Source organism: Filicampus tigris, chromosome 1 (genome assembly GCF_054856515.1).
Source record: "Filicampus tigris isolate MCC_2025a chromosome 1, RoL_Ftig_1.0, whole genome shotgun sequence".
In the NCBI taxonomy this organism is placed as follows: domain Eukaryota; kingdom Metazoa; phylum Chordata; class Actinopteri; order Syngnathiformes; family Syngnathidae; genus Filicampus; species Filicampus tigris.
Genome location: NC_141217.1, coordinates 25316912 through 25389000, shown reverse-complemented (window position 1 = coordinate 25389000; position 72089 = coordinate 25316912). Strand labels below are relative to the sequence as shown.

General features: G+C 40.4%; 3 protein-coding genes across 4 annotated transcripts; 2 read left to right on the top strand and 1 right to left on the bottom strand.

The window, feature by feature from the left end:
• Positions 1–22578: 22578 nt before the first annotated feature.
• On the top strand, positions 22579–23779 carry LOC147153376 (forkhead box protein E4-like). The gene has a single exon (XM_086044198.1). It carries the CDS (start codon positions 22782–22784, stop codon positions 23466–23468), a length of 687 nt encoding a protein of 228 aa, XP_085900324.1. The 5' UTR covers positions 22579–22781; the 3' UTR covers positions 23469–23779.
• Positions 23780–25575: 1796 nt separating this feature from the next.
• On the top strand, positions 25576–39133 carry tmem201 (transmembrane protein 201). Its single transcript, XM_086028946.1, has 11 exons — positions 25576–25819; positions 26174–26294; positions 26387–26581; positions 26653–26832; positions 28386–28723; positions 28795–28992; positions 33832–34049; positions 34604–34666; positions 35563–35853; positions 36017–36139; positions 37254–39133. The coding sequence occupies exons 1-11, from the start codon at positions 25719–25721 to the stop codon at positions 37346–37348; spliced, it is 1923 nt and encodes a 640-aa protein (XP_085885072.1). The 5' UTR covers positions 25576–25718; the 3' UTR covers positions 37349–39133.
• Positions 39134–39966: 833 nt separating this feature from the next.
• On the bottom strand, positions 39967–62307 carry LOC147153374 (carbohydrate sulfotransferase 11-like). 2 transcript variants are annotated; one of them, XM_086028924.1, is made up of 4 exons: positions 61570–62307; positions 45326–45402; positions 44326–44490; positions 39967–42724 (listed from the first exon to the last, which is right to left on the bottom strand). In XM_086028924.1, the coding sequence occupies exons 1-4, from the start codon at positions 61661–61663 to the stop codon at positions 42044–42046; spliced, it is 1017 nt and encodes a 338-aa protein (XP_085885050.1). In that variant the 5' UTR covers positions 61664–62307; the 3' UTR covers positions 39967–42043. The 2 variants fall into 2 exon arrangements, with proteins under 2 accessions (XP_085885050.1, XP_085885059.1); XM_086028933.1 differs by having other exon boundaries at positions 44326–44487.
• Positions 62308–72089: the final 9782 nt, after the last annotated feature.

Here is a 72089-nt window from a genome sequence, read left to right as displayed (position 1 = left end):
GTTTGGTGAAACTTAAGTGTCCCACAAATCATTACATGAATGACTCAGACGTATTCTGTATGAGTGGATTTAGTGAGTGGGTATGCCATTCCCGCTGCCGGCCTTCAAGCCTAGAGTGCCACCTACTGGTGCAACACGGGCCTCGTCAGCATTGAACATTTTATTCAGCAGAAGAAAACTCCAGCTTTGTATTCTGTTTGGCTGCGTACAAAAGAGTGGAATAACATGCACCAATTAGTGACACAAGCAGAATGCAGTATCCCAATTAGACCCACCTTCTTCCACTTTGAGGTTCACTTTCACCCACACGAAGGAGAAAACGGGAGTTCTTTGACAAGTGGGCCCCATTCTGTTGTTCATGGGGGAAGTTGAGCCACATCTGTTTCTCCAACCTAACCCCTGGACGAGAGTGGGGTCAGAACCATAGCTCAAAGTTCACCACCTGTCCCATTCTGAGCTAGAACCAACATGAACCCCAATCTAAGGCAGCGGTCAGCAGGAAACAGTTTGCTTTTAGGGCCACCGACTCGTGAATTGAGCCTGAGAGGACAAGAACAAATAGTTGTTCTGTGTTTTGTGAATCATCAATAGCGCAGACATGTCCAAGTGTGCACTGTCGGTTTAAGACTTTGCAGGTGTGCTTGCATGAAGAGGAATACAAAAAGTTCCTGATAGAGCATCGCAGCAGATGATGAGTGATTATAATGAAAATACTAGTCCAGGACTTTTACTGACTAAAATGAAAAGAGTCACTGATTCTCTATTAATTCTTGGTATAAAGTTGTCAACTAATACCCCTTTCTGGACAATCATCAATTAATAATCAGACAAGGTTTTACACAATTGCTACAAAGTCGTGACACGGTTCATAATCTGATGTTGATGTGCTAAAACAATATAAAAGTATTTCATTATTTTTCAAAGCAAAATATAACGTAATAAGATAATCATAAAGCCGATGAACACAATTCTCCTCTGAAATGCTTCCTTTAATTTCCCTTGAAAGAATTTCAGCAAGAAATGTTCCAGTCAAAAGAATGCCCTGTGAGTTCGGTCATGCGCTGGTACCAATACAGGTCATAAAAACAGTTTCAAGATTTCTCCATGACCTTTCATGACCAACTTGTGCCAGCTTCTGCAGGAACCTTTGTAAATGTGGTGATTACATATCCTTAGTGTACACAAATCTGTAGCACCTCTTCATAAGAGGACATTGCCGATAAATTCATTTCTGTGTATTCATGGTCATGTTAGGAAAAGTAATCAAATTTCACGTTGTAAGAATGACAGGGGAAATCAACCCAAAAATATTTTTTTTCAAGAATATGTTCCCAACAGCGACACGGTGGTCGACTGGTTAGCACGTCCGCTTCACGGTTCAGAGGTCGTGGGTTCGATCCCGACTCCGGCCTCCCTGTGTGGAGTTTGCGTGTTCTCCCCGTGCCTGCGTGGGTTTTCTACGGGTACGCCGGTTTCCTCCCACATTCCAAAAACATGCATGGTAAGTTGATTGGACTCTCTAAATTGCCCCTAGGTGTGATTGTGAGTGCGGATGTTTGTCTTTGTGTGCCCTGCGATTGGCTGGTAACCAATTCAGGTTGTCCCCCGCCTACTGCCCGAAGACAGCTGGGATAGGCTCCAGCTCGACCCTTGGGAGGATAAGCGGTATCTATAATGGATGGATGGATGTTCCCAACAGGTCCACTAGTTGAAACACGGCATTCTGGTTAATATTGCGTTTGTAAAACATGAGTTAAGCAGCAAAATCCAGCCCTTTTTAGCCATCTCAGAGGGCGGTCATTTTGTCATTTCTTTCGACTGAAAATTTCATCACAACTACTCAGGGCTCAGGTAACGACCAATCACGGCTCAGCTTTAGAAAACAGGTCAGCCGTGATTGGTCGTTACCTGAGCCCTGAGCAATTGTGATGTCATTTTCAGTCGACAGAAGTGACAAAATGGTCGCCCCCAGAGATGGCTAAAAACGAGTGGATTAACTCTTATTCCACAAACGCAATATTTAACGGAATGCCTTGTTTCAACTAGTGGTCTTGCATAGAACACATTCTTGAAAAAAAATGTTTGCATTGACTTCCACTTTAAGGTGGTTTTATTGCTGTCGCATCAACAGTGTGAACAGCAGAGCGACAGGTGGATGAGTGTCAAATAACCTACTGTAAGTATGACCCTAGTCTGTAGGCAGTGCATGCGGAGGAGGAGTTTGGACAGGTAGGGAGTAGCTAGGTTGTGAGGGGCTTTCAAGGTAATGGTGGGAACTTAAGTGTAGCTACATGCCGGGGTTGTGGGAGCCAATGAAGTTTGTTTGGAACAAGTAGGATGACCTTAGATGTGTGCATGGCTAGCAGAGTTCTGAAATAAGAACACCTTTGCTCCTTTTTCCCTTATCAGCACGATGTCTTCCTTAATTGACCCGATTCCCAGATTTCCGTCCCTCTGGGCACAAAAATGGGCAGCACAGGAGGTAGAAGATTGTCCAGCAGAGAAGAAAGGAGCGTTAAAGAAAGTATTCTTTCAATGTCTTGTGGAGGGAGAGAGAAAAAAGGAAATCAACATAATGACTTAGCACACATTCAATTTCTCATATGTGCACCCTCCTCCCAACCTCGTCCACATCCAAATCTTGATTAACCTCCGCTTTCCCACCCACTTACATTCACACGTCCACGAAGGACACAAAAAGTTCCTCGGAGGCCTCCTGACAGATGGGGATAGAAGGGGGTTTCGATGCGGGGCGGGTTGGGGGTTTTGGTCCCTAACAAATGGCACCCTGGTTCAGTGTGGTGTTGTCAGGCTCTCAATTGATCCCGTGACTACAGAGGCTTCACTCTGCCAGCGTGTCACAATGACAACAAGTGTGTGGAGCTGGGAGCAAGCTTGTCCAGGCATGGGAGCCATAGCGCAATGAATGATAGCTTAGCAAATGGCTGTCCTTTCACTAGCTTCTATTGAAGGGCCATCTCCCCTTTTTCTTTCATAAACGCGCCCAGCTTTGTTGGTTTTATTGGCTTTGATTGGTTTGAGATTCCGCAACGTGTCACGTTTTGTATGTGTGAGCATAGAGCGCATTACAAGGCGGTTATTTTTACACATTTGTGCTCGTTACCTTGTTTGGTGCTCGGCTCTCACGGCAGGCTCTTTGGAATGATGCAAAGCTAGCCGATTTTGGCTAAAAGCAGGGAATGTGATTCACTTTTATGCGAATGAGGCATTCCGGGAGCTCAGTGTGCTTTCAGTAAGGTGACAGTAAGGTGCAACTTTCCCAAACCTCTGTTTTTCATAAGGCTTGTTCAGACTAGGTCATCACACTGCTTCAAATTATTTGTATGCCTGTAGCCATAACGTTTTCTATAGTAAGATGTGCTTGTATATCAGCATAATAAGCTTCTGTCTCATCAAAACTGGCTGAAAAGCCAAAGTGACCCCTCAGAGGACCCTCGGTAACAGTTTACAGGCCCAAGAACAATCGCCCTATTGGTAGATAACAGCATCGTCCCTGCGGGCCCTTTTCAACGCCGTCACCCACCCCACTTCTGGTTAATGTTTCACCAGCAATCCTTGCTTCCATGCCTGCAGGAGGAAGGCGAGCAGGAAAAAGGTGCACAAGGAGGCTTGGTTAATGACAAAGGCAAACAGAGGGTGATCAATTGATTGTAAAACAAACAGGCAGCGTCAGAGCCGAGCAAGAGCCAGGGAGCCGTGGCGCCTTATCTCCAACATGTGATGTCATGACTATGGCTGCCTGACGCGCTGATGACCTGATAAAGAAAACAGAACTTGTTTTTTTACCACTTGAGACACAGAAGACCTTTTTCTGTATATGAGATTGTTTAACATGAGTTTATTTGGAAAATAATAACGAACAGCTGCACTACAAATGTGTAAATTAAGAAAAATGTATGTTCTGCATAAAACGATGTGGGCATGGCCACTTATCTCCCTCGGGATCATGATATGCAGTCATTAACCCGTTGCCCAAAAAGCTAATGTCCTGCCACTAACCTGAGGCCTAGTTACTATCTGTGGCTCTAGCAAACTTATCCTGTCAAGCTAATGGGGCTAATGTACCTGGGTGCAACATTTATAAGCCTACTGCGTTTTGCTTTTGAATGATTGTAGGCCTTAATCTTGGATAGAGAACTAGCCAACTGCTCAAGAATAGTGTTGGTCCTTAACATTCTTGTCCTGCGGTTGACTACATCTTTGCAGTCTTCATGCGTTTGGGTCAATCTCTTTGGTTTGCATCATTTATTTGTGTCACTTTGATGGTGGATGAAAGCTTCAAACCTTTTTCAAAAAAGCATAACACTTTATACCTCCAGGAAGCGCAAACAGTGGAACAGAAACTATGGAGGCACCTTCTTAGTAAAATGTCAAGGAATTCTTTTTACATTTGTTAAAATTGATAGATGTCAACATTTTTTCTGTTGTCTCATTAAGTAATGCATAAATGTTAAATTCAAAATTCATGCATAAACAGGAGGTGTGTATCTCTGAACCGTTTCTTCATACACTTAAGTGCTTGTCCAAATTAGGATTGTACAGAATTGTTGGCACTTTACGGAGCAGATTTTATGTTTTGCATTGTCTTTGCTTGATTGAGTCCCTATCCAGTATTTTTAACATATTCTAATATCACTGCAACTTATAAAACAAAAGAATGGGACAAAAAAAGTTAAAGTTGTCACGTTGTCTGTTACCTTTCTTACCAAACAGCTTGGAAGTAGAACAGAATCACCCATATAGAATAATGGACATTGTACCATATTGTCCCCAGTCACCAAAACAAACTTTGTAAACTGTTGTACAAGTACAAAAAGAAGTTAAAATAAAACCTAAAGTCATTCATTGCTTTTTTTCCACTTTATTATAACAAGTGACAAGCGATGTAACAAATGAGGAGGGAGGCTGACTGGTTGGGAGGCAACCCATCTTCCACAAAGACATCATCACTGTCACTTTTATCAACATTAACTGTCATACAAGTGTAAAAAGACGCACTTGGACTTTATGATGGTCACTGAGCTGAAGCCTTATGAGAAGTCTTATAAAATGGAATACTGTAAGTGGAGTCAATGTTATTAATGTGTAAGTTCTAGCAGGGGAAAAACATTTATAGGTGGTCTTAAATGCTTTCCACCTGGTGCATAAGTGGAAACAGGTGACTAAAAATGCACCGATTTGTCCAAATAAAGAACTTTGAATAGTGATTGTCTTGAATGTCCAACAAGCAGGCCATGGCGAGCAAAGACACATATCTCATAAATAGCTCGGTGGCAGGATGCCATTCTCCCGTGCTCGCCTTTGTGCCATCCACTCTGCATAGCAATGGCCTGCACAATGCAATATGTTCGAAGAGTTAAGGTTCAGGGAGAGCATGTATTGTTGAGGGGACAAGGTCTGCTTATTAAGAAAACACGGAGGGAGAACAGGCAAGTGAAAAGACCTTTGAATGAGAATCAATTAATTTTCATTTACCTCTATTAGCACAGGGCTGGCATTTGCATCTGTGAACCTACTGGCAAACTAGTAGTGGCCTTTTTAGTGGAGGGAGAGGGCCGCATTAGGCTAATGATGGGGGGCAGCGACAGAGACAAAGGGCTGTGTGTGTGAGAGGAGGAGGCTCGTCCGTTCTCTTCTCTCATTAACACGACAGAGCTCGCCTCTGCTGTCACACATCCAGGCCGCACAGGCAGATCATTAACCACAAGCTGGGATGGGGAAAACTGGGTGTTCTTGGCTGTGTCGCACACCACACTCACTGTGTTGGCGTGAGTGTGCGTGTGTGGGTGTGTGCGCGTGGGTGTGCGTGTGTGTATTTTCCAGTAGCAGGTAGTGCATTTGGTACCTGGGCCATCTTAATCCACCTGCTATTACTACTACTATTCAGGGCTGGACTGGCCGTCAGGCATAGAGGGCAGGTGCCAGGTAGGCCGGCGTCTGCAGGGGCGGTGCAATTCATTCATTTTTAATATTTTTTTTGCAATTCATGAATTTCTTTTTTTTTTTTAATCCGTTTTCGTCCCAAGCGCCCAGCCCATGAACCAGAGAGAGTAGCCATTACAGCCATTACATTAGCCATTTACAGAATAAACAGTAAATAGAACCCAGTAATACCAGGTAACAGGCGGGTGCTATTAAAACTATATCAATAATAATAATAATAATAATAATAATAATAATAATATTAATAGTAGTAATAATAATAAGATTATGTGCAATTTCTGGAGAAATGTGTGTGGATGCTGAAAGCAAAAAATAATGATGAGTGAATGTTGTATGTTATGATATACAAAAAAATCATTTAATTGAATAATAATAAATGAAAATAACTTCACCTGAAACTGCCCGAGATTGGAATCAAACCAGTGATTACCACACAAGGATATTATGCACTTCCCATTGTGTTACAAAGGACATGCTGGGTGATTGTTATTATAGCTGAGAGAGTGTGTTTCTAGCACATTGAATGCCAGCGGTATAATGGATCAATCAGACATTGTTTGATATGAAATTTTATCAAATGGATACTGTATTATATTTAAACTCAATGGTAAAACCCTGTAGCAGTCACGTCTACGTATGTTCATTGACATATTAAGGCACAGCAGGAGGTGGGATTCAAACCACCAACCCCTCTGGTCAGTAAAGAAGCGACACTACCAAATGAGCTAAACCCAAGTTAACATAGAATGTGTAGTAATGTTCAATTGTAATTAAGGGTGTGGAATGCTGAAATGGAAAGTATAAGCTTTGTCTCATTTGAAATGAATGGGGAATTCTTCATGTAAAATATCAAACTGGAAGTACGGTATGTGGAATGAAAAAAAATCTCAGAAGGCATGAATTTTTGGAATATGTTGAAATTGGAACCGTGTAAATCGGATATATTATGTGTGAGATGAATCCGGACAAAAAAGTGAGCGGAATAGGACAAATAATAGTAAAGAACCCGAATAACATATGTATATAATAATCATAATTCACTGAATAGATTTCTACAATGATTCAGAGGGTTTCTTGCACGATAATCAAATACGATGACATCCATCACAATTATCAGCGGAGCGCAGAATCTGTCTGCCTGCGCCTGGATTAAATCCACCAAAATCACGTTACAGCAGCTGCACCACAACTTTGCCCTTTTTTCACCTGGTCGAAAGTTTAGTCTACTTTCTGTTACCAAACACAGAGGGTGTATAATAGAAAATGTCCTTTGTCCGCCAAATTCCCAACCACGGTAAATTAGACTTTCCCAGCATGAAATTGAAAATACATAGCGTGCATGCCGCCTGAGTTGTGTGCGGGCAGCGTGGGATCGATTCCCGCTCAGTGACAGTGTCTATGTGTGCCCTGCGACTGGCTGGCGACCAGTTTGGGGTGTAGTCTGCCTTCGCCCATTGACGGCTGGGATAGGCTCCAGCAACTCCCCGCGACCCTATATAGGATAAGCGGTTTGGAAGATGACATGACATGACATAGCGTGCATGCGCCTATCTATGAAAATAAGTCTGAAACTGATGGCAAAAAAATTCTAACATTCACATGCATACATATATAAGAAAAATTATAAGAAGCAGTTCAGCAAGAGAAACACAGCCAAATGGAGAGAACAGATTGTTGAGAATAAAGTGACACAAATTTGTGGAACAAATATTGGAATTTAATTTGTAAAATGCACTACAAGTCAGTGCGTCTGATAGTGTTTAGCCCAACAGAGAAGACTTTTATGTTCGTTTCCACCTGTCATTGGTATTTTCATATTTCATCATTTGGACTTCGACAGTTAGATAAGATGTGCGGTTTCAGGTCATACTTTTGTCATAGTTCTGTAAACACATGCTAAAATTTCAAGTATTTGTATACGTTTTGTGATAGACATGAATAGTTTTAGAAATTGTGCTATGAGAATCACTGAGAATTTAAGCATTCAGGAAAAAAATGTAGCTGTTTTTCACAGAGGATAAAGAATATATGCATGTTGTGTGCTGTGTCTGCATGTTCTGACACATTTTAAGTTATTTTAAAGTTTAGAAATACAATGTTTAACATTAAGTCATTTGATTTTTATAAGACTGAGTTATGGGGTATTGTTAAATACACATGTAATTGCCTTTGTTTTATATTTAGTTTCATAGTAAACTTCAACTGGGAGTGGCCCTAGACAGTTTGAAACAAGAATGACTCATTATTCGTCAAAGTGCTATTAGTAGTGAAGTTTGATGCCACCATTACTCCACTTTTTGCATGCAACATACGAAAAAAAAAACCTCAAGTCTGGTCACTCATATGTTGAATCATCACTGTATACTGAGTTACTTGAAAATGACAGCAGCTGGCATTTAATACAGTATATCACATATTTGAGACACCTTGGAAAACAATGGTACCAAAGTAGTCTATAAGGGTAAAACACTTTGTGACCCCCGCATAAAGTAGTTGTGTAAGAATTTGGATTTGGATGACATTCCGTGTTAATCATTGTGGCAAGCAGCCCTGTGTGTCCAGCGAGGAGTGTCAAATTAAAACAGGATTAGACACAAGCAGGATAGCGGCTTATTGCAACACTACGGTGCAAAGCTTGCACCCTCACGCGTGGTGAGGGAGCCAGACAGGATGTAATGTAGCGGAAGGTATGAGCAGAGAAGAGGCTGAACAACTTTAATGGCAGAGGGAGCAGACAGGATCACAGATGTGACATTATACTAACAATGGGGGCGGCGGGGGTAAAAATGTGCAGACATCCCATCTTGGGCAAAGCTGTCTTCCAGCTGTTTGGGTCACCTGTCTATTAAGAGGGGACATATTTCTTGATGCCTAAAAGGGCACAGACACATTTATTGGGCTGACAAGGGGTGGGGGGTGTGGTGGCTTTGAGCAGTTTCATTATCTAACCAGGCCTAATAAATCACTTTTCCTCCTGTTTTGGCTAACAAAGATGGACATGCCTGTTAGGCCTGAGTTGAGGTGAATTTCCTGAAACATCTCATGTTTGATTAAGGAAGACTGGAAATATTTGTACATTATGTTTTCAAATATAATGAGAATCAATGGCATTCCCATATATTTCCATTAACTCCAGTAAATCCATGCATACATACAGTAGATAGATAGATAGATAGATAGATAGATAGATAGATAGATAGATAGAAATTGTAAGTTATTACCAGAGGTGTGCATTCGGTCAGAATGATTGACCGCAGATGAAATATCACAATAATATCAATATCACAATATTCAACACCTACATCACATATTGCATGTTTTTTCAATGTCATGCAGCCCTATTCAATATTATGTTTAAAAGAGGAAATCAACCTAAAAAAATTCTTTGCAATAATATGTTCTATGCACCTTCAGTACTCCAAACATGGCATTCTGATTAATATTGCGTTTTTGGAATATGAGTTAAGCAGCAAAAAAAACACCAGTTTTTAGCTATGTCAGGGGCTGGCCATTTTGTCACTTTTCTACTATATATTTTAGTTTTCTGTTACAGATTAACCAGCATTGTTTAAAGTTGCAGTTTATTCCAATGAATTTTGGGAAATTAATTCCAATTTCGACTTTCACAGCCCTGGTTGTTACGTAAACATATTGGTAAGTGACACAGCAACGCAACTCAACTTTATATATAGAGTACTTTAAAAATAACCACATCTGCATATAAAGTACTGTACATAAAGTAAAAATCATACATACAGTACAAACAAGTTAAAACAATAAATTAACAACCTAAAAACATCAAACACAATAAAACATTTAGACAATGCCGAGTCTCTTGCTGAGTCGAAACATCAGACTTCAAGCCCCCCAGGCCTTTTCCTGTATTCCGGCGGGCCCATTTTAAAACAAAGCACACACGCCGACAAAGTAGTGGAGAAATCAGATGGCTTAATTGTTCTCAGACAATTAGGCCATCACTCAGTAGAACAGTGAGCAAGTAAGCAAAAGTAGCAAAAGGAGGAGGCGGCTGGAGAAAGGGATGAAAGAAGGGGACACTAAAACACCCATTGGGAATGAGAGGCAAGGAGGGAGTGAGCCCGCTATTGAGTGCCTGACGGCACCACAGAAGCAGAGCGCCATTGACAATACTGTACACTGCTGTTGTGCACCATTAAGTGGCATGGAGGACAGGCTCGGGACAAAAGCCTTGTGTGCCTGAGGAGAAGGGCCAGCGGCTCCAGGGGAGTTCTCCTTTCTCCGCCCATATGTTTGTGGCCACCTCACAGGATGCTGCACGTACCCCGGCCGCATGCTCGGCATCTGGCCGCACCACGTGGACTCGCAGTCACCATGTAACAGCGCAATGATACACAAAGATTCAGGGCAGTACTTGAGAGATTAAGGAAAGGAAGTCATTTTGGATATAGTGGACTCCCAATTAGGTGGGATTTAGGGTCGCAGAAATGCCACAACAACGGGATTGTGAAAATAGACGCTTAGCATACCAGACTGGAATTTGTGAATGATAAGATTAAGTCACTCGGGGAAGTCCTGCCAAAATAGTAATGTTAAAATAAAGTACTTTAAGGTGCACCGTGGTGGTATATATGGTTAGCTTGCCTACCTCACTGTCAGCGTTTGTGGGTTTGAATCTCGATTTGCGTTTGCATGCTCTTGTTTCCTCTCACATTCCCAGGCAGGTTGTGCCAACTTGTTTGTCTATATACAATACAATATGACCTGTGATTATTTCCCAAGCAGATATAGAATTTTCCTGCATTGTGGTTGAAATATTGAGTAAGCAACCGAGATTATGGCATAGTGAGTTTGCATCGTCTTCCAAAACATTCTGTCCTGAACTCACACTAAATGCTTCCAAACAAAGCATCTGCATGTCCAATACATTGATGACTTTAACCGGCCTGTTTGAGCAACTGTGCTCCCCATTGGAGCGGTGACAAAGAGACGTCAGAATGATGGATGATCAAACTGCCGCTGGAAGTACTCAAACGGACCTCCCAAACAAGAAACAAATCTAGAAGCAGTGTGCCTGTGAGAGACAACAAGTTGTGGGGGAGCCTAAAGTGAAGTAAAGAAGCGCAATCTTAACAAGTGTTTACGCTGGCTCCGTTGCCAAGCTGTGCAGCAATAACCCAGTGTGGCGAAAGGCATCGCCTGATCCAGGAAGAAAGGCCCGGGACCGTCAGGTCAGGGGTCACTAACTCTACCATTGTGTCCAACAGGGCAAGCACACTTCAGCTTTTCTCTGGCTTTCAAAGGCCTGTGATGGGGGTGGAAAAACAGGCCTGAAAACACTCGGTCAGGACCGTGGGCTTTATGGTAGCCTCGGAAGAAAGATCTGGAACCCCAAAGGTTAAATGAAGAGCGAAAGGGCCCTTCTGTCCAATTACCGAGGGACAAATGCTCTCTGTGACCCGTGCGGGTCAAAGTTCAGCAGAGCCATTGGAAGCGGCACACTCTGGCTTTTTGTGTGTCCGATGAGATGAACCTCTGCTGTGTTTATCTAAGTGACACCACCGCCTATGGTAAAAGTATAAATAATATGGAGGCTTGTGTGTCTGCCACTTAGCAGAATTACTTTATAGACTAAAGTGGGAAAGCTTTTCTTCATAAAAAGAGATTTTATGGTGCCTTTTTTTATTGATAATTAATAAAATGACTACAAACTTAAAGAGTTCGTTTTTGATTAATTACAGAAAAAAAATGTTTTGTTGGTGCCCGAATTGCTGGCCAAGGATTTTCAAAGGTTTACGCTGTTCTACAATGTACTTGAAAGTCAAACAAAAACAAATATGTTTGCAAGACATTGACAGCGCATGAGTTCACCCCCCCAAAAAAATTGTTTAAAAACTTGAATCTGATCACCTTAAATTCATGAGTTAGAGTAGGGTCCTCAAAGTTTCTCCTGTCAGGGCCACATAACTTTTTTCTTCTCTGATGGGGTGCCGGGGTGAGTTTGTAACAGGAAAAGTGTGACGATCACAGGTGTGCCTAAACGTAAACATTTATTGTTTTCCAGAAAGCCGCAGATAACCAAATATAAATAACCCTTTCTGGGATCTTCATAGAAAAGGTCCGGACATACATAATAACACAATTAACTCATTCACTGCCAGACATTTTCAGACCCTCTTTTACCCTAGTGTTTAAAAAAAGTTGAAAAAAATATAAATAAGTTCCTAGGATTGAATAGCTGGACTGTGAAAAGATAAGTAAATTTGCCAAAGGCAGTGAATGAGTTGATTAAATAAATAACACTATTTATTAAATAAATAATAACCAAATAACCCTCTCTCGGATTATCATTAAAAAAAAAGTCCAGAAATAACACTTGTTAAAGCCTTGACAGTTAGCAATGAATTGAAAGCATATTCTCACAATTGTACTATTTTAAAAAGTGGTGTAGTTAATAGCTTGAGGCAAATAAAAAATTTTGATGGTGTCTTTTCGTTAACCCAAATTCACACAAAATCTCAAATATTTTATTTATTTATTTATTTTGTTAAACATGTCTGATTGATTAAAATGCTGCAATTAATTGTTGTACATTTTTATTGGGATATATTATTAAAATATTATGCATCAAAACAATATTAAAAAAAAAAACTGCTTGATAGAAGTTATGCAGAATGTTTAGCAGTGCGTTGAGCTGTTGTATACTAAATTGTGAAGAGGTAATAGAAGACCTCCAGTCAATAGTTGTCCTAATCACGAGTCAGTGTGAGGCTCAGACGACACTTGTGGTGTTAATACCAAATAACACAAAAGCCCAGCGGAGAAACATGGTGAGAGTGCTCCATATCCGGGGATGTTTGGATTAGACTGTTTGTTCCTAGATTTCTTCCTCCTGAGCCTGTGGCTCGCCAGGGATTAAATCATAGAATATATTCCTCTGAACTTGATGGTTTACGAAGCAAAGTACAATCATATTACAGGATGCATTCCTTTCTTTTCTCAACCCACGACTTCTCACCATGACTTTCTACTTCAGTTTTAGGCCATGCTGATGTTTGCTTGTTCGCATAAGAACTGCATATTGAATTGCATTTTGGGGTGGTCAGATCAAGGATAGAGTTTATTTTGGCTTTTTGCCAGCATTGCATCTTTTAACATATAGCATTTGTCATGCATTCTTCATGTAAGGTTTACAATTGGATTCTGATCCATTTTGTAGACTACGCTTATCCTGTCCATGGTTGAGGGAGCCGCAGGCTATCCCAGATGACTTTTGGGCAAAAGGCAGACTACACTCTGGACTGATTGCCAGTCAATCACAGGGCACATACTGTAAGCGACAGCCGTTTACACTTTAACTGCCACGGCAGTGATGACATCTTTAACTGACCTTAATTCAAAAATGTGCAGCCATTTATTTACTGTAGTATTAACATGTACAGTAATATTCAAATGTATAACGGACAGAGAATGAGAGGGAGCCTGAGATCATCCATCAAAGGCCTGAGATGCACTCGAGTGAAACAAACTGAAGCCACTGAAAAGCTTTAAATCTCTTCCTCTGCAAAATCCATTTAGCATGGCTTTGCCACACTCTACCTAGGGGGTCCCATGCTGGATAGCGGGTGTGGTTGGGCCAGGATAAATCATGCATCCACGGTTTGTGTGTGCATATTCACTTGTGAGTGTTGGATGCGGAAGATTTTCCTCCCCGCAGGTTCTCTCCCGGGCTGCCACATAAGCCTGTTGGACACAGTTGGGAGCATTAAAGGCGAGTCACAGGGACTGAGTCAGGCTCCCAGGGTCTTACAGGCCCTTAGAAAGCATAGGATGACCTTTAATCTTGGGATCAGGAGCACAGGCTGCAGCTGGAGGCCTGCAGCATCAATTGAGCACCTACAGTCAAGTTATCCATCCATTTATTTTTTATTTATTTTATTGTCAGTGATTATTTTCAACTGTCCTTGAGTCCTTTGAAAGGTGTTAACTCACATTATGCTTGGGGTCACGATACATATTAGTTCTAACAGTTGTATATTATAATACATTAATTGCATATAATGCTCAAAGAATCGTGACAGGTGGCACTGGAATAGAAATTTAAAAAAAAAATGTCCCAATGTTCCTGACTTGTAGACATATTACAGGTTGTGTTCCAGAAGTTATAAATCAAACACAAATGTACAAAGAAGCCACCCTGAAGCCTGCGCATGCTTGTATAAAACACTCAAAGGAGAAATGCTCTTGGTTGATTTATCTTAGCTTTTGTGTCCCAGAGCAACTCTTGGTCATTACACAAATTCACACAGTCCCCCTCCTTAGAATCCCTCTGTCAAGCCCACACGCTCCTGCCATCTAGGGGAAATGCAGCCTCGCCCTAAGGATTAGCCCCCTGCCCCAAGCTCTGTACGCACTAGCATCCCCTATTGCCCCTATTATCATATTTCATCAACCCCCACCACCACTCCCGTCTCCTTCATCACTCTCCCACAAGCACCACCAGCAAGGCATGCCCCCTTTTTCTTTGGGCCACTCTCAGGGAGAAGAAGAGGAGGATGAAGAGGCGAGGGCATTCATGGGGGAACAATCTACCAGGGAGACCAAGAATGAGCGGGCACTCAATTAAGGGCTGCCCATTGAGCCTGCGGAGTGAGCCTGAATGCAGGCCCCTCCAAAGGAATGGAGTCCCATGAATAGATTGTGGGCCTTCATGAAATATTAAAGAGCGGGCGGATTTCCCACAATATTTGTACACCTCCCTTTGTGAGGATTTCTCCCTCCATTGAGCCTGAAACTGTTAACACATCCGCTCTGAAGCGCGGTCTGCAGACGCGGCTGAAAGAGCCCCGCCATCCCAAAAACGTAGCCCCTCTCTCCCGGAGGAGCACTATCTGCCCCTTTTTGTCTTTCCCTCCCATCTCTCCTTCATTCCACTTTTTCTTTGACCGTCCTGTTGGCCATGAGCTATTCATTGGGGTGGGGGATTACGGCCTCTTTAATGACCACCTGTCCTTGGACCAGCACTGTATTGTGCCATGCCAGGCCAAGCAGCAAGCGTGCCCCCAGCCCACCTTTCTGGTATTAAAAGGTCATAATGCTAACTGGTGACCCCTGTCTCCAACAGGACAAGTCTGACTGACAAAACCACCCAGACAGGTAACCTCCCACCCCCTGCCAAGCACCTTGAATGGACTAAAAAACAATGCAATATGATCCAAAAACATATACTGCTAATTGATTGCGATTGCTAACGGATTACCTTCACCAAGGAAATAGAATTTTCATCGTTGCTTTCAGTGTTTCTTTGTAAGTGAATATTGCATAAATCTCAAAAACAACATTCAGGTGTAAAGACCGCACTTTGGTGCTAATCCAAACATGGCTTGTTCTACCTTGATAGAGGTCTGGGTTCTAGTTGTTATTAGCAGACATCAGACTCTTGGGTATTATTTTGAACTGCGGCACAAAAAAAGGGGGAAAAAATGCTTCTCAACTTCCCTTTTTCCATTGTCTCACACTCTCTCTCTCATACACACACATACACACAGTTGGATGTGTGGTTGAGTGGATATGTATAGAGAGTAAAGCTTGTGTGGTTAAGTAGGTGGTTAAATCTCTCATTAGCATCAGAATGGCAAAATATTCCTGCCGTGAGTCAACATTGGTTCAGTAGTCAGTACTGAAGGGTGGATTAACCAAAAACTGAGCACACTTGTTACAGTTGTACTTTGTCAATAGTTCCATACATATTTGTGGAGCTTTCGTATACGTACCTTAAGATTTTAGCATTTCTGAAGGCGCTACTATAGCTACAGTTTTGTGCTTGGCTTTTGTGTGGAAGTGGAAATCAATCCAAACACAGAATATGTTGCCAGCAGGCCCACTAGTTGATTAATATTGCGTTTGTGGAATATGAGGTAAGCAGAAAAATCCACACCTTTTTAGCCATCCCGGGGGGCGGCCATTTTGTCACTTCTCTCGACTAAAAATGACATTTTCTATTGAAAAGCATCAGTAAAATTTTGACCAGTGGCAATGATTATTGATTAGATGTAGGATATAGACCATCTGTCTGGATCAAATCAGATTTTTAAAATCATTTCATGGTAAAAAAAAATAATAATCCATCCATCCTAAAATAAAATAAAATAAAAATCTATTCCTACATTATGAGCAACAGTGTAAATTGCATTTTCAAAGTAATTTACCCAACACGTTTTGGCTTTTTCAGGTGTGTTTATAAACTGTTTAAAATGTGTCATTATTTTGACATGGAGACAGTAAGATACTGGTTTCCCTGGTATGTAGCCCGGGTTGGCTTTTTGAAGTGTTCCTGTGTGCTCGAAGCGTGCTACTCGGAGGCAGCATGTGGTGGTGTGAAGGCTGTGTGCCCTTTCCAGCAGGGTCCAGCTGTGGAGCACATTGGAGAGCGGCCCTCCATATGCTAAGGTCTGGGCTGCGGCCTGTCAGCGTAGAGCTCCGGCATGTGGAGGGCAGTTGGGGGGCGCATGTGGGGAGGGTTGGGCAGCATTGTAGCAAGAGGACAAGAGCCGAGTAAGACCCAGCAGGGGAGTTGAGGGGCCTTTTCTAAAGAGCGACCAACTGGAGCTCCCTTTTCTCATAGCCCGCTCACATCGTGTATTTCGCCTCCTTGCCCGCCTTCTTTCCACAAAAACTCCCTTTCCTTTTCCTCAGCAGATTGATTTGCTGGCCCAAATGTTCTTGTGTCTTCCCAATGCATACTCCACACACACACACACACACACACACACATCCCTCCAATCCATGTTGTGCTGGAATCACCGCTGCTTTGTTTTTCACTCATCTTGTGTACATCCAAGTCGGTCACGAGAGGAGGTCAAAAAGACGGAAAGGGACCGTGGATAAAACAAAGCTCTTTGGCTTGCCCTTCACACATTACTTCTCATTTGAATATATTACAGATCACCGTTCTTGAATGGTGCCTCTGATGAAGTGTTGTTTTTATGGCTCCTCACATGAATTCTAAAGACCCCAGGATAGATTTTCCTCTTTTTGTTTTGGACTTCAACGTTCATAATGGGACGTGTCAGAATGAAGAAACAGTGGAGTCACAGGGGCCAGTGTTTAGAAGTTGTTTACCAACCTTAACTATGGAGTCACCACAGGGATTTTTTTTTTTTTTTCCATGACTCAAACTAAATGACGCTAAAAAAAATAAATAGAAAAACACGAAAACAATCACCCACTCAATGAATCAGTGAATGAAAGATTAAGCTAAACCTTCTTGTTTTTGTTTACAGACATAACACGTGCCATGAATTAATCAGAAAAATGCCTAGCATATATATATATATATATATATATATATATATATATATATATATATATATACATGTATAAAAAAACACACACACACACACACACACACCCCCACACACACACACACACACACGAGCACAGACCTCAGGCCCTGTATGTACATCAGCAAAAATGTTTGACCAGTGTAAGCCTGATCATTGTCAGTCTGCTGCTCTCTGCTGGTCAAAGATAAATACATCCAAAAAGTACTTGTGTGTTCAAGTCTGCTGGTCAATTGTACATCAGAAATCAGAAAATTGTGTCTATAAGTCATATATAGATAGATAGATAGATAGATCATGCTGTTGCAGGTGGTCAAGAATTCCACCATATTTGATTTTTATAATCATCAATCGTCATTCACAAAAGAGGTATAAAAGTAGAATTTCAAATATTATTTTAAGAATAAATAAGACATTTTTAATTGTATAATCAGAACTTAACTATTATCAATTAACTGATTTTAAAATCTCTCCGTGCCTGCGTGGGTTTTCTCCCAGTACTCCGAGTTCCTTCCACATTCCAAAAACATGCATGGTAGGTTAATTGGACACTCTAAATTGCCCGTAGGTGTGACTGTAAGTGCGATTGTTTGGTTGTCGCTGTGTGCCCAACCAATTCGGGGTGTCCCCTGCCTACTGCCCGAAGACAGCTGAGATAGGCTCCAGCACGCCTGCGACCCTTGTGAGGATAAGCGGTAGATAATGGATGGATGGAGGGATGGGTGATTTTAAAATAAAATTGATGTCACATGTATCTTTGCAATTGTTTATTTTACCAATATATTTCATTATATTATTTACAATGAATCATTGAATTACAAATTAACCTTTTAAAATAATTTAAATGAACAAAAATCAATTAAAATGATCAATACTAAATGAATGCAATAAACTTTACAGAACTCTCGGTAATGTCAATGGTTGGTGGGCCGGATAAAACGATAGAGCCCGTTCAGTATGTGGCCCTTGGGCCATACTTTGCCAATCATGTTTTCGATGGATGCTGTCCACTTCAATAAAAATGACTTTAAACTGTAATCTATAATGGCTATCAGTTATGCTTTAAGCAAGTTGGTATTTGCTTTTTTGTGTGCCCCTTATCAGATCAACTGAATGCCAACTAGGAGCGGCTTAGCTGAGATCATCATTTGCCATTGTGAGCTCACACAATTAGCATTTTATTTGTTTGCACCAACAGGAGAGCTTAAAGAGATCCATCACGATACTCTTCATTTTGACTGTCCACATTGAGTAATAGCCATTTATTTTTGGCAAAAGCCTGCTTGCCAGGATATACAGGACTACACAAAGCAATGCCTTGTTGGTGGAGGAGGTATGGGTTAGTTGCAGTCTCAAACAGCAACCGTCTGAGCAACACCAAATAAGAGAATTCAATCTGCTATTCAAATAGAAGTTTGAAAACTATTAGATTGCCATGTTTAGAAATGAAGTTTGCACCAAATACGCTTTCAAATTATTGAATGAACCAGACATAGGCTAGTGTTGTTGCATGTATTACGTTCTCAACACAAAAAACAACTTCGAACTGGCGCTTTTATAGGAAAATGGAATAAGAAGTATATTACTACTGCAGTGAATTTCATGATGGATAGAAAGTCCGGTTCGTTGTAAACTCTCAACTTTGAGGGGATGTGGTTCTGTATGGAAGCGTTTTTTACTCATGATCTGTGTTTTTGTTGTTTTGCAGACTAGTCCCCAATGGGCGGAGCGTTATTTTTACATTTAGGAGGTCCAAATGATCTCATTCTGAACTACAAATAATGATATATACTTTTGTCTCCTCACGTCTTGATGATTGCAAATCTTTCTCCAAGTTTCTCCACAAAACCTCATTTCGCTGTCTGCAACTAGTACTAGAACTAGATTTGTCAAGAGACCATAAGTTCAGGCACATCACTCCTGTTCTGTCATCTTTGCTTTAGTTTCCTGATCACGTTAACATCCTGTACAACATTTTAACAGTCAGAGCCCTCAATTGTCAGGTTCCTCATTATACTTGGTGGATCTAGTATCTTTTTATTGTCCTGTTAGGTCACTGACTGCCTTTAACTTACTATCCCTCACACAAGATTCCAAAAACAAAAGTGATAGAGTCCTACAGTCCGTCGCCCAGATATTGTGAAATGCACTTCCGTTTGAGCAAAAAGCTGCCTCTTCTGTCAACACTTTTGAAATGCAGTTAAAACATCTGTTTCGGCAGGCATTTCGGTAAGACTTGATTGCATGAACTGTATCTGTATTTTAACCATGAAAAGCACTTTGTGAGTCATTTTTGTGAAAAGTGCAATGTAACAAGATGTACTTACTTATTTTAAGATTTTTCACACAATCTCAACCTCAACCCCATAAAATACCTACTGGAGCTAATCCAGATGTTCACTTCCTGTGGCTGTTAGAACCTGGTGTCCCAATACTTATGCCCATATACCATAGCAGACTTAGAAGGAACCACTGGACAAGGACAATGACAGGATAGACATCATGTCACATGTCACTCATAATAGCAGCAGCTTTGGTCTTTAAATAATAATTCAAAAAATATTTATCATATCATATATATTTAGCTCTCTGACCAGCCTATCTTCAAGATTTGCTCTACTTTGCTTTAGTTTGCTTTGGGTAAAAATCTCCTCTACACTTCATTAGCATACACAGAAAGAAGTGTCATTTAAATCATGACCTCCTAATTTAACGTGCGAAGATGTTTCACAATAGAAACAAAACTGACTTTCTCTCTTAACACAAGTCTTAAATGGAAAACAACAAACCTTCACATATCCAGTTAGACAACTTTGTGTGTATGTGCAGTATGTGTTATCTTTTACACTAAATGAAAACATGGGGGAAATAAATGTTTACTTTGTGATGGTTGTCTTATACTGGGGAATTACATTGTGTTACCTAAAATGAAGTTTATGTCATCAGAATGTTTCAAATTGTTCTCACTTCTTTGTCTGAACAATCCTTTGTTTATTTTTCAAATGGCTGTTAAGATAATTGAATCAGGGCTGTCAAGTAGTCTTGCATCACTGATTGTGTCACTCTCTGCTATACACCCTGCCAAGTCATATTTTTAGACCAAATTTGAACCTGGGTGGTGTGAGGAAAAACCTTACATCAGAGGCTGCAGGTAGTGTCATCGCTAACCATCCAACTTGTGACACAATTTGTAACAAAACCTTGAAGAGAACTAGCCTTATGGGACATGATTTTTACAAATCTTAATTTTGCATTAAACAATAAATATCCGTGTCACAATGAATGGTTTCTCGAATTGATACATATTAACCGAGTTCTGAAGAGACCAAGTGTGAAGTAAACTTGGCCAACCATCTTTTGAGTAATACGAACAGCTAAAACTATTTTAAGCATACTTTTGTTTGTTTTTATGACGCAACCCACCCAGATTCATACAAATTTTAAAGTATATTTTTTTTTCATGAATCTCACTGGGTGGGCAGTCTGTCAACCTGTGCACACCCAGGCCCACCCATGGTTCCGCCCCTGTCTTGTTCACCACAAAAAAGAGAAAGCAAGAGGATTCTAAACTTTATTTTTAACTTACTGCTATGAAAATGTACGGAGCATACTCTCGCCTAAGACGGACGGTTGTTTATGGTGAAATGTTTTCATCTTACAGCCGATAACCAAGCTATCTGACTTCGTTTTGACGTGTCCGAAACGAGTGTTCCCTCGGTCTTCCGCCAAGCAGGAAACCTATAAAAACTCAATCCATTGTGAAATGTTCTTCCTTTGCCATCGTGGGTGGCATTGCTGTACCCCCTAACACAGCAATGGTTCACCATCTTTCGATATTCCGGTTGTCTAAATCAAGCGAGAAACACAGCGAGTTCGTCTTGCGCGTAACAACAGTCGTCACGTCACCTCCAGTGTGCTCCCAACATGGTGGTAACCAAGGTAGCGATGTCAGTGATGACACGCCGTGCACAGGCCCTGTTGCATACCTGTTCAATTCTACAATAGACACTTAAACTGGCAGCAAGAAATTGTAAATATAATAAAAAAAATAAAACTATAAAGGTAGAGAGCGGTATTTGAACCTGTGAAACAAAGCGGGAAAAAGCAGCAGCACCACAACTAAAACGACCACTTTACCCACTGTACCACAACCTGGCATGACTGAGGAATGAAGATGCCATGTCCTCTTGGAAAGGTGCCAATCAAGTCACTAGATTCACTTGCATTTCATAAATATACATTAGTTGTGCCTACAAGTCCTATCACAATGTGACAAGAAATTACACTAATTGGGCAATGTGGGACATCAACCCACTATGAGTGTGCTCTCATGCTCTTTTTTTTTTTAGGGGACGTCTATGCAGGCTCTCATGCTCTTTTTTTTTTTTAGGGGACGTCTATGCAGGGAACAATATGATTGGTGCTTGCAGAGTCGAGTAAATGAGCCTCCTCTTTAAGTTAATTGCCTCCAATTAACTTTTTTTTTCTCCTTCTTTGCAGTGACTCACAGGGGTCGCTATAATTTTAATGCTTTTTACCGTGATTCCGCAGTATTTTTGCTGACCGCTACAGTTATTCCATCAGAATCTAATACTGGCCTAGTGTTGTCAGGGGTGAATGTCCTATCAAAGGTCATGGAAAGCATGGACATATGTTTAGGATATAGAGTAGTTAGCACACAGCTCAAAGGAGAATGTTGTTTACCTATTCATACAGTATCTAACGGCTGTTTTTTACTCAGGCGCTAGTCGTGTACATGTCTCTTGAACATGATACTTTTGGTTCAATACACAGTTGTTTTTTGTTAAGTTCTTATATGGCATCTAATGTGCATCATAGTCCTCTTTCAAAGCACAACAAGGTAAGTTTGGATAAACTTTGGAACTTTATTTTAACAGTTTCAAGCTTTTTTAGATAAATATTTATTCATAATAATGTTGTACTGTATTGGGCATTTTTAGGCTCCGAGAAACAATAAACAATAATTTTGGACTGTGTTGGTGTTTTCACCCCACGAAAAAGTACTTGTAAAGGATTGGAAAATATGGCCAATTACCTCTAACCAATCACGACACTTCTCCGCAATTAGTCGAGGATACAATACAGTATAATATAATACTGTATTGGGAATGTAGTGCAAACGTGTGTGTGGGTGTTCATGCACACGGTCTGTTGCTCACTAACACGCACACTCACACACACGCGTATGCACACGCTGCTGGCTAAGTGTGTGCGTGCGTGCGTGTGCACACTTATTTTGCACCCATGCAAAGGTTTTAAAAAAAAGACGCAAAGTGTCACTGTCTTTGATCAAGACATTCACACGCTCAAGATTGGTCAAAACTAAACCGTGGGAAAATTTTGCAAACTCTTGTAATTGATTCACGTGCTAAGTGTAAACATTGCCAGATGAAAGAGGGGCCGAAGGGCGGGTCGAGTGTGGAGCACCTGTAAACTTGCTTTATACCACATTGTTCACTTTGGGTTTCGAGGACGCGTATGGCTGACATGACTGACAAATCTCCACCGGTCATCAGCTTCAACTCGACCCGGCCCGAGCCCAAAGTTGCCGGCGTGGAGGAGGAAAGTCGCTGCGAGAAGAGGCCGCCCTACTCGTACGCGGCTCTCATCGCCATGGCCATTAACGACACTTTCGCCAAGAGGGAAACTCTCAGCGGCATCTACGACTACATCACCTCCAAGTTCCCCTTTTATAAGAGCAACGAAAAAGGCTGGAAGAACAGCATCCGACATAATTTGTCCCTGAATGACTGCTTCGTCAAGGTGCCAAGGCAGAGCTGGGGGGGCAAGAGGGGTAACTACTGGATGCTGGATCGCGCCTTAGAGGACATATTCAAGGAAGGCAAGTTCAGACGGCGTCGTAATAAGGTGAGGACAGCCCAAAGTGACTTGTCGAGTTCGACCTACGCGAACGACCCGACGCCGTACGCGAGCTCCTTCTGGACCGTGAGCCAGCACATCTCGCCCCAAAATAGATTCTACCACGCGGCTCCGTTGCTCCAGCACCATACCGACCACGGCCACAGCGACTCCACCCCGGTGACGCCCTACTTAATGCAACCGTACTTCCACGCGGTGCCCTGCCCCGTCTACCATCAGCAGCCGGTTCTGCTGCCACAGGATGGGTACCAGTACGGTGCCGTAAACTCCAACTTGGACACCTAGTCGGTGGACTAAATACGTCAACCAATACTTCACTTCTATGGGGCAACGTTGAGCCATTTGAGCACTAAGATGTTACAGTTGTGCTCATCCCCCTCGTTTTGTGTGAGGAAAAAAAAAACCCAAGAACTATCAAATGTTAATTTTGTAATTTACTACTTTGATAGTTTAATTATTTTGCAGCCAACTTGATGTTCATATTCTGTTATTTATTTCTGTTCGTTGCCTTCTACACAACAGTTCAAGCAAACTTAAAATGTTCACTTGATGTAAAATTCATCATGTTTGTTAAATAAACGTATTTTGGGAGGAGAAAGAAAGTCATTTCCCTTTTTAATCAAGCAGACCATTCTTGAAACTAGTTACAAATTGTAGATTTATTTCCTTCCCTGTGCCACGTTTAGTCCTAATAGACGAATACAAAACAATACAATACCATTTTATTTATACAGCGCATTTCACAACAGCTACAGCTGTAACAAAGTACTTTACGTACAACGACAAGATAAACATAATACAAGTGAAAGCAATAAATTAACACAAAACCAGGGGCGTTACCAGAGGGGGGCAGGGTAGTCAGTGCCCACCCACGGACAAACTCTGCCCACCCAAAGAAAACTGCATGTAGTTCTGATGAATGGGATATAAAATATCTAAATCAAATAATGTTTTATTTGTTTAGCCCAAGTCACAACAACAGTTCTCTCAATTAAGGAGAAAACAAAACACGTTTTAAGGTGCAGTAGCCCTACACTGGATTTCGACCTACTTGAGCATTATAGCACTTTTTTGCCCCCCCAGGTAAGACTCATGCCCGCCCACGCCTGGAATCCTGGTAACACCACTGCACAAAACACTATATACAATAGACACCGGAAAACAGCAGAAAACTGTCAGTCTCGTCTCAGGTGGGATCAAAAGCCAAAGAATAGAAATGTGGCTTCAAACGGGTTTTGAAAATGGACAGAGAGGGGGCTTGCCTAATATTCAATGGAAGGTCATTTCAAAGGGAAGGACCAGCAACAGAGAAGGCTCAATCCCCTCTGAGGCTCTGCTTAGTCCTCGGCACCTCGAGCAGCACCTGGTCCGCAGACCTGAGGCTCCAGGAAGGTGCGTAGGAGTGGAGGAGCTCGGAGAGGTACGCTGGGGCGAGGCCATTTTAAGACTTATAAACAAATAGAAGCATCTTAAAATGAACCCTAAAATGCACTAGAAGCCAGTGAAGGGAGGCCAGAATTGGTGTTTTGTGCTCCATCTTCCGAGCTCCAGTTAGGAGGCGAGCAGCAGCATTTTTTGGACCAACTGGAGACGATTGAGATAGGACTTGACCACTGCAAAATAAAGTGCATTACAGTAATCTAGCCAAGATGAAACAAAGGCATGGATTACTGTTTCTAAGTGGTACTAGTATTGCTATTATTTTTCTTACATACACTTGGTCTTAGATACAGTCTAGCAAAGGTTGAATTTAAAACACGTGTGACAAGGAAGATGCATAAACAATAAGTATATAGGTAGAATAGTCCTCCTTCAAATATAATCGCTTACAACACTTTATTGAAAATATTACAGTAAATATTTTAATAAAGTTTCGTACATTACATATTTTAAATAATCAGACCAGTATCCTGAATCTTTTTTTTTGAGTCGTCGATCAATTTGACAATTCAGCCACATATACTTTGTCAATACAGTATAACAATGAATGAAAACAGACAAAATAAACAAATCAAAAACAATCAGACATTCCAGTTCAGTTAAATCATCATAAGGATTATACATAACATAACATTTAAGAAAATGAATATACCGGTATATTAACAAATAATTGACAGTCTTAAAATAAACAACTTAAAGTATAAGTTGTAAAAAAATTCACCTTGTTTGTTGTCTCCAAATTTGAGACTTAAATGTAACAATCACTCTCAATCAAAAAATACGTTGAAACATGGACTAATTTAAGAAATTAGGCTTTGTGAATATGAAATTTCCCTAACAGAATAACGATACCAACAGCATTGCAAATGTTTGCAATGTTTGCCTCCTCCTTTTTATACAAAACAAATAATATGTAGAATCCTATTGGAACGTGTCCTCGTGGTGACGTAGTTTCCTCTTCCGGTACATGGGCGTGGACTAAAGAGAAGCTGTCTTGCCGCGTTCTGACTCGTTTTTCATGGACACTCAAAATCTTTAAACTGTATTTAAAGACATTTACCATTTATTCTGCTGAACGGCTTCTCTGTTCCTGCAATGGAGACGTTCAGGGACCTTCTGCAGCTATATCCTCATGTGTTGTACAGCGCTACAGCGTTCGTGGCCGGCGGCGTTCTCATCTACAAGCTTGCTAACAGGTAACAACATGGCACGATTATGAAGCTCCAGTCGTACCAACAATAACCAGCAAACAGCATAATTATATGAACATGTATGAAGTAATTTTGTTGTGTCTCATTTATGAATCTTCGACTGCTGTCTAATATATTATTGTGTAGTTTTCTATTAGCTGGTATTTTGTAACCATGATAGCGTGGAGATGCGAAGGCGAGTCATGTGTGTCTTCCACAACAAAACCTATAGAGCAAACAGCGAGCTACTCTCCAACTCGTCCAAGTCTATAAACCCTTTGAACCCAGATTTCTACTGAATGTCTCTCCCTTGTGGGTCACCACAATAGCGTCCTACTTTTAAAAACTTTCAATTGATAGGAAAAGGCCCTTGAATGCTACAGTGAACTGCTGGTTCTGCAATCAGGATACAATAGTTCCATATGGCAACAGGAACTGTTGGGACTGCCCCAGCTGTGACCAGTACAATGGTTTTCAGGATGTAAGTTTCCCTCACTCTTCAAAACGCTCTTGACACAAGAAGTATGATTTGTCCATGTCGCATTACTAAACATTTGTTTGTCCTGATATCAGAATGGGGACTACAACAAGCCCATTCCGGCACAGTACACAGAGGATCTGAACCATGGAGTGTTTGGCAGCATTCCTACTCAGGTGACTCTTGGTACCATGCAGTGGGTGAACTCCAAGATGCTTCTATGCAGGAAGTGCAATCACAACCAGTCAACTAAAATCAAGCTGCTGGCCTCTTTCATACCAAAGGATGATGTATGTATTAAAATTTTGCCTTTGCCAATGTCAAGCCTGAAGAAAGTAATCCTTTCTTTTTAATTCTATAGGGAAACTATGATGAGGAGATTGACGCTTACAAGTGTCACTTGGAGGAGCACTACAAGCTGTGCAGGCCGTGCCAGGCGGCTGTAGACTATTACATCAAATATCAGAACCGCCAGCTTAGGACTGTGCTGCTCAGCGATCATCTTAGACGCACACAAGAGTCAGTGAAGGGCTTCATAAAGGTATGCGCAGACCATGAAAACAATGTGTGAATAGCTGTGATCTAGAATTGGATTTACATTTCACGTACAAGTTCCCAGTGACTTTGTTGTACATGTTTTTCTGGACTCTATTTACATGTATATTCCAAGTGATCTGAGGCACAATATTTTTTTCTCTCCTTCCACTGGACTATTGAAACAACTCACATGCACAGACAAATCAATCAGCATCAACACTAAATTAATAATACCAATATTAAACATTACATAAGATTCTGTTGGCCTGGTCTCCCTCTTCTGCCTCATTTATTAAATATGATTTAGGTTCAGATAACGTAATTTCTCCTTGTGCTGCAATTGAGGGAGCAGAGGGCGGCACAGCTGTTGACAACAGTTTACAATGTAACTACATAAATAACAAAAGGCATACATAATTACAATGGGCGCGCAAGAATCCATACATTAATATACAGGTTGAATTTTCATTATTGCACTGATAAGTACTCATACTCATTACATCATCAACGCCAAGTTCACATTGACTAGGCGTTTGTGATCTGTGCATTTTTGCGGCACTCACATTGGCAGATATCCATTATGTATCAAATTCTATCCACATTTGGAAGAGACCTGATTCCAATGTGAAGATATCAAGGTGCATTCCAAATTATGTCAACTGAAATAAATCTAGGGCACTTGTTAAATTTGACACCCATGGGCAACATAGGTGCCGCCAAATCGTCATGTGGCCCGCAAAATCTTGGTATACGTTAGTCATTTTAAAATCGTGCTTAGTTTTAAGTGGTTAAAGTTTTCACTTTTAACAAGAAACGGGCAGCTCGAAATTGTTTGGATCAATTTCTTTCTGACCTTTAACCCATTAAGGACGGGAGCGCATAACTGCGTTTCTACCACAATAGCCGGGAGCGGCTGTTGTGTGTTTCTCCCTTTAAAGCTGGAGAGCGTATACGTCATTTCCTTTTTTTAATCCAATTCTCGGACTCTTAGCCAATGAAATGAATCGGAATATACATGTGATGGTGTCGTGAGTTGACGGAGGATATCCAAATATTTGTCGAGGAGTAATGGCGGCACAGTCGATTGCAGGAGCTCTGATATAGGTCACGACAAGGTATAGGCAACGCGCTCGCAGACTTTAAAGCCGTGAAACCATCCAAACGTGATGTATGGTTAAGATACATGTTTGCAGAAAATGATGATTTCAACGTCTTTGTAAGAGAACACAGCATGGTAATTACCACTCGATTTTTTAAAATTAAAAATAGTGCTTCACTTGGATCTTTGATTGAAACAGTCAAGATAAATAAACTCGGGCCTGTGTGAAAGCCACACGTCTAAGCTCTCAAATTTGGGGGGAATTATGTTTCTATCTGCTACAGGGGCTGAGATATTAATTATTTTGTAGGTGGCGAAAATGTCAGGTTTTCAGGGGTGATTCCAAAGACAACTGTAGGTTTTAGAGAAATGTCTCACCAGGGGCTTGTGACTGTAATGGGTTAAATTAGACTACTTTTCTCAGTGCTTCTAATCCATGAAGTTCTATCTCTCCACAGGGCTCCCTCTCTGCGTCCTGTCCTCTGGCGGTCATCCTGCTCAGATGCCTCTCCTTCCTCATTTGTGCTTTCCTTCTCACAATGACTTTCTCGGCCGATCGGCAGGCGTCAAACGGAGGACAGAATGTTCTCCAACATGGCGCCCACAATGTGTCCACCACCAACAATGGCAGCGACGGAGGCGCGCAGGCATGGCTGAGCCTGCTGGACCTCCTCCCAGCTACACTTGTAGAGTACGCCAAGCTCTCGTGGCTCTTCGGACAAGCTAATCAGATGGCAGTCGTTAGTGTCGGCCTGTCATCGTGTCTCATTGGTCTCCTGTTAGCAGGAGCAGCCAGGTGAGTGTCGCCACGCTGTGGATGTCTGGTTGAGACGGAAAAGTCAGCAGTCCATCTGGTGTTATTAACAGGTTGAGGAGAATCGACATAGTGTCTTTGGTGCTGTGGTTCCTGGTTTTGTGTTGGCACCTGCTGGCAGCGTACGTCAAGGATGACGCGTCCTACTGGACTGCCACACACGCCAGCACGGTGCTCTGTTGCCTCGTCAGCTTTGCCGCTGCTGTAGCGATGCACAACCCTTTGAGTCAACGAAGAGGCAGATATCGAAGGTCAGAATCTCAGCGCTGATGTACTTTTACTTTTGTTGTTGTTGCTGCTGCTTCACATTCATTCTTCATTTTTCACAAAACCAGAATCATGCAAAATATGTGTCAGGAGACCTTTGAGACACAAAACAACCTCATTGTCAACCCTAAATACTCCTGGTGTAGAGTACACCATGTTTTTATAAATAGTACTACATACCTTATTTTTCCGACTACAACTTACTTCGGACTGTGGTCCGCACCAGTCAAAAAATGCATCATGAAGGAGAAAAAAATCTAAATATAAGTTTCACTTAGGGGTGGGCGATGGTTATTGCGCCTTTTGGTGCTGTTAAGAATAAACACTTGGGGCGGATGCCGCATGCTAAACTAGCAAGATAGCTGGGGAGACGGTCTCTTTGTTTGTTGCCATGAGAAGCAGCAGCAAACTAATGACTTATGTCACACACGAGTTGCCATGACTCTTACTTCTTCTATTTCTTCTTCTACTTTCTTTTGGCCTTTTGGTGAATTATCGCCACCTTCTGAAATGGAATGCGTGCGAGATTCGAATCCGAAAGTTTTGCTAATATTAATTATACAAGTCGTACCTTAGTTCGTAGTGGCAGGACCAGCCAAACTAAGAAAAAAAAGTGTGCCTTATTGTCCAAAAAATAAGGTACTTAGAAATAGCAAGGAAATTAAATCCGCGTGTTGCATGGTAGTTACATCACAACATCATTGTTTGGAACAAACCAAGACACACAGAATGAGATAAATACCTGTAGCTGGCATACTAGTTATAAAGGGGGGTCCTCAGTTTACGACAGAGTTCAGTTCCTATGCCGGCAATGTAACCCAAATTTGTAAGAAAATTAGAACATGCAGTAGTAGTCATAATCACAGTAAATATTTGTAGAAAAAAACAAATATTATATATCATATTGTTATTGTTATTATAATAAAAAATAACAAATGGTGAATGAGCGTGCATTCTTGTGCTGCTTGAAGATGTTTTCTTAAGCTACAAACTAGTTTATTGCCACTCATAACGTCGAAAAGTCGTGTGTCGCTACCATCGTAAATGTAGGAAAGAACCCCTTTTAATTATATAACGTACTTGCCTGATTCCATAATAGCCCATCATTAAGTAAATGGCAGCTTTGAGAATTTTAATTTATATTTTAAATTTCATTATGAACACATTTCTTGTAAAATGTATAGCATTTTTATGTTAACTATTCGTCATTTACTTCCTTTTTGTCGTTAGCTTTGAATATCACCATTTTTCTTCTGGTGCCTTCTTGTGTCGCTTCCCAAACAAGACAATTCACCAACTGCACCAGTATAACAATATTTAAACCATAAATCATGGGTCAAGATAATATGCAGATAGTACACAGTATGTCAAAACACACTAAACTTCCTCCTCCACACGTGTTATATTTATGAAATGAAGAAAACAAAGATTGTAATTGAAATAGAAGCTTCTTTTGCAACAAAACAGTATTCTGTAGAAATGATCTGTCAAGTGATGACTTTTCATTCTCACTGAAGTACTTTATCTCATACTAGTCACGAGTTATCTTTGCTGTTGATATTATTTTGCACTGTAGTTGAGTAAAATGCTGTTGTTGTAGTATCAGCATCTGAAATCCTTTTGGAAAAGAAATTGATTTGTAACTCTTTGTAGGCACATAGCAGTTTATTTTTCTTTTCTCTCCCTCCCCACTGTACTGTCTGAATGTATGCCATTACTGTCTGTTCATTTTGTCCGCCACTTACCAGCCAATGTGTTGCAGCCACTTTTTTCTTTACACATCTGTTAATAGATGCAAAGATGAATACACTCTCTGGGCACTTCATAAGGCACACTTGCGCAGCCAATCACATGGCAGTAGCTTGCCACATAAAGATTTGCAACTCCATGGTCAAGGCCATCCACCTTGTGACCACAACGTACGTCCTCTGACGCCCCCTTAATCAAGCGCCAATCATCGGGGATGGGTGGTACTTGTACTGAAACGGCCTGCGCTGCCCAGTATCTCAACAGTAGGATGTGGCGAATCAGGATAATTGTATCATGAATGAGCAAAGCAAATTGAACCAGCATCTATGGAATGTTCCCTCAACAGTGCTCAGTCTTTTTATTCAAAAATTGGAGAGGAGAACTTAAGTGAAAGGACTGTAACCCTAAACCAAAATTGAAAGGTGTACCTAATGAAGTGTCCTGTGCACTGTCAATTCGTACAACTTCAAAAAGCTGTGCAGGTGGGATTTCTAACAGTGCACACAGGTTTACTTTTTTACCACGATCGCTCATTTGGCTGGTGTGTGTCTTTACTTCAGCTCTTTGTCACTGTCCACTTGCTTGATTTTATGTCAAGTGTCCAACTCTCACCGGTGCATACAATCTGAGGCAATGAGTCCCAACCAAGGTGCTGTGGCACCCTAGTGTACTGTGAGGGATCATCTGGCGTGCCGCAAGACAGTAACCAGAACAATGAAATACTCTTCCATTCGATGTCAGAAGCTAGAGTGAACCTGTGTGTCCACCTCTCGCCATTCATACCACAGAATAAGGCATGGCTTGTTGGAAGTATATTGGCTTGGTGTTCAATTAAGCGGACCCAGATTTTATACTGGGCAGCTCAATTCGGGAATAAGTTCAGACGTGATCATCATTTCAGTATTTATGTTTGGTGTTGTGCGGTAAGATTTTTCTTTTGTAAAATGGGTGCCTTGGCTTAATGGTTGGGAAATAATGATCTGAGGTTATACCACCGGTTTTAGTTGTGATGCCGTATGTGATAAGCATGCGTTTTTAAAAGCACTCCTTTTTTAAAGTGTTATTTAAAATGTAGCCACACAGCTTCATATGCCAAATGCATTTGTATTTTACTAATGTAGTGAATGTTTATTTAATAGCACTGTACCAATAGTCCTGAACATTATGTGAAGTCTTTTTACAAACTTATCTTTGTAAAGAAAAGTGGTCAAATTCCACATATGAAAGGAAGTACAATGGTCTGAGACCTGTAGTTGCTGTCTCTCGTGGCCTGCCATATATTGATTTGTAGGTTTATTTTCTGAACTTGAACACTATTATTTTCATAATAAACTACTTCATTATTTTGCTCCTCAACTTAATCCAAAACTAATTAGTAATATTTATTATTGCAAATTTAGAACTTTCTTATTATATCCCCACCCTCTCGTGTAGTCCTAATACTAGTAATGAATAAGCAACAATGTAGCATTGTGGTTGTTAGTTTAGAACTGGCTCAAATGGGAGTCAACAGACAGCATACCAGTGAAAGGTGTCGCTAAAGTCTAATCATCTTGCTTGAATGCGGTGCCACCTATTGTCAAGGCTTGTATTTTTCATGTTTGTAACTTGTCTGCATGCTGAAATCTGATTTTTTTTTTTTTTTTTTTCTTCCGTACTCTACTGTTATTTAAGACTTTGTAGGATTTTTTGCTGTGTATATACAATAAACAGCTTATGTAAGCACGTGTCCTTTTTTTATGTACGGTGAATGTAAAGGTGTTCTGTTCAAATAGTTATTGAAAACACCAATTGGCATCTTGGACTTGAACTCAAACTTAACTGCCACGATGTAACTGTCAAACGTGTCTTCCAGTAAATGGCCTCATTGTTTGAAGCTGCTTTGATGTGCATGCACGTGCAGCTGCTGCTTGCTGGTTGACAGCTGCAGAGTCATCCCTGGCACCGTTAGCAAAGCGGCAACTTTTCGCCCAAACATTTGTGCTACGATGGAACGCTGTTTGAGCATTTGTTTGATATCCTCAATAACTAGCCCGCTTAAGGCCCGCTAGTATGGTAAAATAATTCATAGCACTAGTAGAACGACTCTTAGTCACTTTTTTCTTGGTCATTTCTGTATGACATTTGTGCATATTAGTAGGGTAGCTACTGCTACTAGTGAGACAAAACTGCATGAGTTGACATCTGCGCGCTAATAAAAGAAATAATACTATTAAAGCATTCAATGTTTACTATTAATGTTACAATGTCACGATGCCAACGTTGTCCCACTAGTGTGCAGGAATGTCATACATGCGACAGAAATGTCCTACTAGTTGCATGTAATCGTACATTAGTAAGCGGTTTCGTGCTATTAGCATACAGAAAACCGTATGAGCATTTATTGGGTATCCTTGATAATCCATCTTGAGAACCATATACTGCTACAAGCTTGTCCTCATAAATCTGCAAAAGAATGCAGACTCACTAGTCTATATTTTATATTCTGATTAATATTGTCTTTGTGGAATACGAATTAAGTCGCAAAATCCACCTGTTTTTATCCATTTTGTCACTTGGCGTCAACTGAAAACGACATCGCAGTTGCTCAGGGCTCAGGTAACAACCATTCACGCCTCAGCTTCAGAAAACAGGTGAGCTGTGATTGGTTGTTACCTGAGCAACTGTGAGGTCATTTTCAGTCAACAAAATGGCCGCCCCCGGAGATGGATAAAAAGGGGCGGATTTGACTTCTTAACTCATCTTCCGCAAATGCAATTGTAATAAGAATGCTGTGTTTAGACTAGTGGGGGCGCATACAACATACTATTGTCAAGAAAATTTTTGGGATGACCTCCAATTCAATGTTAAGGATAGTGAATAAATGCTCAAATGGCTTTCCAGATGCAACAATGTGCGCAAATTGTCAGTGTTGTGCATTCCGCACACGCCAAGTAAGATCAGTAGCCTTCCAACACTTTTTTCCTTTCCACTCATTTACGTTTCTCAGTTCTAGCAGTTGCTGTCCTCTCCGTTTTTTTTCGTTCATCATTTCAGTTGCATGTTAGTAGATTGTCACTGCTCTTGTTTTGCAGAAACCTCACGGATTCCTCCATGCGCTCCCTAAGCAACCAGCCCGCTTTGCTTACTCCCGAAATGATCCGCTCCTTCATCCCCGCGCCTCCTCCCAACATTGCCAAGCTCATAAACCACCAAAAGACTCCCCCGAAACCCAAGGGCTCGCTCTCCTCCCTGCCGCGCCGTCTCAAGAATGCCCTCTGCCTTGGCACCATCTCCACCTTCACCACGACAGGTAGCATTCATGATTCCTTTCCATATTGATCACGTACCTGGAGTCCTCGGAATATGACGGGGCTCGGTACCCTTGGCAAATTTGTAGCCAAGTTGCAACATGCTGTAGTCTATTGGTAACCCATGCTCGCGCAGTAGTAAAGTCACAATTTCTGTAAATGTGTACGAAAATAGACCATAGGCAAAAAAAAAAAAAAAAAAAAGAACAAATAGAAAAATTGGAAGTAACTGAGCATGTAGCGTGACGCTACATGTTTAGGTTGCTGTTCAAAGTAGTTCACTGCGTGTTGTCTGTCTATAACCTGAAATTCTTGAATGTCAATATGCGTCGAGAACAGAGAACCCACTGAGGTTTTGCTTTGTTAGGGCTTGTGGCGCCGAAGGCTGTGTTGATATTGTTCTGCCACTAGGAGGTGTGAAAGATTACATTTTGCCAGACCAGCCGAACATGTCCTGTCTGGAAAAAAACGTGTTCCTGTAATGGGGAAAGTCAAGTCACCAAGAACTGCTGAAAGTGAATGGTGGGATTGCAAATGTAACAATCTTGTTTTGCAGATTCAGGCTACTTGTTCAGTGGAAGCAGACCAGCCTCAGTCTACAAAGACTCCCCTCCCTCAGGTATTGAAATGCACAGGTCACCGCAGTCTACTCTGGGAAGACGGTTGAAACAAAATGTTCTCATAGGAAATACTGCAAACTCAATAAGTCACTTTGGCCATCATAAAACCTTTTCTTAAATTTTACATTCTAATGTTTTTCATTTATACTGTAAGTAACGTTATTGCTTGTTGTACTGTTGTCCAAGCATCTGTTTCTTAACAATACAGGGTTGTCTTAAGTTTTATTTTCCATAATACTCCTTAAAAACAATATGTAATCCTTAAATGTACCATTTTATAAATGCCAGTCAGTGACGCAAACATTAATGCCTTATTTTTCTTTATGGCCATACTTAATCTCAACTCAACTGTATTTACAGAGTACTTTAAAAATAACCAACCCTGCAAACAAAGTCTGTACATGGAGTGAAAAATCACACATACAAAAACAAAGACAGTTAAAACAATAATGAAGATCATAAAAACAGTAGACATCTTAAAACACTAAAACAATGCTGAGTCAAAAGCCATAGAATAAAAATCAATCAAATTGCTCCAAATGCCGCTCGCTCTCTCATATAGAAGCTTTTTGTCTTGTCTTGTATTGTTACTCAGCTTGTTTAAAAAAAAGATAATGTCATATGGTGCAGCCGCAAAACATTGTTCCGAATAAGAACACCAGGGGTCGCAGTTTTTCCATTGCAGCGAGTTGGTGTCCATCGCCAGGTGTGTGGTTGTGACCGTTACCAATTTGTTAGCGATTGCCTAGTTCAATCGCGCAATGTGCAAATTGCTTTACTGCTTTTTTCACGGTAGTCAATTTATGACATAAAGCAACATGAATTATGATCTACCGGTGCAGGCGCTTGAAAGTAGTTTCATTGCGGCCGTCTTGTTAACCCCTGTTTGCCACAGACTACTTTTCAATGAAGTCATGGAGTCGCCCATCATCGCCTGACCTCACGCCGACACCCTCAGTGGATGGCTCTGCGACATCCAGCTCTGGTTCGGACAGACTGAGTCGTCCTCTCATCAGCCCAGCGCGTCTCAACCTTGGCAGCCCCAAACCCAAGTTGTACTCCACCAAGACGCAGTCCGCTTTCAGGTCGCCACTGGTGTCCTCGTCACATGTTCTCCTCGCAGACCAGACCTCCGTTTACAGTGGTCGCATTTCACCAGACATGCCCCTTTTTCCAAGCCAGAGTGGTGAGTAGTGAGGACAGCAGCAGTGTTGAGCATTCATTCATTAGGATGCCCAGAATGCATTGCAAAAGCAGCTGGCTTTTGTTATTTCGCTCCCCACAATGACTTTGTCTGCTAACAAATGCACATTTAAATATTGGTGATTTTCTTTGTCATCATGTTCCAGATTTGACGTCAATACATGAAGACGACGGTAGTGTGAAGGAGAAAGCGAGCAGCACTTCTGGGTCTTTAACTTCACTGGTTGGCACGACGACAGGATTGCCGGAGAACAGCCACTGCTCACAAAGTAAGGTGATCCAGGAAGGGGCAAATCTTGATTTATTTATATATGAATCGATTTATTTTAAAGGATCCCCTTGAGTTGACTGCCAATGCCAAGCAAGTCTTCCAGTGGTCTGAAAAACCTTACATTTAAATTGGCTGTGTTATGGTTGGTTTATGAATGTTTTGAATTGAGTTTTTTAGGTTGCGTGTTAAGATTTTTTTAGTGTGAATATCACGTGCACACTTCCGTGTTGAGTCCTCGATTGACTTTTAGTTTCATAGTGGAACCTCCTAAAGGTCGAACAGGTTCCCTTCCGGGACACTGGTCGACATGGTTGTTCAGATTTATAAAGCAGGTCTCCAAAAGGAAATGAACCGTTCTAGAATGAAACAAAGACAAGTGAGTTACGCACAACTGATTTTAAAACCTAAAAACAAACATACTTTTAGTCTTAACTATTGTGACAAATGACAATGTCGAAGTAACATCATGTTGAAGCTCTTCACCTTTTTTAATAAATCATTTTTACTCGTCTAAAAAGAACTTAATGGTGAAACAAAATCTTTCAAGTATGCTGTTTAAAAGCATTACGACAGTCTATTCTTTTACTATTATGTTCTGTCACAAAAAAAGCCAAATAAGAAGCAAAACACAATAGTAGAGATCAGTCCATCTTAAAACCTGATACTGGCAGTTCAAGTGGTTCATCTTTTGGATTACCGATGTTTCAAAAAACACCCACACTGACAAGTCTTTAATGCTCTGATTTTAGCTCTTTTTCCTAAGGCATTAAAGTATGGTAGCTCAAATTTCTAATGTAGGTTGGTATGCAGTAATTCTGAATTTCCAATCGTCAAATTTGTGGAGAATGTATTAAAAAAAGCTGTACTAGACTTTTGTGCTTCTTTTGAAAAGATCGCCTAAGGTACCATCAAATTTGATCTCAGTGGCGGCCATTCTGGAAGCCTCTTTAATGTACAGTTAACCTTAAAATTTTTAAACAATCCCTCCAGGAGGTTGTTCAGTGTTTGATTTGTTTCCACTCCAACTAATTTTCGCCATAGCTCAAAATGGCAACTGATGGAAATTCCAATGCCTCATAACAGCTCAGATTCATTTCCTTGGTCTTGCACAGATACGACACGGCGGGTTTGGATGGTCCTTTTATTCGTCAGCCTGAGCACCAACCTGCTGTTTGCCGCGCTCTGGATGTCTGACAGCTGGAGATGAACAGTGGATGCATGCGCCCCTGTTCCCCTGCTCCACGAGCTTGTCTCTACTTGTTTAGAACGACTCTAGAATATCCAAAACCATGACTCCTGTTTTAGGAGTTGGGATGAACATTGCCTCTTGCGTACGAGGGTCTGCCTGAAATTTATGACCACCGGTGTTGTGACGTGCAATAATGTGCATACTTCCACTATGCCGGTTTATTTTGAATGCAGACAGGTAACGAAAAGGAGTTATAATAAGGGGTGCACATATTCTAAGCAGTGCGCATGAGGACTGGAAATTAAATACCGCGCTCCAGTTCAAGTCTGTCAACCACGCTTTTGCGCACTAAGAATAGGTCAGGCCAGCCTCAATTTGAAGTCAGCCGCCACATCAACTGCTTGCGAGGGCCAACGGTTATCACTACTGTCTCGCTGCGCCGTGGCGTCGGCGGACCATTAAAATATGTCCTTATGTGAAAAAAGCAGTCCGTGGACAGCTGCCCTAGAAAACTGTGCAACGAGTTCAATTCATTTTTCCAACGGGCAATTGTGTTTAAATATTAAATTTTAATGTCTTTTTTTTTAAAACAGTAAATTGTATTGTTTTGATAAGATGGCATCGTGTAGCCCTGGTGTCATTATATTACAGTAATTAAAAAATAAAAACTGAAAAAAATGCACTCAGTTTATCTACACATTAACCATAAAGCCCAGATGTGCCCTAAACTTCCTGAGGTCGGTGGATTGGGGAAAAAAATGAGCGCCCAACAACAACCCGTGGTGCTCATTTCAGAACCACGGCAACCTTTTTATGTGCAGCCCTGGTTATGATGCATATTTTATTTACAGATTGCATCACAGTGTTCCCCTGCCTTTCGGCGATTCGCTACTCGCGTATTCACCTATTTGTGGATAATTTTATGGACTCCCTCATCCGTTACTCACTGACAAGGTTAACTTTTCACTTTTTTAAGCTTAGGACAAAAGCCCTGTCTAATATAAAAAGAAGTTCATGTCTTTGTGTGTACTCTTGTAGTATTTTGGTGCTGTGCTATGAAACTGTTAAAGTGATGGGAGGAGTTTCCTTTAGACAGGCCCTAGTCCCGTCTAATAGAAAAGCAGTGCTTTGCCACAATCTTAAAAAGCGTTTTTGTGGCTGTTGGAAGAGGAGAAACACTATCTGTGTTTGATTGCTCTTTTGTCCCTGTAAAGTGTCAAGTTTTGTCAAGCACGTCAGCTGCAACATAAGTTGATTGCAACAATCTCTGTTTTTGTATTCAGTCATCGCCCATTTTGGCAGGAGTTGTCTGCCTTCATAGTGACACAAACTCAAAAGTCCAAATACCTTAAAATCCACCAGCATTTGGAATTTTCACTTGTGAATGTATTTGCGCTTAATTGTTTTTTTTTTTTTTAATGGCTTGGACTGAAATGACTGCAATATTGTAAGTGAATAATGGTGATTCAACACTGTTGGAACCTTTAAATGCAGAAGGTTCCCTCCCTGTGTGTTTTTGTTCATAGAAGTTACCCCCCTGTACTTTACATATACACGTAAAAATGTATTGGCGACCCTTTATTGCAAGCAGCCAAATCATGTTACAATGATTTATAACGGTATTAATTTATTTGTACATTTTTATTGTCAAAAGCAAACTTTGGGCTCTTTCATATTATGATGAAGGCTCTGGAATGATTTATATATTGTTGTGTGAACATTTTTGATCAATTTGAGTGGTTGTGTGTTTTACTGTCTATTTTTTTTTTGTCAAGGTGAATAAAATCTATTTTTCTAACTGTACCAGTATTCCATATCTGCTTTACGCCTAAAAACATGTAGACATACATATTTGCGGAAGTTTGTGTTTATGCCAGTTAATAAAAAGCCAGTTTACCATCTGAAATTAGAATATCACAATAAAAATTATTAGGATACAAATTAGGTTGGAACTGGCTTTCTGAAAAGCATTTTCTTGTGTTTAATGATTAATAATTTCTAATAAATTGAAAATATTTTTTTTTGTTTTTATAAATGAACTACTGGGGAAAAATATTCCCACTTATCTATTGATACTATTTCTTTTAGCAATCCTATGATCCACCTGATTGCACGGAATACACGACTATCTCTCAAATAGCACAACCTTGCTAGAGGTTTGCACTCAACTAAGTACTGTTTGTTGTTTATGCGACAATTTCGCAAGTCAGTTTCCAGCTGAACATTGCTCATCTGAAAATGAAACTGCGCAGTTTTTTTTGGTAGCTTCCTCATAATACGCATTTGCAATTTTGTCTCGAAAAGCTGTACCTAAGCACTACACCTTTTCTCAAATGTATTTTTGCTGTTCATGACTGCACGCCTATGCAACGGTGATGTTGGTGGATTCCACCACTTCATGTCCCTGGTGGGCCCTAACAAGGGAAGCTCTGACCCGAGTTGGGCTTCACTCAAGCTTTGACCACAGTCATTCCGTTGTTTATACAGCATAGCTGCCCAGTCCGAAACAGGCGGTAATAGTGGAGGGATGGCAAGCTTTTACTGGAATTGGGCAGTGACTAAGCTGAAATGGAAATCACTCCGATGGGTAAGTGAACACGTCTTATAAGTGAGAGTTAAAGAAGACAAGCAGTTGGTTCTGAACAAATAAACTTGGGATTTTTATTTGGCATCAGTTCATGTGCAAAAAAACAAGTAACTGGCTCTACGTAAGAAATGCATACTACTCACTCAAACTCAGCACACAGTCTATTAATAGGAGGGGTGGGACAAAATATCAATATTGCAATCGTTATCGCTCGCAGTACACTAGTATTGATACACAGACATCACATTATGTACATGGCTGATGTTTAACTGTGTCCTGTACTGTACATTGCCAATGTGTGTGATACCGTTTTTTTTTTTTTTACAAATTCTATTTATGTTCTTAAATCATGTTTCATTGGCAGTGTTATTGAGCAGAATATTATTACCTGGAGGAGTTGTGTCACTTTGGACGTTTGTGTGGATGCAGCTCTTCTAACTTCACATTGTTTCTTTAAAAAGCGATTAACTACAGTAGTTACGACTCAATTAAGAACACATATGCTGGGTGCAGCCAGGTAGTTCACTCAATTTTGCACCAATAGCTTCAAGTTGCAATTGATCAACAATTCCACAAAACGGGCCAAATTGATTAATAGATTAATATGTGCATCTCAAATGTAATTTCCTCATTTAATATTTTTTCTACCATGCAAAATGACATTTCTATCACCTTTCCCACCTTCAGTTACATAGATATTGTCATATCATGTGGTTTACGTCCAATGACGTTATTGCATAATCCATGTAATGTGATATTGTTGCTCTTGCTAGCAAAATATCACAACGATATCAGATTGCATTTCATCTCACCCCTTGCTAATAAGACTACTTCAATTTCTGTACAGTAATAAATACCTAATGCATCAACATGTATAATTTAGGGTTTTTCCAATCTCAGAGGTGCTTTGGAATAAATGTTCACGTTCACAGTCAGTACCTCCATGCAGGAGGAGAACCTGCTCCTCAAAAATAGGCTTCACTCTTTGGTCCTCAGCTCAACAAGCCATGCTCGAATCATGTTAGAAAGTGATACGGCTACATGTACAAAATAGGGCTGGGCGATTCATCGATTTAATCGATATGTCCTTCTTTTAGGGGTAATATTTTATTCATCCCCCTGCAGAATCTATAAAAATATATATTTTTCTTAAACAGAGAGGTGCTATAGTCAAAAGCTGTTGAAACCAAAGAAAAGTAGAACTCCCGCTAAGAAGCAGACAACATGAGCAAAATATTTCACAAGTGATTGACTAGCCTGGCCACTAGCCAATCATGGAGTTCGTCGCACTGAACGTTGCCAAAGACGCGTGCCCATTTATACGTTGCAAAACCTGTCATTCATCCACACACCGATCCACTTCAATGGTGGTAGCGACTGTCGTGATAAACTTCATACAATCTGTTCTGCACTATAGCTCATCCAAATGTATTAAACACTTTCATTACTTTGATTGCCATTCTGAAGTCAGTGTATCACTTTTTACCCGACTACTTCCGCTGGTGTGACTTCATAATAAGACTGTCCAGAAGCTCACCAAAGATTACAGCAGCATGAAATGAACTCCCCACAGTTGAATAATATAGGTTAGAAATACTTCTCCATCGCTAAGTATCCCCTCAGAGAAAACTTTTGAGTGTAAGAGTGATATTGGAGCATGTAACAGGGCATGTCTGAAGCCTCATGTTGTAGACAGGCTTATTTTCTAAGGCAACCTACCTAGCATGCACTGGGAGTTATATTTAATGTACGCAGGATTTTGTGTACATTTTTCAGGGAAAAAGGTTCATTTTATTTGGAAGCAGCACATTTAATTCATGTTATATTTAGTGACAGTTTTGTTGTCACGTACCGAATTAATCCAAAAGGGAATATTTTTGTCAATTTATTGATATTTAATTGTTAAACAATTGTAATGTATTATTAAAATGTATTAAGGGCAATCAGGGGATTTTACTTTAAGGCCATTTCGCCCAGCCCTATTACAAGTAAATTTAACCAGAAAATTCAATAATTCTCTGCATATGAGGCTCATCATACAGCAAGGAGGAGGAGGAGGAAGGAATCTTCCTGGTCCACAGTGATGAAAAAGTGCAAATTCACCATCACAAAAACAGCCGCTCTCATCAAGTTCTCAGATACTCCGGAGTTGAGTAATTGAAGAGCAAGAAGTCCATACGATAGAGGTTGAACAGTCTCTTCTGGTAAAAAGGACTAATGTGCTTGAAGAAGCGTGCCGCCATGTTGCCATCCGTCCTGGTGCTTTTACCGGACGTCGGGAACTGAACCGTGCCCTCCACCCCCGCCAACGAGAGCACGGCGCGGGCGTCGGGCTCCAGCGTCTCATACTTGCCCACCACGTCGTAGTGGATCAGACACGGGTGGCAGAGCGAGTACACCCTCTCCCAGTGCTCATTGAAAGGCTCCTCGCGTTGGGTCCGAGGGTCTACGAGATACTGGACAAACTCGTGGAAAGACACGTCGTTCCCTTTCTCCAGAGCCTCCGGGTGCGGGTTCGTGCGGTGGCGCCGGATGATCTTGGTCCCGTACCGCTTGTGGAAAGCTGTGTTGTAGCTGCGCGTGAACTTGTTGCGGTAGGCCGACACCAGGCGCTCGAAAGGCTCCCTCACGAAGACGAACTTGAGGTAGCTGCGGAGGCGGCGGTTGATCTCGGGGACCGAAAACTCTGAGAGTGTGCGCAGGTTGCCCGCTACGTGGGCCTCGTTGGCGGGGATGGCGAGGGGTTCGGTGTAGCGGCCGTCGCTGGTCAGGACCATGAGGATGCGCTTCCAGTTGGTGCAGGCCACCTGGAAGGGAGGAGGCCGCATAACATGACACAAACGGACACGACTACCAACATAAACATCTCAGCTGCATGTGTATGTGGACCAAACCCTGCTGTGAATAGCGAAAAAAAAAAGTAATTGACGGACCCCCCCCAAAAAAAAGTTTCAAATTGCCTATAGAAATAATTTAAACCCTTACATACTGTAATATGATAAAAATATATGTTTAATATTGTTTCAAACTCATCTTACAACATCATGATTAAAACTATATGGTTTACAGATGATTTGATTTTAAAAAATGTACCGGAAGGGCAGGAGTACAAGTAGCAAAAACTCTCTGTAACTTCCACTTATAACATCACATCACATCAATATACTTCCTTAACACCGATTAATGGACAATATTTTGATTATTGATTAGAGCCATTGTTTAACTTATTCAATAGTCAAAATCTTCTGATTTTAGCCTCTTAATAGTAAATATCCCGTAATTTCTGTGTTTAATCAAAATAAGACATTTTCCAACATCTGCTTTTACTCTGAAAAACAATGATCAACAAATTTGCCTATTTTCTGACATGTTACGGATCAAACCAGTACTAACTAACCTATTATGAAAATAATCATTATTTGCAGCCGTAGTATGAATGACCTGTAAATGACAGCTTCAGAAGTGTACGTCATCAAACTAAAACCCTTGGCATTAATCCGGACCCAAGAAGTAGATCTCAGTTGGACAAATGTTGGTGAATACAACATTGCTCCCGCTTATGTTATACTGCCTAACCGTTGTTTATTTGGTTTAATTAAACAATCATAAAATAATAAACAACAATCACTGTTTGATAAAGAATAAGCGGAAAAGAAATATGTTGTGAATCATTTTTATTCAAAATACATTTTTGATCCGATTATTCGATGAATTGATGGAATAATCAACTCTAAAAATATTAGTGACAGCCCTACTGTCAACTATTAGTACAGGCAATTATAAAGATTTGGGTGGTGTGGGGTGTTGTTGACCATTTGCAGTCTTGGTCTCTTGGTTCACTGTAGAGTAGAGCAAAAAGACCATAACCATCTATTCTCTATTTGCATGTCCACATTATGGGTGAGCTGGTGCCTCTACCAGCTGACTTTGGGCAAGAGTTGGGGTACACCCTGGAATGGTTTGCCAGACAAACACAGGGCAATTATAGATAACCATTTACACTCACATTCACAACTAATGACAGTAGACAAACATGCTAACCCCACATTTAAATCCTGAACCTCAGAATTCTTGCTAACCACAAGGCCAATAGTAGCACAATGTCTACTGAATTGAAGCAAAAAACCCATATTCTTACAGTCTATTTTATTATACCATTTACTGTATGCTTTTATATTGTACATTATTAGAGGGCTATTTGTCATATTAAAAAAAACATTACAAATTTTGGGGGGGGTCAGGCTGGAATGGATAAATGGCATATCCATTCATTTCAATGGGGAAAAGGGACTTGAATGCACGAGCGTGGTCATGGAATAAATTAAAACTCTTTTAATTTTCTATTCTCGCCATTCTAAGAAATTAACAATACTAATTGTTCTAATCCAGAAAGGTGGTAGGAACCAACCTTGGGTACATAGCAGTAAATGAGGCTGTGTTTGTCGTCCACAATGAGGTGTTTGAGATCTTCTGGAGAAAGGACCCGCCGCTTCTTTGTATGGCTCAGACAAGCCTGCTCCAGCAGCTCCCTGCGACCTTGAAGCGACTTCTGATCAGCCAACAGCTGCAGCTGCTTGTAGGAAAATAATAAATAAAATAATATAAGCAGGGATGACTTTTAAAACCCAGGGCCGACTAGTTGTACGGTGACATGTAGCACACGCATTTTTACTGAAGTCATGATTTCCAAGCAGTAGAATTCAATTTGGTTTGCCATGGTACGTTAAACTGATTCACACTTGTATCGTAAGAAGGAGAAATGGGGAAAGTTACAGCAGATACTTAAATAGCAATGTAACGGAATAGTTATGCTCCTAATCAATTAAGAAAGACAAAAGAAAGCAGTGCTGTATTCATACACTAAAATTAGAAAGTCCATTGAAATCCTTTTGTGACCATCTTTTTTTTTTTTCACCTTGCGAGATTCTTTGTTTTCCTCTGTATCACCTGCTACACATGTGTAGCTAAATGACAAGGCCAAACATTTTTTGATAAGGCCATGTTGAAAATAGTCTTTCGTTTCCCCACCAACACGGCGCGTTGTGGGGTCATAGTTTGCGGCCTATGGTTAAACTGTTCATTTCGGCAATTATATCTACTTTTCGGGGAGCAGCAGGGGTCCTCTGTACTTTGACTTAAGACAACATTTCCTTTGTATTGACGTCTAGGAAAGACTGAGCACAATGTCGCTGGGACACAGTTAGTACAATGAAAATGTCAAAATATTAAACATTGTGTGCCATACCATACAATACTGCAGTTAGCACGCCAGCAGAATGGTGGCAACAAGTATTAAGGTAGGAATTTGGTATTTTTGGTGGGCTTGACAAATTTCGCCAATGGAAAGGCAAAGAAATGTACAACGCACCAAACTGAACCAAAGTGTATTTTGATATTTGTCTTCTCACCTGGTCTCCACTGTAGAGGGTCTGCAGTGGACTTCTCCTGCTTTTCTCTGGTCTGCTGCCGGTCCCAACACTGAGTTCTGGAAGGAGACATGTTTTGGTCACATTTTAACATATTGGCACAAACGAAGGCATGTTCAAGCCAATATCTATACGTCCTTCTATTTTCTATACCACTTGCCCTCATTAGTGTCGTGGGTAACACATTCCTTTTTTTTTTACCCATCTTTGGGGGCGGCCATTTTGTACTTCTGTCGACTGAAAATGACATCACAACTGCTCAGAGCTCAGGTAACGACCAATCACGGCTGGCCTGTTTGCCGAAGCTGAGCTACAAAAAAATATTCATTAGTGACAGCACTACTCTGTGCATTGCGGCTTTCATCTTGCCCTCAATCCTGACTTGTCTCCCAGTTCCTACCACTGAAAAACATCCCCACAGCATGATGCTTCACTGTAGGGATGGTTTTCGGTTACCTTTACCCAGATTTATGCCTCGAGCCAATCCTGTCTCGGAGGTTTACAGACAGTTCATTTGACTTCATGCTTGGTTTGTGCTCTGACATGTCAGCTGTGTGATCTAATATAGGCATGTGTGTGCCTTTCTAAGTCATGTCCAATCAACTGAACTTACCATAAGTGGACTCCAATTAAGCTGTAGGACCCTTTCAAGGATGATCAGGGGAAACGTGATGCACCTGAGCTCAATTTTGAGCTTTGTGGCAAAGGCTGTGAGTGATTTCTTAGTTTTTTTATTTTAAAAAAATTTGCAAAAATTTCAAAGCATCTTTTTTTTTTTTTTTAAATTGTCATTACTGGATACCGTGAGTAGAAAATTTAGGGGAAATGCAGTTCTTCCATTTTCCAATTGAACTGTAACATAAAAAGTGGAAAAAGTGAAGCACTGTGAATACTTTTCTGATGCACTGTATGGGGTCATTGGAGTCTCCACCCGGCAAATTTCCAGGCAATCGAGGGGGGAACATACATCATACTCCACATAAAGAATAACCCACATCTCCTGCCTGTGAGGCAGATGTGCAAAACACACTACGCCTTGTAAATAAACATGTTTTTTTTCCAATAGGATAGTAAGGAAAGCTTCGGAGGTTGATTAAGAAATCAAATGTTCTTTCCTGAAGACAGATTCTTTAAGAGTTTGCATTCAAGTTAATGGTAAATGTGTTCTTAAACTACACAGTTAATAAAAATGTATCGTGGCAGAGTATCGAGTGATCTATGAATAGTGAATACCGTATCCATGTGAAAATGGCAGTAAAGTGACAGGTATCAAAATGTTCCCCCGATGTGGGGTGGCCAGAGAGTCAGAGAGTGACCAGACTACCACGTAGCACCGCCCCTGGGTTTGGCCCCAGCTCTGGTTTGCATTTATTCAAACTTTTCTCCTCCTTCATTTCATAGGAACAGTATATCCTATCCAATGCTATCCTCCTAATACATTGCCTAACTGCAAGTGTGGATTTTCTTCTACATTCCATAAGACGGAAAAATTCCCAGTAGGGCCAGTACCAACACAAGTGATTGAAAAGATGCAAACTTTCTGTATTGCTTTTCCTCAAAGCCTTCTTCTTTTCACTGTTCCTACCCCACTCCCATCCCCCATCCATCCCAGGCTGACTGTGGTTTTGAGGTCTGCAGCTAATGAAGCTGAGCAAGAGAAATGATTAGTTTTGCACATGTGGCTGAAACAATGTATAGGACTGCCTCACATCTTGACACAATGTTTAAGTAAGAGGAGAAGGAGGAGGAGGACGACAGTGGAGAATGGACACAAGACAAGCACTTTAAAGAAACTTACAGGTATTAGTGATGAGAAAACTTAAGATTATTATATGAAGACCATATTGATGTGTTTGATAAATCATGGGCATCCGATTCACTTAAGAGTGTTTGTCGGAGGAAGAATAAATATTAGGGATGGATACCTTTTGCATTTGAACCAGTTTTGTTCAGATTCTCAGTACCTGGGAACCGATATGGCACCAATTTTCGGTACTTTTGTTCTGTTGTTTGAAATATTTAAATGAAATCAATAAATGAATAGATGAAATAAATAATAAATGAAATACTTAAAGCAATTCAACAATTATTTTTCAACATTTGACTAATAATAAAACATCATGAATTTAAAACAAATGAGCCAGAGAAAAGTGTCAAAATAAAGGTATGACATTTTACAATTGATACAATTGAAATAATGCAAACAATAAATTAAAATTATATTAAAATGTAAAGTGTGAAGCAAAGTTCTTTGTCATGAGCAACACAAGGAATGAAGTTAAACAGTTATACAAGGAACGAAGATAAATACTTATATTAGTGTTATCTTCGTTCCTTGCGCAGTTATTTTTCAAGAACGCAAAAGCCTGGCGCACGGCGCGCGATAAGTTCGAACCCACCTTGGAACAAAATATATCAAAGAAAATTGGCAGTTGGAAGAGGACGTGAACGAGAACAATGAGAATAATTGGGACCAAACTCATCATTTGAATGTACCCAACACGGTACGTATGCTCGCTGGCCATATGAAATTATAAATATGGTCACCGGTAAGTATTATTCTAAACGCAATGTATAATATTTTGTAACCTGCACCTTCCAGCATGGTTCAACCAAAGCAAAGCATACTAGGAAGTGTGAGGCTTCATCATGGCTACAATATAGTTCAAAAACGTCATTTGTTTGGCTTGGCGGCAGCAAGCCTTTCTGGCTTCCAAACCCGGAAATGTATTTTTAGCATGTGTTAAATCCTGCGTGAGTGGGTGACGTCATTAGGCTGGTGTGCGTACACTGCTGAATTCAAGTGCGCCGTTGGAAAATGGACAGCTCTTCTACTCCCACACAGGCCTGACTTAGAAAGATGCCCTTTTCGAACCAAAAAATGGCCCCGTTTGATTTCATGTAGATCGGTGCTCGGCAGTACTGACCCAAACCAGTCCACACCGCAAAAAGTACCGTCTTCAGTACCCATCCCTAATAACAATGATTTGTCAAGGTAACATCGGATGGCAGTCCTTTCAGTATACGAGAAACTGAAATTGTCATCCAGCAGCCTCTCCCAATTTACTTCAGTGTCCAATATTCCCACGATTCATTCCAAAAGGGGAATTAGTAGCAGAAACAGCTCCCCTACGGTCTGGAGCCTCGAGCAGGAACAGATAATGCCTGGATGAAGTGCTTGAGTTCAAGAATTTTTTTTCAAAAAAAGTTTAATTATAGCCAAAATGAATGCGTGACTTCGAGCCTTGTTAATAGTATCAGCGCAGAATGCAGCCTACGCCTGTAGTGGAAAGTAAATACACATACGGTGGATGTAAGAGTGAGGGAATCAACTTGTTTACGTAACACAAACTTTATATCTCCATATTTATCTCTGTATCTTAACAAGTGACATCTTGTCTCATGTACAAGGATGGCCATCACCTTTGAGGCAGTTGATATAAAAAACATTTCATACCAGTCATACCGCAGTGGTTGAACATGACCTTGTCTAACTGAGCCGAAGTGAAGAACGAGGTCTTTCTTTCTGTCACGACCACCTGCCTGTTGGAAAATAAACCTAATTGATTTTGTTTTGAATCTGTCCATCCCTGACCAAAATAGATTTGAATCGGAAAAACGTTGCTAATTTTTCAAAGTATTTGTATCTGATTAAAATGATTAATTAATTACAAGACCTCTAATTAAATAAATTACTAATATTATGTGTTATCTATCAGTGTTATCTTAGTCCTGATCTTGTATGGATTCATGTTTAAAACTGTCTAAAGGTGTATGGAGTTATTGATCTTGTTTTTTTTTTTATTCATGCTGCAATGCTATCATTGCATCATTTTGTGATTTTACTTTGTGAACATTTCTTTGAATAATATTTCATTACAGACGTTTGGGTCAGTGAGTCAGCAGGCACCAAACTTTAGCATTGTTTGAGAAAACTGCACAAATTAAGTTGCGTGTACATTGAAATAAAACTATAAGCTCATTTAAAACACATGAGTATTCCACCTTAAAAAGAGTTTTATCGGACTTTTCAGCAGTTCCTAGCCTTTCCTGTCACCATGTGACAGTATTCAGGGTATGACTAAATGAGGAACTGAGACAGTAAATCACATGAAAACACTAAAATCAGCTTCTTCTTTTGTTTAACTGCAACACCATCTGAAAGGGCAAGTGAATATGCAATGACTCCCGAAGGGAGGGCCCATGTGTATCACTTACACTGCTTCTGGAGAAATGACTATCCTGTGATTAAAAAACATGACGTAATAATGTGTGGGTCATTGCTTTCTTAACTCACTGCTCCTCAAGTCCTCAGGATGCATTTAATCGTTGGAGAGCAAGGTAGTTCACCAGCAGTTGACAAAAAGTCGGAAAACGAAACAGGCCTGTAAACGAGAATGAAAGGGAGCCTGTGTCCACCAGATGTGTCTTTTCCTAAGATGGCAGTGCTCACCACCTCATTTGCAATGTACTTCCTTCAGCGATAATTACATTAGAAATGCCTTCTTGCACCTTGGCTCTCCTTTGTTGTGAACACAGTTTGCAGATGGTCCATAGTTAAAATGATTAACTCAGTGGATTGGGATGACTTAATCCTCCATCACTGAGCTAAGGCTGCACCCTGATGATGAGAATGTGAAATATTGATAGGCGGAGTTTCGTTGCTATTGTGTTTTCAAGAAATGACCAGGCTTTGTCACACATGTGCAAGAGATAGTGGCTTGTCGGAAAATGGAGCAGACAAGTGTCTTGTTAAAAACTTGTGTGAAAAGGATGAACAGTACAAGCAGGGTTGGTTGGAAAATGTTCTTGTAAAAAACTGAAGATTGAACGCATATTTGTGTTTTAACTTTTGCTGGGATTAGTTACGGAGATTTGTAGTGTGTTCTGGGTCTATGATAACTGAAAGGGTTTTATTATCGTGGACGGTGCATGAAGAAATGCTGGCGTAACATGATTTTATGTGCAGGTGCAAGCCATGCTGCAGCTATTTGGGAATTTGGCTTTCTGCGCAAACCTGACATGCGCCCGGCACATCTAACAATTTGGTGGCAGAAAGTCATCTAAACTACACGCCTGCTCCACCATGTGTAAGGCTGGCACGGTAGAGAAACCGCTGGTTTAACGCGATTTTGGTGAATTTGATCAGGGCACTGGCAGACAGATTCTGAGCTCAGCTCATTCTACATCAGAGGTCCCAAACTCCAGTCCTCAAGGGTCGCTTTCCTGCATGCTTTAGAAATGTCCCACCTGTAATCCACCTGATGATCAAATGATCTGCTCATCAACAAGTTCTGCAAGGGCCTGATCATTTGTATCAGGTGTGTTGCATAAGGAAACCTCAAAAACATGCAGTTTGATACCCCTGTTCTACACAACCCGCTTATGTTGTCTGTTGTTTGCTTCTTCCACTCACAATTCCAGTGCCATCACTTCATTTTGCACTTGTGGTGCTTTCCCAAATTTTCTATGATAAACGCAAAACCATTAGAGCAAACTAAAGCACTAAACCCTCATCTAATTTTCGCAGACAGCACATCAGTTGATTATAAGACAGGCATACTGTACTTCAAACACATTAGGTCCAAACTTTTAGGTCTCCTCTACTTGCACTTTTTGTGAATATAAGCTTCTTTTGCCATGTTTTACACTGAAATTAAGGGACATGATTTTTTTTTTTTTTTTTATAAGCGGTTCTGAAAATGGATGGATTATGGGATCCTTGATCTATGTGAATGTGAACTGTGGGCCCGTAGAGCCCTTTGAGACTTTTGTGATTCAGAGCTATATCAATAAACTTGACTTGCTGTAATGTCACTTCTGCCTACGCTAGAGTGAGTCGGAATCTCAGTTCATCTAACCTTGTCCTCCCTCTTCAATTAAATTGTTCCACTGTTTGTGCACTACATTCCAGCTGCAGCATGCCATTCCTGTCTCTGTCTGATTCCCCCCACTGTTGCCCTGTTCAGCTTGATACTTTCTGAGGGGCCAGTTTAGTGTCAAGACTAATACATTGTCACACTATGCATTCAAAATAAATCTTGTTACAATGCTTTCATGCACCTGCGTTTTTTGTTTTATTTAAGTAATATCATGTTCATTGTTTGGTCACTACATTCATGATTTGAAATTTCAATACCATTTAATCTCTTGTCTGGACCCTATGCACATGAAAGGTTAAAGGTTTGTTGACGTTCCAGTAAAAAGTCTGCTATATTTTGATCCGTATGAACCATCTTTTTCTGTGTCATATGTTCTGTCACACCAGAAAACCACAACTTCCTCTCAGACCCAGGAAATGAAGCAATGCAGACGGTTGAAGCAGAACCCCAACACAAACAGGCCAGTGTTCAGGGTCAGGGTTCAAGGTCTGTTGTGTGCTTAAATTATGTCTGTGCAGTGGTGTTTATACTTTATTCCCAAATAAACACGTGACCAATAAACCAATGTGACACTATAAACAGGACAGCATTAGCTTAAAACAATTGGTTGGAGAAGGATGTTTGATAATGTGTGGGCCAGTCCTTTAGTCTTCAATCATCACAAAATTGCTGTCCTACTTTGTGAGCAAATTAGCTTCCCTGTTTATAAACCATTTCCCCTCAGTGATCATGATAAAGAGCTGAGTACATTAAGAGACATGTACTATTGGACTGAGCAAATATTTATATTCGAGAGGTAAAAAGCTTGCAACCACCGAATCCTCTTTTTAACACGGCCATGCACAGCAAAAAAGGAATTTCCTTGACGTACATTACACTATATGGATTATTCCACATCATGACTCGGCTTCAGAAAACAGGTGATCTGTGATCAGTCGCTACTTGAGCCCTGAGCATTTGTGATGTCATTTTCAGTCGACAGAAGTGACAAAATGGCCGCCCCCACAGATGGCTAATAATGGGTGGATTAACTCTTATTCCACAAGCGCGATATTTGTCAGAGTGCCTTGTTTCAACTAGTGGGCCTGCATAGTACATCTATCCATCCATCCATTATCGATACCGCTTATGCTCACAAGGGTCGCGGGGCATGCTGGAGCCTATCCCAGCTGTCTTCGGGCAGTAGGCGGGGGACACCCTAAATTGGTTGCCAGCCAATCGCAGGGCACACAGAGACAAACAACCGCACTCACAATCACACCTAGGGGCAATTTACAGATCAACTTACCATGCATGTTTTTGGAATGTGGGAGGAAACCGGAGTTCCCGAAGAAAACCCACGCAGGCACGGGGGAGAACATGCAAAACCCCACACAGGGAGGCCGGAGCCGGGATCGAACCCACGACCTGTGAACTGTGAGGCGTACGTGCTAACCAGTCGATCACCGTGCCGCCCTTGCACAGTTTGGGTTGACTTCCCCTTCAAAGATCTGGTTTTGTGCACTGGGGCACAGTCATGCTTCAACAGAGAGGTCTAAAATGTCCCCACAAAGTTGGACGCATTGATTGTCTCAAATGTCTTGGTATAATGAAGCATTAATATTCTTGAGAATCAAAAGAGACCTGCTAAACTGTGGATATTTAATCCACCTAAAGTATACAGTGTACATATCAGTCCTGAAAGCGAAACTTAGGTAAAACAACAAAAAGATGGACCCTCCTTTATATGAGGGCAGACACATGAGCATGCCTAAGAGCTACACACGGTTGCAATTACACCGACAAGATGATGTGATATCCTTTGTAAGGTTGTGCAGACACTTCCTTTTAATGTTCCTTTTAATGATAGGGTACACTCACACTGGGGTAGTTGTCCAGTGCTGAGGTATGGCTACAAGTTACCTGTTCCCTGCTGGTTTGCACTCGCACTGTGCTTGAGTCATGTTTACCACATTTACACACGCTATCACTTTGTCATAGGACACTTTCTTGACTTGCTCATTTATTTCTAATCATTCGCACTTTTCAGGAGACCAAATAAAAAAAACAAAAAAAACAACAGCTGTTGTTCATGTTTGTTCAACCATTAACATTGCATCATCTAAGTAAGAGACCAGGGCATTTTCAACACTTTGGATTGGTCAATAATTTGTCAAAATAGCAAACACACGTGTGGACTGACCAATAGCATAGATTTGTAAACATATAGGAAATTTACCAAATTTAGATATTACAGGTTTTGGCCCCATGTCAGCAAAAATGTATAGTTAGCCCATCATATTTTTAAATTCAGTATACACAATGGACCCTGCAATTGATTATTAAATACTTTATTAACAATAAATTTATATTAAATCAGAAGCCATGGTAAATTGTGGCGTGCAAATTTAATAATGATTTAGTGAAAAAAAAAAAATAGGAATATTTGTTAAAAGTCATGGCAATTTCAGTACTGATTTTTTGGGGGCCCAAAATTAAAATATCAACCATAAACAACCTTTTGCAAGAAATGTGAACCAAACACTTAATTTGCTTCAATGGGCCATATGAAATGTGTCTTGAGTTTGACACCTGTGCAGCGGGCCGCACGCCATACTCTGTCAAGCCATGTTGAGGTCAATGTGGCATGAAACAACACATACACAACAGTAGTGATTCAGTGCTGAAATCAATTTCATGACACTGGTTGTAAAAGGTTGAGTACTGGTCTTGTGCAAACATACACACTTCTGGGTATGTGTCCAGTTTCAAATACTACAGTGTGTGTCTTTATGCCTACAGTAAGTGTGAGCTAAAATTAGCCGTGGTGAACTGACTCATACAGAAGGCCTTAATGTCTTCGGTTTAAAGCTACAAGGAGGAATCCATCACTGTCAAAAAAAAACAACTGAGTGGACTTTACCTCTGTGAGCTAACTGTGGCGCATCAGTGGAAAACTTGTCTGGTCCTGACTTTTTGTAAATTGGACGCAATTATGTTGACTTGGTGATTTTGATGGAGCTGTTAGCAAATTAGCAATGGGAATGGACTTGACTCTTGTAAACACTCACATTGCTTTGTTTCCCAAAAGTACACACAGTAAATTGCAATGCTTCATTCACTCTTTGCTGATACTTGGCATGGTAGCAAACTTAAACAACACACTGCACAACTGTGTGACAAGTGAGTTGCTGACTCATTTTAGTCAAATAAAAACTCGAGTGGTAAGCTTTTTCTTGGGCACCTTTGATTTATTGTTTTAGTATTCAATAACGATATTATATAACTATAATGCCATTCAGTGGGGCACAAAAACACCAAGACTGGACTCTTGTGGAGTGTTGATGTTCATTTGTCCATCCTTTTAAGTGTGCAGACTTTGTTTTATGAAGATTGACCAAACATGCACCATTCACCCCAAAATGTTGTGAAAATCAGCAGTTTTGTAATAATCTGCAAGGATTATAAAATACAAATGTTTTGTATTTTGAATGTACTTGAAAATGACTGTGGCTGTGAAAAATGTAACAGTCAAAGGCATTTGCACAGTACTGTACCAGTGGGGGAGATTGACAATTGTCCTTGAATCTGCAGCTGTTTTTTAATAATTTAATAATTTAATTTTTACTTTAATTTAATCTCACTTGAAACATAAAGTGGACATTTGTGGCGATAGTAGTAATTAAGCCACGCAGATGGTTTATTTATCATGAGCAGCAATGACGTGACGTCATCTTTAATAGACGTCTCCTTGAAATGACGACATTGAAAAGCCTCATCTCATTTCCCCAAAGTATATTTCTACCTCATGTAACAACCAATCACGGCTGACCTGTTTTCTGAAGCTGAGCCGTGATTGGTCGATACCTGAGCGCTGAGCAGTTGTGTTGTCAATTTCAGTCGACAAAAGTGACAAAATGGCCTCTCCCTGAGATGGCTAAAAAGGGGTAATTTTGCTGCTTAACTCATATTTCACAAACACAATATTAATCAGAATGCTGTGTTTCAACTAGTGGGCCCGTTGGGAACATTCTTGAAAAAAATGTGTTTGGGTTGATTTCCCCTTTAAATGGGCATCACGCGTTGCAGTGTGAACGTAGCCTTTGAGTGGTGATTATGTAAAGTCAAGCCCGTGACCCCATCCATTACCCATTTCATTCCCAACTCAACCTTTTTTTTTCTGTTTGACTGTCACATGAAATTCTTTGAGCAAATTGGCCACCAACCGAGACACGTTGGTAGACTGCAATTTATAGATAAAATAACCATTAAAGCAATAACGATGACAAGACTTATGAGTTTATATTGGCACACTGGATGGAGCTTGTATTTCTTTCCTGAGAGCCACCCTGAGGGTGTTGGCACAGGAAGTCAGACAATGGATGTAAAACAATAATATGCAACAAGTTTCCTGTACAGCAATGCAGGGTATGCCTGATTAGGATGTACAGTATGGGTTTGCCAGATAATTGGATTTCCTCAGATAAATAGGGTTATTAATATTTAGATGTCATGGTAAGGGCTAGGACAAATGTTACTAATGTGCCTCAACATTATGATCCAGCAATACTTTTGCCAGATCGCCATGCAAGAGCTGTCAACAAATACAAGCGCATCTGAGCTAGGAAACCACACTGTACTAACATGTTCTTTGAATTTCCATCAATCCTTTTTGTTTACAGCTTATCCTTGGGTAGTGGGGTAGGGGCTAATGTCTGTATAACATCAATTTGGTAGCATAGACCAAGTCTGAAAACTTGGTAACAGTTTCAGAGTAGAAGTTTTGAATTACATACTATCACTGTTTCATATAAACATTGAAAAACGAGGTGTGTGAAATTAGAACCGGTCTAAAAAAGTGGAAATGTACTGCATTGCTACCATGTCCTCCAAAGTTACATGACTTAAAGTCGCATTTGCGTAACTGGTTCAGGGAAATGGGACGGATTGTTGGAGAGGTTCTTGTTTAATTTCTGAGCATTGCTGAGGTGCTGTTAAGCATGGCTTTAGTTTTGACTTCCCAACGGATGAGAGCAATTGCTGTTGTGCAGCCCCCTCATTCTGACATATCTCTATCAGCAGGTCCTTAGCATTTTAATGTGCAAGAGCATATAAATAAATTAATATATATCTATATATATTAGGGGTGTTCGGTTCGTTTCGGTTTCTTGGAAACTTCGGTTCGGGATATTTTCGGTACAAAAAACAGATTTTTAAAAAAAAAATTGTTTATTTTGAAAGATGACAAGTAATTGGTACATTTTAAAAATAAATAATAATAATAATAAAAGCGAACCATTCGGGTGACGTTCTAAGAAATTACACCAGAATAAAATTTACACTAACAATAAAGATCTCTTAATTTTGCAAATTAATAAGACACTGAAATCTTTAAACACTCAGCAGAAACAGCCTATGACACATCTAAGTATTCAAGTTAAAGACAAGTTGTCATTACAGTACATATACACTTTTTGTGATGAAAAAAAATACATGCAATAACAGTTACAATTATTGCTAACTGTATTAAAACTCTTTCTATAATGAAATACAGTAACTTCAAACTCTTTATGAAAATAAAATGTTTGCCATCAGTAACTATCACGTGTCAGACACGCATGCTTCCAGTTTCAGAAAGTAGTTCTTTCCTTGTGCACCAGTTAGATCAAGACAAGAAAAAATGACAGCTTGTACATTGACATTCATCATGAACTTCACTGGGCCTAACGTGGCTACTGGCGGGGCTGTTCAGCAGACAAGCCTAGACAGGACAAGCAGCATGTCAACGCCTCCCTCGTGGGCTGTGTGCACTGCAGGCTATTCAGGTGTGTTGTGCCATGTGTCATAAATGGTGCTCAAATCAAATTCGGAATTAATATTTTCAGACATCAGTTGACATGTTGGCTGTTATTACATGTCAATTATGAATTTCAACTATAACAATTTATATTCTTTCATTTTATATATATATATATATATATATATATATATATATATATATATATATATATATATTGATCGGGCACCGATCATGATCGGCCGATTTTCGTGAGAAATTACGTGATCTGAATATTCGATCAAAGCCTTTTATTGCCAATCAAAACATCCGATCACCCGCAGCTCATGCTTGGCTGCCGCAAGACGAATTGGCAAAAAAATTGATTGTTGTTTAATACGCGAGGACGTCCCTCCATCCAAAAGCATCACTCGCGCCGCCCTGCACATAACCGCGCCCGCCCGCGCGAGCTACATTGACTCCAATTGAAACGCGCCGCCAGAAAGGCTCCCTAACGCAGCCGCGCCTCCGCTGGAGTAGAGGGGAGGGACGCAACACAAGGCTACGAAGCATGACCGGGAAGCCGGAGCCGGGATCGAACCCGCGACCTCTGAACTGTGAGGCGGACGTGCTAACCAGTCGACCACCGTGCCGCCTGTATATATATATATATTTTATATTTATATTTTTACGATTATGCTAATTTTGTAATCGTGGAGTGTAATAATCGAAATCGTAATTGAACTTCGATTAATTGCACAGCCCTAATATATATATTAGGGCAACAAAATTAGCATAATCGTAAAAAAACGATTAATAATACTAAATTGGAGTTGTTTTGAGGCGTGCGCACACGAGGTTACTCCGCTGCACCGCCCTCTCCAATCTAGCTAGCTAGCTAGCCAGCCAGCGCGCACCCCGCAAGTCACACTGCACACGCTCCTACTCAACGTTTTAACAGAGTAACAGACCTAAAAATGGCACAAGACCTGCCACAGGAACAACTTGTAAACAAGCAAGGCAAGGCAAATTGCTTATTTGGTTACATTTTGGGTTTGCCATGGAAGACGGCGAGCAAAGACGTATTAAGTGCAGGTTGTCGCTGCATCCACCGGCAACACAACGAATCTATTCAACCATCGTTTGGTTTACGATGATGTTATGATACACCAAAGTAAGAAAACACCGAGTTAGATTTGGCGTTAGAAACACTGTACGCAGCAACCCCCATCCATCAACATCGGAGAGACACAAAAAGATAATTGCCCGGACAAGGCTTCCAAATGTTTAGGGCAAAGACTCCACTTCGGGATTTATTTTAAATAACATATCTTATGCAAATATACACTGCTTTTACGAGCACAAAAATAGCAACCATGCTAAACATTATTACTGTGACTTAAGTTAAATTTCTTGTGTAGTCTATAATATGAAGTCACATTTTTTTGTTCATTTCTGTTTCAAATTGCTTCAAATGCAATTTGCAAACATATCACTGGTCATTATATTGTAATACAGTTTATATATGGCCTACTGTAATTTAGAAGTACTGTATAGATTACGTACTAGTATGTAACAGTCAACATTTAAATTAGTTTGACCCAATCAGCATATTAAATTTAAAATTTATCAGAAGCAAATTACTTTAACTTTGTTTGCTATGTGTAAATATTACTTTAAAAACAAAACAAAAAAGGCTCCAGACAAAGGTCTAAATGTATATGACGACTGACGGGACAATTTTTTAAAATGACGGACTACGCACTGACAGAAGTGGATTTTTGTCCTTCACAGTAATCTTCTCTAATAATCACGTCCATCAGTCACTGACATACGTTTGTCAGATGTTTTTTGGGGGTGGGGATAGGGGGGTAGGACCAACGGACCTCTGAGGAACTAACTGAGGAACTAACTGACGGACTTAACTGATGGGCTGACCAACTGACGATTACAAATGGTTCATCACGAAAAATCACAAACTGATGAATGACGGACTGGTACCCAATACCCAGGCTGCTGACGGGTGACAAACCAGCAAAATTTTGTAAAATGTCCACCTCTGTGTATGAACAATAAAAAATTATGTGCCCAAATGTCTGTCATGCAGTTGTGAGCCACAGGCTGAGTAACGTGTGCTGCCATGTTTAGTGGAGTGTAGTGCCATGTTTAGTCATTCGAGGAAGGTGATAAGTTGGATTCATCCCACTTGGACTGTCCCAGTTCCAACCTCCAAGCATTCGAGGTGAATGTAAACAAAAAAGGTGGCTGAATACGACAAACTGTTTGTTGTTCTGATTCATCACAACAGATTTTAACCTTCAGAAAACCTTCTTCATAATTTATTTTATTTATAAATACAAACGAATATCTTATAATCAAAGCATTTCATTCATTTGACCAAATAACTTCATGTAAGCAGATAATTGCATATCTTCATGCAGTCAATGCAAATCATGTTGTGTAACGTGAAGTTAGGTCAAATAACTACACTAATGTAATAATAAATAAATTTATATAAATATATGTTTAGAATCTTGTAAATTATGTGTTGCCATTCAAGGTCTGTGTCTCCAATGGGGTTGTCATTGTCGAGTACATAACATGGAAGTCAGTCGGTAAACCCTTTTTTTCCCCTGACAACTCGGACTTCCCAGTTGAAAGGGATTTGCAATTTTCCTATTTGGAAGCGGGAAAAGTCAGACTTCCCACCTTCCTCGAATGCAGCATAATAAACGGGTGACTTTCCCTGAAGTGTTTCTGTTAGGTTGACACAACAGCAAGCGAGAAGGTGATGCTGTAGCCCGCCTATTGGCAGAGAGGATGCCCAGTTAGCTTGCGAGCTAGCTGGTTGCCAACGTCTCTTGTCACAGCACGGACAGACAGACACACAGACACACAGACATGTACGCATCAGAAAGATACCAGACATAGTTGTAGTTGAATGACAGTTGACAGTTTAGCGGGGTGTGATTTCAGTGCATTCAAATGGCATGCCCACAGCGTTTGAGAGTGGAGGGAAACACTTGATTCATCACGATTTTGAAGTCTCATTTTATATACTTGGCGATTGTTTTAATCATTGGCAGGATTGTTAACAACACTCTTCTCCATGGTCTGTTAAATTTACACGGCAATAATTTTGACTTTACAATGACGTTGAATGGCAGTAATGAAGCTACACATTGTAAACAGATGATACTGGTGACTTGCCAACATTTTCAGTTTATCTGTGTGCAGTTAGCATTGCACATTGAACCTTTTAGATTGCCCACATTATAATTCAAGTTTTCACACTCAAAGAGCCATTTCAACCCGGTTTCTACGAAAAAGAGACCACTGGGAGCCGCAAACAATTTTTGACATTAACCTCCCAAAAAAACGACAGCTTGTTTTAAGAGTTCCCAGGCACCGCTTCGTTCAAGTTGTATAATACCTTGTATTGGTATTGCACACTCACATCCACATAGTACTACCTACAAAATACATTCAGTCTGTAATTTGACGCTTGAATTGATTAAAAGAGTACAAAAACCAAGCCGGCGACATCCGAGTACTTCAAAGTCCGCGCTTAGGTGAATCCCACATCGTGCCCCCGGCCTTTGAAACGTCACACCAGCAAACACACCTGCCCAATACAATGCAATACAACAAATCTTCATTTTGACTACAACGCCTTCACAAAACACCTTCTTTCTGGTTTAAAGCCATGAGTGATACATGTACGGGCTCACAACCTTGCTTAGCACCAATCAATCAAGGCCGTTGTCCTCAAGCTTTCTTTCTCACTGTGGGTTCTGATTCCTCTCCCAGAGAAGTCTGTTGTCCCATTGGGGGGGGCAATATCTGCCTTCTAAAGTCCATGATGGGTTAAGCCCAGGAAACAAAGGAAGAGGGGGGTGAAGCAGAGGAATGCAGGGGGTCTCAAAACTTTTCACTTTCCACAGTGCCCTTATTCATACTCGATGGTCATTCATTTAATTCAACACTCACTTTATTTCGATTGCCCTCTGCAGGTAGACCACATCACATTGAAAGTAAACCCAGCAACATTCTGTTAACACCACTATATCAGATCTTTTTTGTTTTGTTTTCATCCCAGTAAATGCACAAATCTTAATGCTACAAAATGAAGGCATGTGCAAGATAATCAAACTACGATTGCTTGGCCACCTATCTGACACAGTTTAAATCCAATATATGTCATTATTATCTGGTGTAAAACTACAACACGGAAATGCATTCATGCCTTTTATCCACTGGCTGATATGCAAATGTGTACGTTTATTATTACCACGAGTTATATTGTAATACTTAGCGGTAGATGCTAGAATGATACCGTTTTCTTGCCAATCATTTCATAAAGCAGACAAACAGCTCCGCTCTTTAACTTAAAATGCGATACCCCATTCAATTAATAACTTGAACTGTAAACTGTCCAATGTAAATGTAGATTTAGCTCAAACGCCGTCTTTCTTTCTTTTTTTTTAACTTTACTGGAAGTCGATGTAAAAGCGCGATTCTTTGTAGTTGCATTGAGGGTGAAATAAAGAAAGTTCTCTGGCAAATAAAAGTGTCTGAGGGTGACTTACCGGGCTTGCCGATACTCTGGAAGTAAAGCACCAGGACCACGAGCGATCCCAGGCACGTCGCCAGAAACAGGCGTCCTCCTCGGGGCATCTTCATCCTGACGCCCGGCCGGCTCGGCTGCTGGCGGGCTCCTCGTCGCAACCCCTCGCCGCTGTCCACTTGCCTCGGCCCGGTTCATAAAAAGAGGGCGCAACTCGCCGTGAAACCGGCAGCTTTTCAGGGGATGAAATGGTGCGAAGAACTGCTGTGAGCGGCCATCCGAGGCAAGTGTGGGCTGCGCTTTTAACTGTGAAGCCTCCAAGTGTGGGACATGCGTGACTCACTCACTGGCACTGTACCCATGAGAAAGACGTCAAGCTAGATCACCTATCAGAAGACATCGGTTACTAGTATTACGAACCCGAACGGTCAAAGCTCAACCCTTCTTCGCGAATGCAGTTTCAAACGACGAATTAGAACGTGGGATTCCAGTTTGTTCGCGTTTTAAGAAACACTTCTACGCTAAACATGGAGGGGCTCTGGGAGCTGACGTCACAGTGAATCTTGCGCGCCCCCCTCTTTGAAACTTTCATTTCAAGTTGTAGTTCTCTGGTCTCATTAGACTGAATATTATTTATCTACTGGTACAAAAGTATCCAAATAACATTTATTTCACATCCTCCGTGTCCAGCGTGTGTCTTTATTGCGTATAGTATTGTAATATGATGATGATCATCACAGAAAGAAATTCGCAAAACCTCCGAGGCGAAACCCAATCAGACTCAGTTTCCTTCGACCGCTACTTCCTTTGACTTTATGGGGCGGGGGGAAGTCCCATCAAATAGTGTCAAACTCTGACTATGATAAAGCCTTAATAAACTTTGCAAGCAATTTCGTAACTTTTTTTTAACATTAGTCCAAGAAATGTTGACAAACTGTCAAAAAAGTAAAAGAAAAAAAAGAAGCAATTTCTTTTGGTGACCAACGTAAATCTCAGGCGGTGCGTAGTGTAACTGCTCGAGATGGATAAAAAATTGGTAATTTCGCAGACACGCACGCAGGCGCATGTGCGAGAGGGAGGGCTGCGCCTCTGTGGGAGCAGTGACAGCTGACCTTAATCATGTCCAATAATAATGATGATAAAAATAGTAGTCGTAAGAATTTGTTCAATGAATGTGTTTCAACAATGATTCAGAGGTTTTGGCCATAAACTCTGAACCCACTGTTCACATAAGTTTGAATGAAATACATCTGACATCCACCACACATGTTAGCTCTGAATCTGTCTTTGCCTGTGCCCTGATCAAACTCACACAAATCGCATTAGACCAGCTGTGCCATTATTTCACCATAGTCTTAGTAGGCACAACTTTATAAACTGACTTTCTGCCACCAAATTGTCACCGCGCCAGGCAGATCTCCAAAGACACACCCTCAATTCACCGGAACACCCAGCTAGACACAGACCAGTTCTCTAAATTGGCATGCGCAGTGAGCAATGCGTTTGCACGAAAATCACAATAAGGCGGGCATTTACGCTCCACCGCAAATGCGCCTGTCTATGAAAATAGGGCCCTCAAGGCCTCTTTATACTCCCACTTACACACGTGACTGATGCATTGTGTCGCACGGCACCACTGTGCTCCCTCTGCATCACAGGCCATGCACACGACATAAATTGTCGCCGTGCGAGAATGCGCATCATCTCTCCTGATTGGTCCGTTTTAGTCACATGCTGTGATGACGTACTCAGCTTTCATTTAGTGGCAGCACATCCCACCTACGCCGCTGTCGATTTTGCATACAATGTAACATATCATCTGGTCGTCCACTAATTTGTTCAGCAACTCAATTAACGTATTGTGTCACTGTCTAGAGCAAATTAACAACTGGCTGAACCAATATTTCATCTGGATAAACCAAAAGAAACAGAGGTAATTGTTTTCGACAATAGAGGAAAGAGGTTTGCAGTTAGAAAATACCTAGAGTCAAGTCAGCACCCCAAGTCTGAAATCTTGGGGTGCTGCTAGACTCAGACCTGACTTTCAGCAATCATATGAAATCAATCGCTAAGCAGCCTTTCACCAGCTGAAAAACCATATCCATACTGAAGGATTGCATGGTCCAAGCAGACCAGGAGAAACTTATCCATGCTTTTAACTCCAGTGGACTTGATTGTTGTAATGGTCTGGTCTTTTTACTGGACTCCCTCAAGAGAGCATCAAACAGTTGCAGCTCAGGTTTACTGTCCTCTTTGTGTTGAAAGTAATTGTGGTTCTCCTGATACACATCTAATTATGTGACTTTGGCAACCCACAACAGCTGTGTGAATGGCATATCACACTTCAGACATAGCAACGTCCCGCTTTGGTGAGTTCTGTCTGAAAGGCACAGTCATACTATTAACTGTGGTACAGGAAAAAAAATCTGTTTTTTTGTGGGGAAACTGGTGGAGCTTCACAACTACAGTAAGATAGGTATATTGACCGTTTTATATGCTCTTGTTTAAAAATCAAAGTATCTTATAATGTGCATGAAATGTGCTATACAAATAAACTTGCTTTGCCTTTCCTTATAAACCGGACACATAATTTGTGATTCATTATACATTTCACAAGAGAAGTAACAGCTTAATTATTATAATAGACACAGCAACATACAAAGTAGATATACAGTAGTATTGACGGAAACAGAAAGATGCATGTCAGCCACGTTCCTAAGTTGCTTTCAAAAGGTCATTTTCTTCTTTAATATCTCATTCACCTAAATGGTATTAAATTAGCAAAGTTTTGGTCGCATTGTGTGACTGTACTACAAAATGTTTGCCCTGTGTTTGCTTTTAGTTTATTGTGACGATTTATGGTGCTAAGGAAAATTCCAAGAAGATGACAAACAATCAAATAAAATACTACGTAACTGAGTGAAACACTGACAGAGATGTCGTGTGGACTCTGGACATTTATTCCACACTAGTAGTACTGTATGCTTTGTACATGTAAATAGGATTGTTATGTGGATATTATTGTAAAGTCGCCAATCAAAAGAATCCGATTTCATTTCATTATTTCATCATAAGGCCAATAGTCAGGAAAACAGCATGCAACATAGGCAAGTCTTAGCAAGCCAATACATAATGACGTAGGTTGTGTGATTCCGTATCAAGGCATGTAATGAGGACCCTTTGACCCATTTGTGAGTGATGGAATTTTCGGGTGGTAATGTGCAGTTTCCCCTCTGGGATGCACAGGTTGTAGGCTGCAGTTAGTAGTTCACCCCAGCACAACCCTCTGATCTCATATGGTTTTCTATTTGTGGTTCCGGGATGGGCCGGGATGGCTGACCCAGTGTTTATACATAACCGTCAAAGCTAAGAGACAATGATAGGGCCTTCAAACATACTGAGCAACATGAAGGGACTCTTTCCTGTAAATGAAACTAGACTATTTTTAAATATCAAAAAGTGTTGAACCACAAGTCTGTGACTCGAGTCTGTAATGCAGTGACTGCGTGATATCAAAAGGTCTTAAATGAGTAAACTGCGCCAGGTCAAAGTGTATTTGTAAATACTTTGTCCCATTTTATAATATCCTCTTGAGAAGGCTTCAGAACATGCATTTGAAAAAGAACCGACAATGACTCTCCCCACTTCTGAAAATGTCAAAGAACAAAAAAAGCTTCCCACAAACCCCATAACATGAAAAACACTTGATTTCACTTTAGTGTTCACAGTGTAATGACAATGCAGTGTTTCCCACACCATGTTAACACTTGGGCGGGTCGCCCAAATGAACAGTTGGCCGCCCAAGAAGTTTTCAAGAGAATTTAATAAAAATATGAAAAAAAGAAATTAAAAAAAATCGCCCCTTCAAAAAAAAAAAAAAGGGTCGCGACCGTAGATACCGCATGTAACGTTAATTCGCTGTCACTCAAGCCTGGTTTATACCTCTGCGGCGCATAGCAAAAATGTGACGAGTTGGCCTATTCGTCACTCTTGCGGAGCCCTCCACATCTACGCAGCCGCTTTGCCGCGCACCTCTCCAAAATCCAAAGCTGCCGCGTACGGTGTGCGGCTTGTCGTCTTTGCAAGGAATTGACGGAATACCTTTACACGGGTATTAAAATACACCCTGGTAGTTTTAAATCGCAGCTTTGAGGTACAACCGTTTGCCGCCAAATAATATTCAGCTATTCAACTGAACAAGACACCCTCTCATCACCCCACCCTGTGCACGGCTTTAAACCCTTCGAAGTTTGCAAAACTATCATAGGCCCGCCCCCCTTGTGTAGCTGAGGCTGCTACGCGCCGCAAACCAGGCAAGAGGAGACGTAGTAACAGGACTGACTCCAACCAAACAAGCACGTCGTGTGTGAAGTGAAGTTGAGACAGACCAAATCACCTGCAGCACAGCAGAACCACTGAACAAACCCAATCACGTTGTTTCACCGGCGCAGATTTCCAGTTTCCATTCAAACTTCTGTCAAAAGTGCAAAATCTCAACTATATACCATGTTTGAATGGTCTCAATAGGTCAACTTAAACCATACTTAGGATAAGTCCATCACACCATACTTTCATGATTATTTTTGTCACGTTCGATGAAGAGGTTGTGGTAGCCGTTCTGCTACATGGTCATTCAAATTCTGTCCCCAGACTCTGTGCACTTCATGCTTGCAAAGTACTTTGTGCTTTGGGATTGTGGATTAACAACAAACAACATGGGGTTATATGTTTTAAGGCTCAGTATGTTTGTTTTTCGCTGTCCCCATGCAGTTTTTTTCTCTTACGATACAATGACAGCCTTATTTGATTATTATTATTATTTCATTATTTGAATACAAAATAAGTGCAAAAAATGCGGTGTCAATGCTGGCTGTACATATGATTACACCTTGTTCAAATGCGTCTAACTGCGCTCCCCCCAAATGAAAGACTCAAATTCACTGTATTTATTTATTATGGATGGATGGACGGATGGATTCGCTTTGTCCCTCTTGGTCGGATTGAATTGCATTACTCATAAAGTCTCCAATTGACAAAACACAGAATCCGGACCTAGATCATTTACTAGATTATGTGACAAATGCCCCAATTCTAATATGCCCATCTTCTGCATAACATCACAACACTAACACTACTTCACAAAAGCAAAGTATTGTACAGTGGTGTAAAATTTGAACACTACGGAATCAGGATGAATGGGTCTCATAAATGTCTGAGTACTAAGGTGCCATCAATCAACCAGGACAAGTGATTGACATTGTAGAAGGTAATTTTACTGTCTCACTGTCTAAATTTATGACCTGCGGCGTTTGCACATAAAATTGCAGAATTCCTGGCATATTAGAACAACATGTTTCTTTTGGGTTCTATGTGATTGTGACATTTACGGCAGCATCTTTAAATGAATTGAACTCAACCAAATGACTAATGCAGTCTGTAAAATTTTGCATACACTAAAGTTGGGTTCTTCAGGTTTTCGTCACAAAATCATAAAACACACGATGCATGTGTAAATTATTCAAAAGCACGTTGGACTAAATTTAGGTTTAGAGCTGACTCCTGTGTCGAGGTTTCTGAGCATGTTTTAAGTATTCCAGGCAGTATTTAGTGAAGCATGTTTCGAGGTGGGTGGCACAGTGGTCGACTGATTAGCACGTCTGCCTCACATTGCAGAGGTCGTGGATTAAAAAATCCGGCCTGACCTTTCTGTTTGGAGTTTGCATGTTCTGCCCATGTCTGCGTGGGTTTATCCCGGGTACTCTGGTTTCCTCCCACATTCCTAAAACATGCATGGTAGGTTTAATTGAACACAATAAATTGTCCCTAGTGCGATTGAGTTTGAATGTTTGTTTATCTGTGTGTGCCCTGCGATTGGCTGGCAACCAATTCAGGGTGTTAACACATTACAATGACTTCCCGTTCCCGTATAGGCCAGTCCGACTATAATTTTAAACGGGCTTCTGTTTGCGTTTCCGTCTACAAACTTCGACCAACTTTCACTGGCGGATCATAGGCGGATAGGCACACCAGTCTGTCACTTAGACGGTATGTGCAGCTCGGTAAATTGATATGAAATGAGTTCATAACTCTTCTATTCTGCTAAGACTGGGAGAGAGAGAAGTTGTGGATTTGTGTGGTTGTTGTGATTGTGATTAGTTGTGTGGTTGATACTGATGATCTGTTTTGTTATGGATGTTTTGTTGTTATGTTTCCTATTTAAATGTTTTCACTGCCCAATCATATATGGTATTTTCTTTTAAACGTATAAAGCATTAATTTTTTTAATTTCAACAAAGCATCTCAAAAGATCGAAAAAAAGGATTTATGAAGCACAGTATAGTTCAATGTCATCTGTTTATATTCTATTATAGGCTACTTGCTGTTGGGTTGGTTAACACACGTGTCAGGAAACATATGTTTAGGACTTAAAGCTAACGTGCATTTGGTATTTTATAGCCTTAGAGTAGATGACTTTGTAACAGTCAGTTTGTGGCGCGTAGCGAGACACCGTACCACAAACTGGCTGTTACAACTTGCTCCAACAGGTGCTAAAACATGCCCTCAACATTTTACAACACTGTGTTCATGTTACAGTGATGCTAGATCCAAACATCTTCACATGTCTTCATCAAACAATGGAGTGACATCAATGAAGTAGGAAAACGCTTTACAAGCCCCGTTGGTAACCAAGACAACCTGTCCACAGCTGGCTCTTAACTAAACGAAAATGGGATATTATGTGCCTGACATGTGATCACCAAGAAGCCATATAACTTTTTAAATAGCTAATAAACCAAGACCAATACAGTATGCTGTAGGATTTTATAATGTGTGTACTGTAGGTAGAAGAATTATAGTTCTAGACGCAGGTCTCCATGCTTACCGCCTGAGGGCAGTATCGTCCACAATAATCAAAACCGAGAGCAATGCTCAAGGATGGCGTATAGGAGAACAACAAGTAACAAACGTGAAACGTACATTACACGTTATCAAAACAACTTCGTTATTTCTTTTGAAGTTAAACGTAAAATTTAAAAACGTTTTTAAATCAGTTCCTTAAATTTTAATATACTTATTTATATAATTTTCCAGGGCCTTTTTTTAAAATGTCAAAATAAAAACCTAATTTATTTTGAGACCATTCCAATTGTCTATAATGTTGTTGTTCAATACGGAGTCATTTTATAATAATAATAATAATAATAATAATAATAATAATAATAATAATAATAATAATAATAATAAATGTATCGTCACAGTTTACCATAGTTTAGGGTTGTTGTTGTTTTACAAAAGCACATTTATGATTATGGCTCCTGTTTGAGAAAAGTGCTGTTCAGGGATCTGAGTTATTTTGTGATGATATCTGATGAAAACAGCAATTATATACGTCACTGTCATGGCAATCAGAGTATTCTTTACCAAAAACATGTTTGTAATACCATCTATGTGACTCTCTGACATCCATTTTATAGGTTTGTGAAGAGGACAGAAATGTCTACATTCGCAATAACTATTACCTTTAATTGCTGCAAAGAAAGAGTTACAAATACAATGGATATAAGTGGTTGCTTAGCAACAGATAAATCACAGTGGCCTTCCTCCAGGGATTCACAGGATGTTTCAACACGAAATCAAGTTCCAGACTCAGTCGACAAGCAACAATTTCTCAAGCTTCTGTGGGCAATTTGATTGAGTATTTTGAAGGCGTGAGTAACTTCAGCATTTCAGTTCAGTATGACCATTTGTTTGAACTGTTCTGTCATTTGTTATTGCTCAATGTATGTTATTGTATGTCTCGTTGGTTGACAAAAACAAACATGCATGACTTTGTTTTTGCTTATTTGACTGGGTATCACCTGTTTCTATGCCAATAAATTAACTACTTGATCTGCCTTGTAGGCCTACCGCTTTTGTCCTTATGATGGCGCCGTTTCTTCACGTTAGAAACCACCTGTAGTCCAACACGGAAAACATTGGTGCAGAAAATAACAGTTTCTGAGTTCAGCCTATGAATATTGGGAGTTAGCCCACAGCTAGACTTCTACATGCACAATCAAATGGTGGCATGGACACTAGCTGAGCCGTTTGATGTGTATGAAACGGACTTTGGAAGAAGGTATCATTATTTGGGATTTAATAGTGTGCCAGTGAGAGAAAACGACCATCAAAGCATGTGTGCTCTCCTTTGTAATGAAAACATTGGATGAGAGCTGCATGAGAACAGACAGGATTTTTTTTTCAATTCCAAATGTAATTGAGTTGGACACAGTGTCTCACTACTTTGTGACAGTAAATACATATAATAATAAAATGAGATAAAATCATATAACATATGTGTACTCATGTTAATACATACGTGCGTCTCAATTAACTCAACTCAACTCAACTCAACTCACCTTTATTTATAGAACACTTTAAAAACAACCATTGATGCATACAAAGTGCTGTACATGGACTAAAAGCAGACATACAAAAACAAAGATAGTAAAAAAGAATAAATTAATAACAAAACCAGGAAACAACATAAAACACTAAAACAATGCAGAGACTCATGCTGAATCAAAAGCCCTAGAATAAAAATGTGTTTTAAGAAGAGTTTTAAAAATGGACAGAGAGGGGCTTGCCAAATGTTGAGTGGGAGGTCATTCCAAAGGGAAGGACCGGCAACGGAAAAAGCTCGATCCCCTTTGGACCTCTGCTTAGTCCTCGGTACCTCCAGTAGCATCTTGTCTGCTGACCTAAGGCAGATGCGTAGGGGTTGAGGACCTCAGAGAGGTAAAGTGGGGCGAGACCATTTAAATGTTTACAAACAAATAAAAGACTCTTAAAATGAACCCTAAAATGTACAAGAAGCCAGTGAATGAATGCCAGAGTTTGAGTTATGTGTTCCCTCCTATGAGCACCAGTTAGGAGGAAAGCAGCAGCATTTTGGACCAACTGGAGACGCTTGAGGGAGGACTGGCTGACTCCCAAAAATAGTACATTACTGCTGCTGTTGAGAAATTAGAAGCTTTACCTTAGAGAGCTACCAAAAATGAAAACGCTGGATTTAAAAACAGCAACCTGAAAATCACCATCTGATAGTATTTGAATATCACCTAAGAAACAATCATTGATTTTTGTTAAGTGCAAATTGTTCTTTGGAATAATATTTTCTCATGTATTTAATGAATGTGTACAATGAACAAGGTTCAATGAATGAATTGAAGTTGAATTGAATTTCTGAATGAAATTAATTTAAAAATAAAAATATATGAATAAAAAATATATCAAAATATATAAAACAGTAAAGCATAAGTGAACCCAAACATATTTTTTTCAAGAATATGTTCTATGCAAGCCCACAAGTTGAAACAAGGCATTCGAATAAATATTGCATTTGTGGAATAAGAGTTAGTCCACACGTTTTTAGCCATCTCTGGGGGCGGCCATTTTGTCACCTCTGTCGGCTGGAAATGGCATCACAACTGCTCAGGGCTCAGTTAACGACCAAACACGGCTGACCTGTTTTCTGATGCTGAGCCGTGATTGGTCGTTACCTGAGCCCTGAGCAGTTGTGATGTCATTTTTAGTTGACAGAAGTGACAAAATAGTCCCTCGCAGAGATGGCTAAAAATGGGTGGATTTTACTGCTTAACTCATGTTCTACAAACGCAATATTATGCCGCGTTTCAACTAGTGGGCCTGCTGGGAACATATTCTTGAAAAAAATGTGTTTGGGTTGATTTCCCTTTTAAAAACATTCAAATTTATCAAGATACATTTGTGATATAATTAAAGACTTTCTAGCAATTTCCAGAATTTAAATGTTTGTTATTTGTTTATTTATCGTGCTTGCAGCTGATCTAAATCCCCATTTAATTTTCATTTTTTGGCTGCATGAAATAGTTGTGTCTAAAATATAAAATATGAATACAGTATTGCATAACAGCTATGAGTGTCTTCATGAATTTAAATATGCTTACAACCAACACAATCAACAAAAACCTGCTGTAGGTGTTCTGTTCAATAAGTGATAACAAATGCATACACTCATCTCTAACTTACACATTTGTTGACAGTTTGTAAACAAAATTCTAGTCATTTCTTTAGCGAGTCCTATAAGACCCTCATTGGTTCTTATTGGAAAAAGGATATCTTACAATATTAAGCAGTACAGGGTAAGCTGTCAAGAGATTTTGTATGGTATGCAAATGTAATTAAGTAATTGAAGAATAGCAAGTTGTTACCCACTCTTGTGTAATAGGATAATGGGCGAGGACAAAGGCTGTTTTTAAATGCTTATTTTAAAATGCTTATGGATTGACTTCTTTGCTTCAGAAAAGTATGGGTTTAAATGTTTGCTTTGTAACATATTTTGTGACTGTTCAGGCTGTGTTTCTGGATTATACAGTAAATGTAGCGTTCACTATAGTGGAACCTCAAAGGTAAAACGTAATGCATTCTAGAAAGATGAACAATTTCAGTTTCCTTTTGATTGTATGAAAACAGAAACAATATGGAAATAGAAATATCTCCCAGGGTCAGCTGTAGCCATCA

Bases quoted from the DNA above. Each gene is read 5' to 3' on its own strand.
- LOC147153374 (XM_086028924.1), bottom strand. From the start codon at position 61,663: ATGAAGATGCCCCGAGGAGGACGCCTGTTTCTGGCGACGTGCCTGGGA. The intron at 45,403-61,569 runs GTAAGTCACCCT...GTCTCCTTCCAG, and splicing joins CCAGAGTATCGGCAAGCCCG to AACTCAGTGTTGGGACCGGC. The intron at 42,725-44,325 runs GTTGGTTCCTAC...CCTCCCTTCCAG, and splicing joins TTTACTGCTATGTACCCAAG to GTGGCCTGCACCAACTGGAA.
- LOC147153376 (XM_086044198.1), top strand. From the start codon at position 22,782: ATGGCTGACATGACTGACAAATCTCCACCGGTCATCAGCTTCAACTCG.
- tmem201 (XM_086028946.1), top strand. From the start codon at position 25,719: ATGGAGACGTTCAGGGACCTTCTGCAGCTATATCCTCATGTGTTGTAC. The intron at 28,993-33,831 runs GTCAGAATCTCA...CTTGTTTTGCAG, and splicing joins CGAAGAGGCAGATATCGAAG to AAACCTCACGGATTCCTCCA. The intron at 34,050-34,603 runs GTAGCATTCATG...CTTGTTTTGCAG, and splicing joins CTCCACCTTCACCACGACAG to ATTCAGGCTACTTGTTCAGT.